Source organism: Ammospiza caudacuta, chromosome 8, assembly GCF_027887145.1.
Source record: "Ammospiza caudacuta isolate bAmmCau1 chromosome 8, bAmmCau1.pri, whole genome shotgun sequence".
Taxonomy (NCBI): domain Eukaryota; kingdom Metazoa; phylum Chordata; class Aves; order Passeriformes; family Passerellidae; genus Ammospiza; species Ammospiza caudacuta.
Window position 1 is genome coordinate 27,464,381 of NC_080600.1, and position 72,089 is coordinate 27,536,469.

The 72,089-nt window shown below is 38.5% G+C and overlaps 2 protein-coding genes across 3 annotated transcripts; both read right to left on the bottom strand.

Annotated features, from left to right (window-relative positions):
- Nucleotides 1-348: 348 nt before the first annotated feature.
- TBR1 (T-box brain transcription factor 1) lies at nucleotides 349-7,967 on the bottom strand. The gene is made up of 6 exons (XM_058809755.1): nucleotides 7,229-7,967; nucleotides 6,612-6,766; nucleotides 6,162-6,283; nucleotides 5,653-5,811; nucleotides 4,737-4,798; nucleotides 349-2,687 (listed from the first exon to the last, which is right to left on the bottom strand). The coding sequence occupies exons 1-6, from the start codon at nucleotides 7,918-7,920 to the stop codon at nucleotides 1,844-1,846; spliced, it is 2,034 nt and encodes a 677-aa protein (XP_058665738.1). The 5' UTR covers nucleotides 7,921-7,967; the 3' UTR covers nucleotides 349-1,843.
- Nucleotides 7,968-12,028: 4,061 nt separating this feature from the next.
- PSMD14 (proteasome 26S subunit, non-ATPase 14) lies at nucleotides 12,029-58,471 on the bottom strand. 2 transcript variants are annotated; one of them, XM_058809434.1, is made up of 13 exons: nucleotides 56,082-56,134; nucleotides 55,090-55,139; nucleotides 53,406-53,493; nucleotides 50,496-50,547; nucleotides 36,113-36,184; nucleotides 35,669-35,788; nucleotides 34,499-34,569; nucleotides 33,377-33,527; nucleotides 21,426-21,533; nucleotides 18,279-18,353; nucleotides 15,818-15,943; nucleotides 14,620-14,682; nucleotides 12,029-12,454 (listed from the first exon to the last, which is right to left on the bottom strand). In XM_058809434.1, the coding sequence occupies exons 1-13, from the start codon at nucleotides 56,117-56,119 to the stop codon at nucleotides 12,356-12,358; spliced, it is 1,113 nt and encodes a 370-aa protein (XP_058665417.1). In that variant the 5' UTR covers nucleotides 56,120-56,134; the 3' UTR covers nucleotides 12,029-12,355. The 2 variants fall into 2 exon arrangements, with proteins under 2 accessions (XP_058665417.1, XP_058665418.1); XM_058809435.1 differs by lacking the exon at nucleotides 56,082-56,134 and adding an exon at nucleotides 58,381-58,471 and having other exon boundaries at nucleotides 12,030-12,454.
- Nucleotides 58,472-72,089: the final 13,618 nt, after the last annotated feature.

The window sequence follows — 72,089 nt, forward strand, 5'->3', positions numbered from 1 at the left end:
AGGGATAATTATAAACCTCTGAAAACCGACGGGGTTTCATCTCCCTCTTTCACCCACTGCAAACCTCCACGCTTGGCCACGCGGTATAAGCGCTGTCCCCTACGCTCTTCCACCCCCCCGAAAAAAGGACAAACGCGGGGCGAGCGGAGCGGCTCCGTCAGGGAGAGCAGGGCGGGACTCCCGCCCCAGAGCCCCGCGGCGGGCCCAGAGCGAGAGAGCCCCCCGGCCTCTTCCCCCTGCTCCCACCCGAGCCCTTCCTTGCAAATCGGCGAAGCGCTTTTTCCAACACGACGTTAACGTTTTGCCAGGTTTATTTTACTTGTTATACACAGACGATACAAACGGGCAAAAACCGAAACATTTCTCAATGGAGCATGTACTGGTATAAATTATTCAGTTCCACAGACGTAACAGAACAAATATAAAAATCACAACATTCGATTTACAGAAGAGTCAAAAATATACACACGTTTATGACCCTGAATTTCTATTAGGAAATTTCCCCGTCGAGTGTAATCTAGACTGAATATTTAGCCCGATGCATATTTCAGTTCGTAATTGGTTTTTTTTTCCTTTCATATAAAAATGCGTTAATTGTATAGATTTGCTACTCAAAATTCGAAGACTTATTATTCTGCTTCGCCGGGGAGGGAGTCCTGGAGGGATATTACTTCTCCTTCAATAGTATAATAAGAGATTTACAAGAATGATCACTCTTTCGATGTGCATTTGATTCCCCAGGAAGTCAGATCTCGATTAGCTACTTTATGAAAAAGTCAATTCCAAAACTAAATGCAGTAAAATATACAACTCACAACTCATCTTCACTGGACTACACTATGGTTACCAACAATTCAGTCGTCTATATCGTTTTTTCTTTTTTTTTTCTTTTTTTTTTTCTTTTTTTTAGATTATTCATTACAAAGATTTACAGCAATATAAAGAAAGACGGGGGAACTGCAAAGAAATTTGAAAATAGTTTGTTAGCATATTTGGCACCTGCAGGGACCAGTAATGGATTTGGCACTTGGGGGCAGGGGAAAGGGGATTCCACAAAAATAATAATATTGCTGATCTCGAGCTATTCCTTTCAAAGAAAAAATAAGAGGCAGTTAATTTTGGTTCCGGAAGGCGTTATGCCCCTTTAATCGACTTTCCTATGAGACGTATTTCTGTTCTTTTGAAGGGAAAGCTGAGCTATTCCTTAGCTGTGTTAGCCCAGGGCACCACGTAATTATTTCATGCGAGGAATTGGAGACAAAGTGAGAAACCCATTACCCGCTGCTACAGCTATGGACCACTGACATTTCCAGAGGCATTTAGGAAGAGTGTTTACCTGGGGAGGGGCACGAGGAAGAGGGAGCAAAGAGCGGGGAAAGGGGTAAAGAAATTTAAACAGGATCTAAGTTCTGTGACTGAACAATGAAAACAAAACAAAAAAAAATCCAAACAAATAAATAAACCGAACCAAAGGAAAGTAATCTGTTACAATAAAATAAATACTATGTACAGGCATTTCACAGGCTGTTTTCCCCACTATTACTGTTTCCCCTAGAATCCATCCGTGGTAAAAGGAAGGAAGCGCTGTACGGTTTGAGAGTCTAAGCATCCTACTGATCAGTGGGTTTCGGTGCGGCAGTGCCCCCCGCGCCCCCGGGGCGCCGCCGGACCGGACGGGGCCGGGCGGGGAGCGGGGCGGGGAGGCGGCGGCGGCGGCCGCGGCTCAGCCCGCCTGCCTGCCTCCCTGCCGGGCCGGGGCACGGATGGGGCAGCTAGGGGCGGGGGTCAGTGCGCTAACGCGGAGGAGTTATTGTGCAAAAGGACGGCGGGCCGGCGGCCGCGCCTAGCTGTGCGAGTAGAAGCCGTAATAGCCGATGTCCTTGGCGCAGGTCTTTTCGCAGTCCCGCTGAGTAAGCACCTCGCTCTTGAGGGGCGAGGAGCTCTCGGACACCGGGGTGTCCGAGGGGGAGATCCGCCTCCTTTTGGCCTGCTCGTAAATCCCAGAATCGGAGGAGTCGATGGACTTAATGGACGACGGCGTCTCGATCCAGCTGGAGTCGGACAAATCTTTGGGCTTGGAGTCCTCAGCGCCCGGCAAGGGGGACCGCTCGGGGGCCAGGCTCTCCGCCTCCTCCCCCAGGTAGGGGTTGCCGGCGGCCATGCGCGCCGCCGCCGCGCTGTTGGGCCAGCAGGAGAGCACCGAGCCCGACTTGCTGCAGTACTGCGGGGGACTGCGGGCCCCCCAGCCCGACGGGTCGGCGTAGTAGCCCAGCGGCCGCCCCGCGCAGCCGGCCGCCTGCAGCGGCAGCGCCTTGACGCCCGCGGCCGCGTAGGACAGCAGCGTGGCCGCGTTGCCGGCGAAGTCGGTGGCCGTGTCGTAGGCGGAGGCGGCGAAGTCGAGGCGGTTGTTGGCGGGGGCGACGAACCAGCGCTGCGGCGAGGGGGCCCCCGGGTCCTCGGCTTGCTGTGGGGAGAGCAGCCCGTTGGTGTGGGGCACGCTGCGGTCGGCGCCGGGCCCCGGGCCGGCTCCTGCCCCGGGATGGAAGCGGGACTTGGCGTAGTTACTCACGAACTGGTCCTGGAGGAAGGAGCCGGCCATGGCATAGCGGGCCCCGGGCACGATCTGCGAGCGGGGCGAGTCGTTGGGGGAAGGCGTCAGCCGGTCCATGTCGCAGCCCGTGTAGATCCTGCCCAAGAGAAGGGGAGAGAGCTGGGTGTCCGCCGCAGCCCGGCGCCCTCCTCGGCGCGGCGCCCGGCCGAACGCGGCCCTCGGGGGACGAACGGGACGGCGCCGTCCCAGCGCGCTCCGGCCCTGCCCGGGAGCCTGAGCTCCTCTCCGGGCTTGGCCTCTGGCATCAGCAGCGCCGAGGGCCTTTAACGGGGAAGAGGAAAGACAGGGGCAAGCATGGAGAGCAAATCTTTCGGAACCGGTTGGCCACTCCTTGACGGGGCTGAGATCCCTCTCTCCGGTCCGAACCCACAGCCCAAAAGCGTGGGATCCCGCGCTGTGACACGCTGACCGGACCCACCACACCACGCATGCAACAGGCAGCTAGCCCGGTCATTTGCCGCGAGCAGCATGAGTGGCAGACTACGGAATTCTGTCGGCTGTTTAACACTTATTATTGGGAGTCACAGACGAACCATCAACATTTTACTGAGTTTAAATTAAGCTAATCTTTAAACACCTACTGTAGGAAATGTAAAGCCAGACACTTCCAGTGTTCCCTGCTTGGCCTATATATAATTCTCCCATGCTGGGCTGCAATTTGCGATTATAAAAACTTTAATGGATGAATAACTACTATCTGTATTTAATTCAGGCTAAAACTGTGCTTTAATTAACCCTCCACGCCTCCTGGAATTTCTTATCCAAAATAAACTTGGCCCTTAAACAAATCCAACGTGCTAGACAACATTGAAGCTTCCCCCTCCCCCCCGTCTCCTTTCAAGTGACGCCCTATAAAGTTTTTTCCTATCAAAAAGGGAAAAGCACTTTTGGCTGGGGCCGAAGGCCTTTCCCAAGGCCGCACATACTCTCGCAGAGCTCCCGGAGAGCAGCCAGGCTCGGCTGCCGCCCTCTGCGGCAGCGGGGACCGCCGCTGCCCTCCCGGTGGCGGACCTGCTCTCCGCCACAGCCTCGGCGACCCCTGCCCCCTGGGGAAAGCGGCCGCACCACAAGCGGCTCCCTGGGGAGCGCTGGAGCTCGGCCCCGGGCCCCTCTCCCCCTAGTTCGGCTCTGGGCGCCGTTTGCACCCTCGCCCAGCAAAACTGCTGCTGGCGGCGGCCGGACCGCGGTCCGAGCAGAGGCTCAAGCGGGCGCTCAAGATACGGACGGGGTGAGGCGCTCGAGGCCAAGCGAGGCCGCTCCCCGCCACAGTTTAGAGAGGAAAAGGTTTTCCTCCTCAAAGCCGGGGGCCTGTCCCACAGACCAGAGCTTGCAGTACAGGTGAATTCCTGCCGTCTGCTCCTGCCGGTGCACGGGCAGTGCCCCAGGCTGAGCAGGGGGATGCCGGGCGGGTCGCACCCCGGGCCAAGGGAAGGCTGCCTGCAGGGCCTGCAGGCCGGGATTGCCCCATTTTTGTCCCGAGGGCCGCGAAAGGCGGCGGCGGGGCCGAGCGTTGATGCCGCCCCGCAGCCGCAGCCGGAGGGACACCGGGCGTCAGGGCCGGGGTCAGACCGCCTCGGAGCCCGACGGGCAGAGGCAGAACAGGGACACAGCGCGATTAAAACTTCCGAGGCTTTAGCTCCACCCAGAAGGGAGAAGGAGAAAAAAATTTCAACCCCGGTGAAGAATAAAACGAGACGAAGACATTTCCTTCCGGACCCCGGCTCTGCGGACCTCAGAATGATGCAGACCCGGCGGGTTGCCGGGGACCGAGCCCCTGCTGCTCCGGTGCTTCTTTCGGAGCCCTTACGCACAAGTGAAACGGAAGCTTGGAAAGAGGCGCCAAGATACGTGCCAGGAAAAACCAACAACAGAACCGCCGCAAGTGCCAAAGCGAGATGCGGACTCGGGCGCGGGCAGCGCGGCCCCGGCCTCAGGGCTGCGCAGGGCCTCGCCGCAGGGACAGCCCCCGCGCGGCAGCGGGCGTGTGCTTCCCTCCCGGAGGGCTCTAGGAAAGCCTGACATTACACATCTCGGTGTGAAATGAGCCAGCCCTCATCCTAAATCTCCCCCCCTTTGACATGTGTGTGCAGCCGGCAGAAGGGTAGTAAAAATCCGGTTTACTTACGTGTCATAATTATCTCGGAATCCTTTTGCGAAAGGGTTGTGATCTATTTTCAGCTGTGTGATCTAGGGAAAGAGAGAAGCAGAGCACACGTTGTGAAAGCCTGAAAAATATACCCCAGTGCAGCCAACATGTTTTTAAAGGACCAAGCTTTACTCTAGTCAATCATACTGCCTTTAAACCGTGAAAAATCAGCTCTGGCATGCTTATAGACAGCACAGTCTAATTTTAAGATTTACGTTGTTGGAAAAAGTACGGAAAAATCAATATTTAACCCCATATTTTGAGACGTGTTCAGCATTCCTAGTGCATGGGTATGAATATGCTGAAATCCAGAAATTAGGCAAAACGTACCGCAGAACGGTAACTAGGAGTTTGCATTTGCATAGAGCAAAATAATTAAAGCGAGAATGTGGACTGAACATATGTCATTTGAAAAGGGGGCACCAGTCTGTAGCAAAGCCAGACCACTCCGAAACGCATCCAGGCATTAACGAGCTTTTAATTTGAGGAAGTTGCTCCGTCACCCCCGGCGCAATCAATGAGGATGTTAATTGATCTTTGCAGACTTAAAGCTTAAGCTAACAGCTTAACAGCTAACTAAGCTGTTTCCGACTGGGAGATAAACGCTGCGGGCCAGCGCCCAGCCCCGGGCGGAGGGGCAGGATCGCGCCCATCCTGGCGGTAGGGCGATGCCGCTGCGGACACCCGGAGGGGACTCCTGGGCCGAAGGCGGCCCGAGCGGCTGCGGCCGCCCTGGGGATGGCCCGGGAGGGCTGGCACAAAGTGGGGAACCGGGAGCCCCATCTCCCGGCGCCGGAGACCCGGGGTAGGGTGGGCAGCAGCCGGGCCATCCCCGGTGGGCTGCCTCGCGGGGAGCGGGAGGACCGCGAGGGGAATAAACCAGGGAGCTCTTTACATCGGTGTTTTGGTAGGCGGTGACGGCAATGAACTGCGTCTCGGGGAACGTGAATGTCTGCACTCTGCCCGGCTGGTTGGTATCCTCCGTCCCGTCTTCGTTCACCTCCACCACATGCAAGCGAGGTTGGTACTTGTGAAGGGACTGCAAAACCACCATCTGTCAGGCATGGCAAAAGGAGGGAGGGGGACGCGGAGAGAAAGAAGAAATTAGAGCGAGAAGGACGAGGAGAACGATGCCCGCTGGCCGCCGCCTCCCCGGGACGCTTGCGGACTTCCCCGGCCGCACCGGACAGCGCTGTCAGCTTGGGCAACGCGCTCAGGGCCGGCGAGGCCCGTGGCAAAATGAAATGGCAGGGCTTAGGGCTTTCTCACCACCACCCCCCTTTTATTTTCACCTAACGACACGATCTAAAAAAAAAAAAAAAAATACAGGTCCTTTCGGAAACGGTAGGATTTTAACTGAAGAAATACAAATAATTCTGGCAGCGTCTGCGTTTCCCCACTGACCTGCCCGTTGTTGTTTGATGCTCCTTTATTGTTTGTAAGTTTTAGTTTCCCAAAGGAGATTTCCTGACGCATCCAGTGGGCTCCCGTGTTGGGGGAGTCGGGATGCATATACACCCGGTTTCCTAAGCAAAACAACAAAAAACACAACCACATCACAGTTCTAGCCTGTACCCCCGTTCTGCTGCTGCATCCGCACACGAGGGTGAAGAACCCCGTTAAGTGTACAATATTTTACTGCCAAAACTCCCTTAATTTTAAACTAAAAGGATTAAAACAGCTTTTTACGAACACCTTTTACTTTCTCCTCCACCCTCCTTTTATTCAATTTTTTTTTAAAAACATCGTTGGCCCATTTGCGTTTAGAAGTCGCCAGAGCCAGTCGGCAAAGGCATTAATTAATCATTCTCACCTACATATGTGTCAGGAAAAGTGTTAATTGGAGGAACTTGCCTTGTACATTGGTGTCCGCCTTGCCGCAAGGAACCCATTTGCCTCCCTGAAATCTCCAGTGATTGGGGTCCGCCAAAATTACATCCACAAAAATATTGTAGTGAGCCGTAGGGTCGAGACCAGAAATATTAAAGCTTAGGAAAGGGAACATGCGCCTATATAAAAAAAAAAAAAAAAAAAAAAAAAAAAAAAAAAAAAGGAAAAAAAGAAAAGGGAAAAAAAAAAAGAAAAATAAAGGGAAGAAGGAAAGCAAGCCATCGGCAGCGACAGGCACACGCGGAGCACCCAGCCGTTGTGCTTTATCCTCACGGCTCCCGATAGCGACTGGGAAATAAAAATCCAAAGCAGCCCCCTCCCGGAGTGCCGAGCTTTCCGCGGGGAAGGGCTGAGCGCAGCGGGCGCGGGAACTCGCGGGGAGGCAGAGAGGGCTGCCCGGGCAGGGACCGGCTGCGGCGGGAACGGCTCCGGCGGGGACCCGCACCGGAGCTCCCGGCGGCCAGGGCAGCGGCCCCGGTGGCGGGGGACGGCTCCGCCGGGGCGCGGAGGCTCCGGGCGGCTCCCCCGGCGATGTCCGCGGCTCAGCCCCGACACCCAGAAAGGTCCGCGCGGAGGCTTACCTTCCCTGCTTGGTGATGATCATCTCCGTCTGGTGCCGGTGAAATTTCAGCCAGAGTGGCCTGTTGCACAGGTAGACCTGAGCCTTGCCGGGAACCAGCCCCGGCTGGGTGGAGGAGAACTGGTAGAAAGGTGCCCCTTGGTAGGAATGGCCATACTGCTGGGGGTACGGGTAGCCCGCCGTGGGGTAGCCTTGCGGAGAAGAGTTGGACAGGAGGCTGTTATAAGCTCCGTTGGTGATCACAGGATGATGAGCCATGTAGCGGCTGGGGCTGGCGATGGAGAAGGCTGGGTGAGCAGGTCCATGCTGGCTGGGATAAGGGAACATGGTACTAGGAGCAGAGGCAGCAGACTGGGGCTGGCTGGACTGAGAGAGCAGATAGCGATCTGCAGCAGATCCATCGAAACTGTGACGAAGCTCAGAGACCCCGTCCAAGACGGGAGAGAGTTTATTTCTCTGGACGTCCCCTGGTGTGTCCTTGGAGTCAGGAAAATTGTCTGTATCTGACTGATTCGTCATCCCCCTGGTAATTTTTTTCAAAGGTGAACTTCTCTCCAGGTTGTCAGTGGTCGAGATAATGGGATGATCATGCAAGGCAAGCTCAGATCCGCCTGCATGTGGGTAACTGCTGCTCACATTGAGAAATTTCTTGGAGAGCATGATAGAGGGAGAAAGACAATGCTCCAGCTGCATAGCTCTAGCACCACAGTAATAACCCTTCAGTCCCTGGATCTGAAAGGGCTTCCTAGTATCAGAAGCTAGACATCCTGGGACCCACACTAGGCAGAAAGCACTTCATCTACCAAATGCTTCCCAAACGTTTGATTTACTTTTTTTTTTTTTTTTTTTTTTTTTTTTTTTTTTTTTTTTTTTTTTTTCCTCCCTTCCCAGGGAGAAGAGATTGGCCAATTGACACTATGCAGCAATCAGGAAAGACTCACTTTTGATCTTGCTGCTTGTGGAGAGGATGAAACGGCTTCTGCCATTGGTTAACCGCTGACAGTAATTTAATTAGATAGACATTAATTAGGATAATCACCTGGCTCCTGGTCGCGACGATCATGGCAAATTGAAGGAGATGATTTTATTGTGAGATAGAAGGAAGGGAAAGGGGGAAGGGAATAGTGTGTTTGCTGTGAGAGCTCATTATTATGTGACCTTTCTAGCTTTTTTTTTTTTGTTTTTTTTTTTTTTGACTACGGCTGGAAAATAAATCCGAACCCTGCGATTCCCCAAATATTGCGCGCGTGTACCCCCCCTTTGTGCGTCAGGGAGAGGAGCGGGTCCTGGGCGCTTTGGGGAGCGATGGCGAGGGGAGCGCGGGGCTCGGCGGCCGCTGCCCTCAGCTCACCCCCGCGGTTTGTCCCCAGCGGGGCGCAGTCCCTCTCCCCCGGCTCTTCTGAGCGATCCCCGGCGCATCGCCCCCACCCTTCCCACCCGTGCCTGTTTCGCGGGGGAAAATACACCCTCCGTCCCCGCTGACAGCGGCCGCGTATCATCTCTTTTAACTTCTGAAATAATCATAAGCCCCGCAGCCGAAGTGCCCTAATGTATTTGCCGCGATGTTTACGGGTTCTTTAGTAAATAAATATTTTATCTGGGAGCCGTAGTGCCTGAGATTATCAGCAAAACAGCGCGGGAAGCGTCCACCTCCCCATCCGTGTCCGGATTTCTTTCCTCTCGGCGCCTGCTTTCCCTCAGTGACTCAGTCCCGCGGGCAGCTCTCGGGAGGGGCACATTTCTGGCAGCGCCCTTGCCAGGGGCCGCGGCCCGCCCCGGCCTCGGGGTCGATCGGAGCTGAGAAACCCAAACCTCGGTGGTGCTGCGGCAGGAGCCGCCGGCACCCTCTGCCCAGGGGTGTCCGCGGCCCGGGCTGCGCTCCCAGGCGGGCGGGGGCTCCCGGTGACCGCAGGGACCGGCCCGGGTCCCGCGGGGTGCGCGGCCGAGCACCCCGCTATTGAGAGCGGGACCCTCCAAGGCGCAAAGATGCGTCCGAAGAGTTCAGGGGGCCCGCTCGCCACCCCGCCTTGGCCAAGCACCAGTACCAGTTTCTCTTCCTAGGAAAGCCTGCCCGAGAGTTTAAAAGCATGGGGTTTGTTTTTGGGGTTTTTTTGTGCATTTGGGGTTTTGGTTTTTTGGACCGGGCAGGAGCTCTCCTGTTCCATTTTTCTTAGTGTTGTCCCCTTAGTGGTTTGGACTTCAGGTATTTTACAGACCACGTCTCTTCCCAGGTGACATCAGCAGCCAGCTTCAAATTTCACTGACAGATAATGCAGCCTGAACCACCACATAATAAACCGAACCACGGCATAACTGCCTGAAGCCAGACTGAAACTTTGCAAACTCAAATCCAGAGAAGACCAGAACCAGGATGACTTGACAGAATGTGTATTTCAATGCTTTTAAATCCCGTGGCCATTTATTTTTCTGTTTCTTAACTGTGAGCTACTTTGGTTATTTGGTGTTTCATAGATGCCGACATACACGCACTCTCTCCAAGGAAATTATTCTAATAAGACAATTTATGAAGCAAAAAGCAAGCAGTTCACTGTTCTACTCGAGTGGTTCAGCGCATGCAACTTTCCACACACACCTTCTTTCAGTGTTAAGAAAACGGTTTCATTATTATCAGTTCTAACTAATGTTTCCAACACTTGCTTCACCAGTGCTCACCCTTCCCTTTCCCTGTTTGCAACAACAGAACATTAATGGACTTATACAGGCAGGAGATGGACCGAAATGCAGATAAACCCTCGGAAACGCTGCCCTGAATTGCAGAGCTACAGCCATATAGATGCAGAGCTGCAATGAATTCAGTGGTATACTGCCAATCACATGGAAGTGCTAATATATGCCAAAAATCTTCAGCGCACAACTCCTAAACTGGTATAATAGGGGGGATATGCAATGGCAGGTGGCGTTACAGAATCGTCATAGAATGGAGTGAGGTTTGCTAATACAATATGCCCGTCCTTCACGCTGACAGGTGACAAGGGGTCATGCTGCTAATGAAGGTCTGCTCCATTGCGGCTGGAGGCTCAGAAGGTGCCTGCTTGAAAATCTCTTTCTTCCTCCAAAATCATATATGGGCTGCTGCTTTTCAGGTTACGGCATACACACACAATTCTACCAAATCCGCTGTGTAGCTCCTGAAGCACTGGACAAAAATAAGGAAGGATGCCCCAAAAACCTGCCTTTTTATTATTCATGTAACATCTTGGTAAATGGAAAATTGTGTCTCCAAGTTAAACTGAGGAGTGAAAAGAAAGCAGGGTACCACAGCACAAGCTTATACTACGGGAGATCTGCGTCTCCAACAGACTCTCTTTAGCTACCCTCTGCAAGATGTACATTTGTCAAAATTAATTTAGAATATGTAAGACTCACTGGTTTGTCTCCCTGCTTACACCAGCCTCTCATGCATGTATACACTGCAGCACTGCGCTAGCTCCTCTCCTGTTCTGCAGTGCCATGTTACCCACGACCTGCCAAACTCTGTCTCCCTCGTGGTGTTACACGTGTGTGTGGGAGTAGAGAGCGGCAGGGATGCAGAGCCCCCCGGCAGACGAGCCCCGGGGCAGGCTCCTCGATCAGCTCCTGCCCCGTCTCACCCCGGGCGCGCAGCCGGCAACGCGAGGCCTGACTGCAGCCCTCCCCAACCACCCGCGGGTTTGCAGTGGCAATCTCCAGAAAGAACTTCCCTTTAACTACACGCAGGCAAATGTGGTTTGGTATGTCTCCATTTTCCCAGTCTGATATTCCACTGCCTACTGTGGGGGCAGAGGGAAGGCCATAAGGAGGGCAGCTGCAAAAATCTGCATGTTTCCCTCTGAAGTAAGTGCACGCTAAATATACTTTGAGAGAGAGTTAGTCTAAAATAGTAAATTAAAAGGCCTCAATAAGAAATTTCAAACAAAAGAAAAATCTTTGAATGGTAAAGTGTAAGAAAATATGGGCATAAGCCAGAAAATAAGACAATTTAAGTGTTATTGCTTAGTATGCAAATAAGAAGTCAATTTTTAAAAAATTATCTTCCACCTGAGATAGTTTTGCAGATAGCCTGCCACTACTGTTGCTCTTTATTAAAAAAAGCCCCAAAGCAACAGTAAAGAGAAAAAGAAAACTTCTGCCCAGACAAAAGAACCAAATCAACCTAAACAACATCCAACACTTGAAAAAAGAACCCTAATGAAAAATTCCAATCAGTCCTTGCCCAAAACCCAGAGTCACTCCCCAAACCCAGATATTTGGCTTTGCCTGCTTCAAACCAAGCAACCCACCTGCCTTCCTGCAAGTGGTTCCCTCTCCAGCCAGTAGAAATGGTTTAAAATGTCATATTCTAGTTGGGACTCTTTCCACATATTTATATATATGGACGTCTCATGCATGTTCTCTCACAGGAGGGTGGGTTCATGTAACCTAGAACAGCCTCTGTCACTTTAATGTTTATTCTCAGAATACTGCTATTTATGACACCGCTTGTGAGAGTTCTGTGATTCAGTTATCAGCAACTGAATTAATTTCCTTAAGGTCAGTTGTCTTGTGTAGATATTAGGGTTTGAATAATATTCAAAGGGAACTGACAGGGGAATTTTCAGCATTTTTGGTTTTGTACATCCTCAGAATCCAGCACTATGATTTTTTTGTTTTAATGTTCATGAGAGAATTTTTGCTTTCCTAGCAATTAGTATCTCAGTAGTTTTACAGTGAAGGGAAACAAATGTTTACTAACACTTTTTCTAGTTTGTTAATTCCCGCTGTCCTTTCTCAAAAAACATTGTCGAGAACTTAAGACAGATTTGTAAATGTATTTTTATTATGTTGCAACAATCAAAATATATATGTTTTACTGATTTCCTCCCCCTCCCCCCAAATATTAAATGAAAAGGTACTCAATTTTTTCCCCACATCGTGTTCTTGAATGCCTTGGAATCTGTGAGGACCTTGACATAAAGAAACTGAAGCAAATGCACAATTAGAGGCTGAGAGGTGTTATAGTGCTGCACTTACATTGCAAATGAAGTCACATGTCTCTCTCCATTTAATCAAATAGAGCCTCACCAGTCTCTGTTTTGTATTAGAAACAATAAACAAATATACACAGAAAGTATCACCAACGGTAAATCAGTTATTTAAATACAACTGTATCCAACATAGCAGCTAAACACTGGACAATGTTTGAGGTCATCAGCACATCCACATGCTCTTCTAAATGACGTTTAGGGTCCTGAAATACAAAGGATGCCATGAGAGGGATGACTGAAACATGTCTCTGAAAGATTTCATTTACTTCAAGTCTATTTAAGATGTCTGTGAGTTAATGAACACAGGCCAGTAATGCTTGTAAATTTTCCATTCTAGGAAGACCTAGCAAATGACTGTACTAACAATTAAGTTGAGGATAGGCTTAGGAAGTAAATTTCTATCCAGCATATCAAGAGTAACCATGGGCAGCTGTGACATGGTTTAAGGACAACACACAACGTGTAAATTTTACTATACATCTCACTAAGGCCAATGTTTTAATCTTAGTTCTGGTATGTTGCAATTTGTTTTCAGATCTTTGCAAATGTGTGTTCTAATCCTGTGAAGATTCAGGCATCATTTAACACAGTCTTTGAATAGTTGCATTGACTGCAAGAAAATGAGTGTATCTATACCCACAGAAACATGAAACATGAACAATGCCCTGTCAAATGCTCTTAGGAATTGAATGTTAAGCCTGAGCAGTTTTCTGAAAATACATATTTTTACACACTATTACTCAACTGATGTAGGCATTTGTGGGCATCTGCATGCAACAATAAGATTATTTCTGGTTGAAAATCATACACATGCACTTCTTCAGTTTCACCACTGATATGAAATAATTAACCTCCAAATACTGCAAAAATATCAGTCATGCCTCAAAAAGATGTCTAAATTTTATTATAGTATTATTGTAGTAATTCTTGTGTGTAAAGAAATTAAAATATGGAAGACAATAATGCATGGGAATTGTAACTTCTTTAAAGATGGAATTATGTCAAAATGTAATGAACCCATCTAAATTTATATAGAAGAGTGCTACTGAATCTGTGTATGCTGCCCTCCTTAAATAACTCCTTTTCAAAGATCAGACAGTTGTCCAACATTCTTTTGGTTCCTAACAAATTATACACCTAGTAACATAATATCCCTATAGTGTGAGTGGCTGCTTGTTTACAAAGCTTTTAATCTAAGTTGCATAAAAAATTCCATTTGACAATTACTTCACAGAACCATTTTTTAATTTAAAGGAAACTTAAACATTTTATCAGGAAAAAAATTCTTTTCTTTTTGAAGAACTGCTCCAAAATAGAGTTTTTTTCACGTATGCGTAACAACTAGTGAAGCTCAAGTTCTGTTTGAGATGACATCATAACCCTTAAAATACAACCCTTCTTACATATTTTATGTGTGTATATTTATGTATGTGTAGGTGTGCATAAACTCCATTGTTCTGAATGCTACAGAAATACATGAGTGACTGAACAATAGTGCAGATGTGTTATGACATTGCTGCTAGAAGCTGACACATAAGAGCAATCCAGAATCTTTTAAATTCTTCTACTGCTACTAGCAATACAGTAAGTACTGGTTCTTTAAGGACACACTAGGTATTTTAAAAGCTATTTCTTGCTTTCATTGCCCTTCTTGAACACAAGCTCTTACAAATTTCCTTTGCTCTCCCCTTGCTCAGAAGGGCACATTTCCTCAACCTTTATGTTGAAATCAAATGTAGAAATAGTTTTTTGTTGAGTCTTCAAAAAGACATTACATCCTAACATTGCAAAGGGATGGAATGAATTGAGTGGGTGTTTTCAGTTTCAGCTGTGGTCCTAAACAGTTTTCCTCAAACACCAATACAAAGGAACTCAGCCTACCTGCCAAGTGTGTCTGAGAGCTAAGCACTGACAGTGTGTTCATGAACTGAAGACAGGGGTCAGCTGGCTCTTTACATGGCAATGTAGATGATAATGTACAAACACACCACCCTCACCTCTGTTTCCATGATCACCATTTTTAAGTGTCTCCACAGTTTGGGTCTCTCTGACACAGACTTGGATATCTTTATGTCTCTTAGTAGAAGTTAAAACAAATGAAGATGGAAAAGGGAAAACTACTAAATTTCAACACTGTTCCTCAGCTTGTAATAAAAACACATATAGAATACGGCTGCAGATATTCTGCCAATTACCTACAGTCAAAGACCTGTTCATTGTATGACCTCCAAGAAAAATAAATTTATTATTTGAAGCACTGAGAATATCATGCATGTAGAACTAAAATCACCTCCACACATGTAAAGAATTAGTATTTAGAATGAACGAGGCATATCATTCCACCTCACTCTAATTCATCACACCTCACCTGCTTGCCAACATTTTTTATTGCCAGCTGTTCAGGTGTCATCTTATCTTCTTCTTCAACAGCCTGTGAAAGAAACACAGAAAAGGTCAGTGTTTCAGATTTCATTTACTTTTCCCCCAAGCCACAGATTCTCAAAATACAATTCTGTTCCTTAAAAAAAAAAAAAAGAAAAAGAAAAAAAAAATCAAACAGCAACACATTTCAGAAAGTCAAAAGGAAAGGTACTTCAGGTTTTCAGCAGACGTGGTTTTAATTACTGAGTGTTAGTGCAAAAGATCAAGGCAAATACTTATGAATGGTTTTATTGTCACACATTTACCAAAAGGTTAGTAAGCAAAATTCTTAAATGAGCAGTATCAATAGTTAAAGATAGTTGAAAGCAGTTAAAATAATAAAACAGAACTGAACCCAGCATTTCTATATGGTTTCAACTACTGGAGATTTGATCTCAATTTTTGTACTGTTTAAAGTAATTTATTTTAATATATTTTGATACTGTTATGTTGCCTTCAAATACAGTGTCTTCATAAAGTTCATCCACTAACTTAACTAGTGAATGTGATACTGAATTTTGGTTGTAAGGACTTCTGAGGAGTTAAAAAAATAACACTTGTTAACAAATACTGACATGATTACTACTCACAGAATGCTTGTGGATATCTAGTATTTGTAAGAAATATTTCTAAGTGTGTCAGTATTAAAACAGTACAAGCAACTGTGATTCCTCTTACAACACCAATAACAAAATTCTTATCTAAACAGAACATTGAATTGGGCTCTGGGATGCATTCTAAATACTTATAGCCTATCTACTAGACTGACACAGATAAATAACCTTTGCCACAGTGATCAAACTATCCTTGACTGAAGGATTGAAAAAATTGACTGCTCATTTTGATCTACAGAAATCTTATATTCTTGTCACTAAGTAAAAACAGAAAATCAATATGATTACTCACATTTCAAAGCAAAGCATGTAACTAAACACTTTGACAAAAGTTTAGGGCAAAAGTCTGGTGGCAGTGCCCAAGGAGCTAATCTGGCAACTTCCCACAGAAACCATACCTAGCTGATTAGTACAAACTACAGTCATTCTGAACAAAGCTTGTGATAACCAATTTGTTCTGAAATTAGGTAACTAATTTCTTCACTTCATAAACACAGCTACACTTATACTATCATTATGGGATATGAATACCTTGTTATAATTCTTAGCTAATTCTAACATCTCCTTCACTACTGTTTCATTGAGTTTGCAATGTTCACTGTAGTCCTGAAGTGTCAAACCTTCCATCCAACTCTTCTTATGCAAATTTAGCAGCATCTGCAAAACAAAACCTCTTTAGAGCATTCACCACAAAAGACTTTCAGAATACTATGAAGATCTCTTTGACAGCCAACTGATTTATAGTAAGAAGAATATTAAAAAAAATCGATCTTAAAATATCAGTGTTTAAATAAAGGAAATACAATGATAAACTACTAGAGTGCTCTACCAAATTAGAAGATAGATTTGCATACTTTTAAAATATCGAACTTCTTGAATCCTAAATATGAAAATGAGACATGAAAACATGGGTCACATTTACTTTGACAGGAATACATAGATTTGTTTTCTGTGATTTGTTACTTTTGCTGCAGGTTAAGAGTGCACAATTGCCTTGTAGCAGAGCTAAGATAAAAGTGAATACTTTAGCCGCCATATAGTTGAATAGCTGAAGCTTTTGGCCTCTGACGAAGTTGAAAAATATTTTAATGCTTGGATTAAATTCATAAAGTAGTTACACAGGCTTCACTGATTATCTGATCTGTACGCAAGCAACTGACAGTAAAACAGACTTTGAAAGTGACCAAAGCATGACTTGTATGTCTTTGCCTCATAAAGAATAAGCAAGCATAAAAACCATAGGATAAAATGTGCAGAGATTAGATGGTGATAAAGGCAGGCACTAATACATATATTTGAAAGGTTTTACTTGACACTTTCATGTCATCTTGAAAGAGCACAGGAACAGCTACAATAGCAATTTCTTTATTTTCATGAATAAAGGAAGTGTATTTTGTGGATCTCCTGCACACTTGATGACTATAGGGAGGACCCCTTCAGCAAACAGTTTCAGCTTGTCTTCAATTTGTGAACATTTACTAGACATTTCTGAGAAGTGGTAATCCCTGTAATTGCTATCACCTGAATAAAAGTACCTGTTTCATCCTCTGTAGAGCTTCCAAAGCAACCTGGCTTTGGAACATGTGAACTGAGAAGAAAGTTTGTGTCATAATTTGTGTTAGCAAGATCTTAGCTGCTGACAGAAGGAGTCGTAGGCAAACTGCATATGGACAGTTTAGCTAGGCTATCTTGATTTTAAAATTAAGGTTTGGTGTGATGAGCTCCTAATCTAATACATGAAGCATGTACTTTTGTTACTACAGATGGAGATAACAGATCACCACCATCATGAGGGGGGTTTGAGATATGTATGAAGCTGCCTCATGAAAGATGTGAGAGAGAGTTGTTACCTCACAGATTAAAGTCTTTCTAACTTGCTCAAGATTATTCTCCTACTTGCAAAGGTAATATAACTCACTTTTATGAAGCCATTGATGAAAATACACACTTGGAACTTCAGACAAGACTGGATTTGGCCAACTGTTGCATTTGACTGGAAACAATAACCCTCTGGAAGCCTCATGGACATTTCCTGAGAGAGCTGGTTATGTTCAATCAGTTACTCATTTCAGTAACAGTGAGGTCTTGGAAGTCTGATACTGCACTAAAAATGGTTGTGCATTTCACACATTCTTTCCAACTCCTTAATTTGCACACTTATTCCTCCACTATTTGAAACTGGTTTTTTTTCTTATTACTTGTAACTCAGAAAGTCTGAATTCTGTAAAAAACTATTCTGATCATTTCATCATAAGCTTTGAGATCAATTTATAACCCTAACAAGGCCATGAAAATGCACAGACATATCAGAGAACATATGCAGAGGATAGAATCTGGCTTTTCAAGAATTAACTTCTGTAGATGATACATAAGCTTTTTTTCTTCCTTTTTGTTTTCCTGGTTGAGACTCTCAAGCTAGATTTTGTATGTAACCTGAAGACATTTGACGCAAAAGTAGCAAAAAATGATTGTTGTCAGTAACTCCAAAATATTTCTTCTTGTAAATGCAGGACATCACTACTTCCTGATATTCAGTGACGTCTTGGGGAGTTGCAATCATACCAACTGGAAGTACCTTCTGTCAAAGTGATCACAGCAAGGAAAACCCCAACATCCCTTGGTTATGCATTCCATTTTGGAAAACACAGTTAAAAATTCTCCTAGCTTCAGGAATTCCAGCCTGTGAAAACTGAAGGCAGCTAGTATGCTTTTCAGCTTCATCACTGAAAACTTGAAACTTTGTACAAACTTAGGTACAGAGAACAGAATGACAGCTTTCAATGAGGTGGACAAAAATGTTGTCAAACTACAGAATGTGGTTTTGGAAAGTTTTATCTCAATGACTGTTCATTCAAGTGCTTTCTGGAAGAGAAGCCACCTATTCCTGGAGAGTTTAAACAATTACTGAAAGTAACAGCCATTGAAATCAGAATACTGCCACAACATTTTGTATAATGCTTGTGGTACTCTGAATTAAAGCTGAAACAATTACCTTCTGTTCTAGTTCATTCTTCCTGTAGTTGATGGTGATGGAATAGTAATGTCTGTTTAGTCCATGGATTAGTGCCTGCAAAATTTAGGGGAGAAACTGGATTAAAATCACCCACTGCTGAAATGAAGAAATATCAGAAGGAGAAAGCTCATTTCAATATAAACACCCTTAAAGATTACTCAAATAAAGGGAAAAACACCAAGAAAAAAAATGCAGAAATTACAAGGAGATATGAAGTAAATATACCTGGTTCTATTTCTCTTTTTGTGTTCATTAACTGACAGTTATGTTTTCTATTTCTAAACCACAGATTTTTTTTTTCACACAGTAGCAACTATAATAAGAAAAAATGGTAACTGCCTTCAAACATTTGACCGATACATATGCACAAACATATTTCTCTCAAATCCTTCCTCTCTCAATAAATTTGGTTATCACTCCTATTAAAATATTCTGTTACAAACAAAAGACTATAACCACTGTCAACATCCCCAAGTTCATTCTCCAGGGTGAATGAAGAGGGATTAACTGAAGCAAGCAAAAACCTCAGTTAGACAATGTGTATCAAATTAACCTTGGATATTGACACTAATTTTATTTTTTAACTGTAAATGAAGGAAAAAACTCCCACCTTTTTCATTACAAGTATGCCCTCTGCAAATACAATCGGATCAACTGAGATTAGTTTTAATGGTAGCTGTATGCACGTATTTTCTGTTTTGCTCACTTGCATTAGATATTTCCTTTTACATTTATGACTTAAGGGTGAATTGTATTAATATTTGGGGAGGTAAAATTCTATGATCAATCTTCATCACAACTAATAGAGTCTACTTTCAAATAGAATTTCACATATGAAGTTTACATTTATGAACAAGATAGAATAAATCATACATAAATATGCTGAATTAGTGATAAATTTTCTGTTTCAAGCATTCCATCTATTTAAATTTAATATCTATTTACAGCTACACAAAATGAATGTGTATTTGCATCCTGTGCAACTTAATATTTTAGCATTACAAAATTATCTCTATGAAAGCTGAAAATGTTTTCATACATACATTTTAAATAGATTTCTATTGCAAACACATATACAAGGATAAAAAACTACTTGAAAAGTTACGAGAATTAGCACTTACATAAAACCATTACTTGTGCAACTTATTTTAATTAAGCTTGTAAAATACAGATTTTATTATCAATAACAGAATTTATAGTTTTAACTATTAACTGTAAGTAATTTCCACTGCCATTTTCTTATCCCACTCAAAACGACTGCATATGAGGTTTTGGTGTTTGTGCATAAACTCATGTGTTGATATTTAGGAAGTTTCCTCAAGTTCTTAAAGTTTGACAAACAGGTTTGCCTTCTCCCACTATCCTCTCCCTTTCCTCCCCCCTTCCAGAAACTACCCTTTAAAAGAGTGGGCAAATGTAAAAGGTAAACAACTGTAAAAAAGGATGTTGATAAGGGAACTCAAGAAAAAAACACAGAAAAAGGGAGTGAAGCCAAGGCATGTACTACTCTATTATTCTTCTTCCTGAGATTTTAAGTAAGGTCTTCTAAGTAATTCTTGCTTCTAGCCCAGCTGAAATCAGTAGTTAGTTTGCTTCTGTCCTCAACTGAGTCAGAATTTTATTCAAGGCTTCAAATAAAAGTAAAACAACACTGCAAGAGCTCCTGCAGCTTTAGGAACAGAGTACCATTTAAAATTATGATTTTTATCATAACAGTGACATTTGCAACAGCTCATTGCCAGCTTGCAAAAAATCAACACAAACAAAAACTATCCATTTTAATAACAGAAACCCAAAATCCCACGGCCAAAATATGCCATGCTGTAGTGACAGTGATCTTAAAATAATGAAGCTGAACAATACTGCAGGGGTTTCCAAGGGAAAGCATTACACAGGGTCTAGAAAAGCCCAGTTAGAAAAGCCCTGAAACATGCAAGCATGGGCTTGCCTACATCCAATCAAGAGTATTAGCTGCTTATTTCATACTCATTATTGTCTGCAGTTTTGACCAATTTTTAATTTTAAGATGCCTTTTTGCCAGCATTTTTATTAACAGCAAAGAGTTCCAATGTAGTAGTAAAAAAAAAAAAAAAAAAACCAAACAATTTATCTTTCACCAGATAAGCGTATGGTGGTCTAGGACCTCTCAAAGAATGGCTCTCTCAGAGCACAAATTCAGCCATTATTTCAGTTCTGCTCTGACTAGTGGATGGTCTTTTTCTTGGATGTTTACCTAGCAAGATATTACTTTTATTGTTCAAGTAATGGAAACAAAAGCAGGAACTGGGCTTCATGGTTTCGAGGACACATGCCTTCAGAATCCATAGTAAGGGGGAAGAGTTTTTAAAGGAAAAAACAGTGAGGCAGAAGAAGGACAGAGATAAAAGCATTAATCACTCCAGAGGATACTTATTTCAGGATAGAAGGTATTTCTCAAAATAAAGGCTTACTTCAGTGATAACCAAAACTTTTGTCTTTTTAGTGAAAGTCAACTTCAGAAATCAAACTTTGAATATTTAGGTTTCACAAATGAGTATTCAAAAGAAACATTACAGCAGAAGCCAATCAAGCATCCATTTTATCCATTGAATATCCTCCTCCACCATTTTTTCAGCAAATTACTGCATTACATAAAAATCAGGGATTAATTATTTAAGACACAAGGTTTAATCTAGATTACATAATAAGTAATAACCTCTAGAAACTTACAGTAAAAAGAAAAGAGAGAACTTTTTCCATAATTTATTTGTGAGTAACTTAACTTGAAGAAAGATGAGATGTTGATAAGCAGCAGTTTTTCAGCAGGACTGAAAACAGCACTTGTCTTGCATCACATGTTATGTCATCTATTGTCACTTTAAAAAGTTTGCATTTCCATAAATTTATACTTCAATCTTTGCTGTACACATTAAATACCTGCATTCACACTTGGGTAGGTAATTTAGGGCTCAATTTTAAACCCCTCACATACACATGTCCATTGATGAATCACATCCATTATAAATGCATGTGGAAAAATGCAACAGAGTGAACAATAAATAATTTGTAACCTACTGTTTTAAGTACCTTTCCCAAAAATTGATAAATAAATCTTGCAATTTACAGGACTAGCAGCACTAGGTTTACCTGGATAGATGGCTTGTTTAGGTGACCCAGATTTGAAGTTGTTTGTCGTGGTTCATGTCCTAAGACCATCATATTAGCATTGATCAATCTGAAGGCATCAATAACAACCTGTAAAAACAAGATGTCAAGTCAATTCTTTTTAGAAAATGCAACTAATAGAGCCAAGCAACAGTGGACAAGGCACAATCAACTCTCATCTGTTTTTGGCCTTTATCCAGAAAATCATTTAATTATAATATTAATAAAAAAGAACCTCCTGCTGGCTATGTGATCAGCACACTACACTGCCTTGTATTGTAAGGTGACACCAATTATTACCTTTTCCATGGAACTGTAAGTTTTATATACATTATATCACCATATAATATTGAATTTTATGTGCACTTACTCTAAGCCTCAAAACTATGCATATGTTTGTCACCTAAATCTTATCCAATCAAAATGAATGACAGAGAGAGACTAAAACTGAAAGTGAGCACAAGCTAAGGGACCAAGTCTAAAGCCCAGTCCTGTCACATCAATTATACTACCACAATACTTGAAATGACAACAAAATTATAGCCAGCAAGGAACTTGCCCCATGTATTCCCTTCTAGTCAGATGCTTTTTGCTTCTTGTGACTACGAAAGGGTCTATAAACTGTCTGATGGATTAAAAAGTCCTTGTCAGTGTCATGCTCAGGAGTAAAAAATAGAGTAAAAGAAAACCAAGGTCATTTATGATTTAAAGGTACACGGTAGGCAGTATTCAGTGCTATTTGATTGCAAATAATGTAAACCCATCACTGATTCTTACTCTGCCCTGTGCTAAATTTGTCTATAAAAATTTTTGCAAAGAGAAATTCATGGTCCCATGCAATAAAACCCCCACTCCTGTCCAAAACCTATAGGAGCTGAGACAGACCTAAGAATCTACCAACAATACACTCACACCCACTCTTACTGTGTGCTGACCAGCACAGGTTTGTAACTGCAAGAATAATTCTTGTTTAGGTTCCAGTCTTTTAACTGGACCAGTGCAGGTACAGCCTTGCACATCCACTAAAACAGTGCCAGGCAGACTTTGCAGGCATCTTGTCTGCATATCTTTAGAGAGTTATTAACTTAAATCTCCTTTTAACAGCTTTTCTATAATAATTTTTATTCTTTTCCTCTCTGTACCATGAGTTGGACAACAGAAGCATTTACATGGCTGGTTTGATATTTTGAGGAATTAGACTTGGACCTTGTTTATGCTGAACAAACAAGAAATCAACCACTGTCACAGAAATCTGCAGAGAAAGTGACACAGTCTCCCACCTTGTTCCAGCATTTTCCTCTCCATTTACACAAATATTAATAACTAAATATTGTGTAGTTTTTAGGACTAGAAGAAAAAACATTGAGGTCCTTCATGTGGAAATGAAATTAATTGGCAAATATTTATAACAAAAAAAAAAAATCAGGTGTAAACAGAAAAAAACCACAAACTTATCACCAGTTGTGATTTACTTTTGAGACCCAAGTGAGACAGTGGTGTTGACTGAGTGCCACTAAGGGCTATTGCTTGGTCTCTCAGCTGCTGGCCAGATCCACCTGCATATGCCATGTTTTCAAACTGATTGCAGAAATCCTTCCAAAAAGATCTTCTTTATTAACAATGTTCAGTTGTGACCCAATTAAAGTGAGTTACCAGTGATTTTTTTTCTTGACAACAAAAAAAACACAATTCAGATTTAGAATGCAGCAGAAGTATGCTATCTGATGCCAATGCTACAGAAAAAGGAATTACATTTAGAATAATTCTCAAAAATATTTAAAAGTCATTATATATCTATACATTACTTCTCATAACATAAGAAGTAATTGGTTTTTTTTCATTTTTTACAATTTTTCTCTATCTTAGAACACTTGTGACAAGCTTTTGTATGTATCTTCGTATTCCATTTTAACCAGATGCTCTAATATATCAACATCTGGAAATGCCCAACCATAACAAACAGTATAAATTAAAAGTCAAGCAAAGCAAGGTAAAAAAACCCCAAAAAAGCACACCAGCAGTTCTCCAGAGACTAGCTAGATAATGGAAAAAAACCTAAGCAAGCAAAAATTTACCCTGAGGAGCAAGAAACATGAACTAGGAAGTATACCAGAATGACAAGGAGTTGCTTTGTAGCTTACTAACAGCCCCGCTTCTTAGACCTGAATTTAACTGAGAACTTTACTAGACAATGTTGAGCTTATCCAGAAAGAATGGCATTGTCCAGCATAGATTTGTTTTGCCACTTGAGCCATGTAAAATAAAAATATTATTGAACTTTTTTTACAAGAAAATTCAAGATTTTGGTTAGAGTTCTCAGATTAGTTAAATTTCACATTAAAATATACGTACAAGTTCCTGAATTAGTTATGAGTGATACTGAATATTGCTCAAACATCTTGATTTTGACTAATTCTGAACTAACGCTCATTATGTTTTGGGTACAAGCAGCATGGGAATACACTGCACTCTTTATTTCTCTTCCTGAAGGAATGACATGCAAGTATTTCCTAAGTAGAACAAATATAAATCTAACAGAAAGCAGTATGAAAATCTGAAATCACAAATACCAAATATTATGCTTTTAAAAGGGACAAAATTACAATTCCTACAATCTCAGAGGGGTACAAAAAGTAGATGTGCAAATGCTATTTTTCATCTTAGTGGCACTCTGATGACCAATAATAACTAAATACTTTAACTACACTAAGATTAAAGGAATTTGCTGCTATCACTATAGCAACCATCTTAAAGAAACTAACATGCTCAGCAACCTGGAGGCTAAATTTAGACCTAATACACAATAAAAACATAAATACCACAATAAATTCTACATATTCATTTCTATGAAATGTAGTTGCTTTTTTCATAGTGAGCATAAAGCAGTCCTGCCTTTAGAGGATTACATAAAAATAAATAGACTCATTAATGTCCAGTGTACTAATGAGCAATGGGTGAAGTAGGTGTTAATTATGCCACAGTAAGATCCAAGAAAAAAGCCCCAGTGAGCACTTGGAGGTGTGTACAAGTTGAAGTCTCCCCTCTAGGTTTGTGTATTTCGAAGTACAGAATGATGCAGACTGATGACAGAAACATGGTCACCCCCTATTCTATGATGGAAACTTTAGACACAGTATTTTGAACAAAGAACTTCTAAGGATTAATTAAACCCAGCACAAACCACTACTCCGTTGCTTACATTTTTGTTGCAAAATGTCAGTATTTCCCAACCAAAAAATTTAAGCTTTCATTGTACTTAAATTACCTATATAATATAATACAGCATGTATTCTTATAGTAAAAATTTGTTTCCAAGCTTCATGATAAATTCCTTTCCTAAAAAGACATTAAAAAGTTAACCAGAAGTCTATGTTAGTGGGATGCTTTCCAGAAATTTGAAGGTAATTTTTTTTTTAAATGCACTTCCGTAGTGCAACTCTTTCACCACTCTGACCATTTAATTTTTCCTTGTGTAAGTGTCTCCAGACTTTTCAGAGGTCATTTCAACAGCAGACAGCTTATAACAAAACCATTAGCAGTTTGGCTAGCTTAAGGAAACCTCTTACTTTCCTTTTTTGTTTATTATCACTGCATGAATCTGCAGCATATGAGAGTTTATAATTTCTCAGGCTTGTTAAATTCATGTTAAAGGTCTGTTTTCTTGTTGAATAAATTTTGTTCATATAATGCTGCCTATTTCATATACTGAGTCTTTAATAGCACCTTTGGTCTATGCGCAACTCACAGATCAAAACAGAGGACTAAAATAGGGGTTGATGATGCTATTTACATGTGTGATTCCTGCTGTCTTCTTGTTAGTAGCTTTAATATAATAGAAGACCTTGTCTGTTTTGTAATTAACACATCTTTACTGGAGAGATATTTGGAAGTGATTGCTGTGAATATACTGGTTAGTAAAATAAACACAATCACACACCACTTTCTGTTATCAGACAAATTTGTGAATTGTACACATTATACTCCAGATCAACAAACTGTGATATAACAGCCAAGTAGAAGACACATTTATATAACCCTTTATTTTTCTGAAAATATGTATTCAATCTGACCTTGCAAATATAATTAGCTTGTGGGATGTGTGGATTTCAGTACCATGGATGCTTTACTAATTGCAGTTCTTGGAAATAGATACTAAATATTTGGAAGCTGCCAATACAAAATAAAAACTGCATCTTTTTGTACATCTGTCTTAGTTTCAAAATGCATAATAATCTAAAAAACAATAACTATACAGCATTTTTTTTTAGCATTTGCCTGGGGTCAACAGCCCACACTAGAGTCCATAGAATCTATTTTTAGGAAGAAAATATACAGTTATGTCCTGTGTAAATTTCAGGACAGCTATAATTAATATGATTAAAATTTACTCACAACATAAGATGAGCACTGGACACCTCAATTGATAGCTAGACAAAAATCTGGCCTCTTATAGTTTCCACAGTTATTAAAAATAATGGCTTGATGAAAATTTAGAGTATTTAGTAGCCAGATTTTTTTTAGCTTCTCCTGAAAGTGTGAATGCTGTCACTCTTTAGTTTCTTACTATCAGATACTGATAATACTTGAATATTATCAGTTACTCTAAAACAGTTGTCATAACTTTGTGGGGCATTTAAAAAAAAAGATTAATTGAGGAGTACTTTACACACTTTATTCTTAAATCCCTCCAATATTAAATATCCAAACAATACTGAACGAAATAGCTTTGTTTTTCAAGTCCCACTATATTTTAGTGGTAAACTTCAGTTAGGCATAAGTCAGCCTTTATTGTTTAAATTAAAAAAAAAAATCTAACATCAATATTTTTCCAGTGAAGAATCTATGGCATATGGTGACTATCTTTAAAAATGCATTGTATCCTTGGAATTCAAATAGTGATGTATTGTTTATGCCATATGTTTATGAACAAACACACCAGTGCTTAAAGACAACTGCAAAGGATATAGTGTGGTTCTGCCAGGTGTGGAAAAAGAAGTAATGTCCCATCTAAAATCTCTTTTATCACCTGCAACTGACCTGTTATCAACTGCTTAGTTTGTTTCTAGATTCTTTAAAAATGAAATGGAACACGTGACCAGAGAAGTGCAGCTCAGGTTTATGACCATTTCGTTATTTATGCTGCCATGCACTGTTAGACAACTACAAGTGAAGAACATCTTCTGTCCCCTGCAAGCCCACAACATAAAAAATTCAAAGAAATCGTACTTTTTATGCCATTTCCAATGAAAAGCACTAAGAACTGAAACTGACTCATGCCAAATGCATATCACTGAATTGCTGTGATTGTGAGTTTGAAGTTTGCAACATGGAAATTATTTATAAAATGTCAATTTTAGCTCTGGAAAACATATTCCTAGGAGTATGTGCATTTTCCTTCTCTATCCTTGGAGAATTATTTACTTGTGGTCAAATCTGCAGTACAACTTCAATATCCATACTGGAAGGGGAAGAGAACTACAGCATAATACATTTATCTTGACAAGTGAGGGCACGCATCCATAACTCCCATGTAGCTGAGAAACAAGTTTTAAAGCTATATGCTTTAATGAAGATAAATGGACAATTCTACATCCACCACAGCAAAAGGAAATTAAACATTTAATACTTTTCAATTAAGTCTTAGAACTTTCTGTTTTAGGGAAGGGCATGAACTCAAGTAACCTATGTAAATGGTTTAACAGGTAAACATACACGACTTAATTAAATCAGAAGTCCAAAGGACATTACAGAACAAATTTTGGAACACTAGGATTGATACTAACAATCTCAGCACTCCATTAGAAAAACAGGAGATAAAATATGCAAAATATGTGAATCTGGATATGCATCACTACTCTAGAAAATGTAAGAAAACAGTGGTGCACTGGCAGTAATAACACTATGTAGTTTATGCCTAGGTTTACACAGCCTGAACTGAAAACGCCAAGTGGCCCACACTGTGATGCAGACACAATTCATCTCCCACAAATATGATTCTCCAAGCAAAGGAACAACAATCTTTACTGAATCAACAGTGATCAAACCCAGCACAAACATACAACCTCCTTACTCTCCAAACCAGGCTCCTATGGAAACTCAGCTCTTGGCTAGAGCAAACCACAATGTTTCTGTCCAGTCAATGGGAAGAAATAGCACATTACTGTGAGAGGGCCTAAATATACTACACACTGTGCATAATGTCCAGAAAGGTACTCTTGATACATCAATCAAAGTTACATACTGCAAAGTTAGGTTATCCATTTTAGAATTCTTCCATTTACAATAGGAAAGTATTAGCAAATCCAGTTCCAACAATGGAAGTTGTTCCAGGTATAAAAGATTCTGACAAAATTGTAGGTATCATGTTTTAAAACACATTTTCCTCTACATGCTATCTGCATAATGGTTCACAATTAATAGACATGTCCCCAAAGTAGTGACAATACAGTCAATTCACTGTTTTGTTTAGTTGCTTTTAATTACTAATTCAACTGTGTTACTTATTTTTAACTATATCCTGAAGACTGTTGAATTCATTTGTGTCTAGGGAAGACTAAGTCAAACTAAAGATCAAGACAAGTGCATGAAGTGGGGAGGAGGAGTTAGGTATATTAAAATAAAGTCTTGTTAGGTGGCTCCAATATGCTTACACTTCTCACAAACTTTATTCTTAATGAGATATTTTAAATTTCAGGCATTACACTAGTGTCTCCACACATCTTGTTTCAAGGATTGCTCTTTTTCTGCCTTCTTAAAAAACAAAGCCTCTTTAAATCCTGTGGTTAATTCAAACAAAGAAAGGAAAAAGACAAGTTCAAAGGAAAAAGAACAGCACTTTGATAAAAAAGTGGAGTTTTAAAGCCATGCAATGTTTCAAAAAACTGGTGTAAAACATGTTCAGCTGAAGAAAATCTTGTAGCTAGATGGTAATTGCAATATTCAGGAAATTAATTGTTAAATTGCTGTCTGCTACTGGTTTCAGTATTTTAGACTAACAAGTAATTACCAAATTATGAAACCATTCACACACACATTTGTCTTGATAAACTGGGAAGATTTGCAGCACAAAAACAGAAGTCACCAATCTGAAACAGTGAATACACAGGCAATTTAATCTCAACTGGAACATAAAAGTAGCAAGAGATCAAAACTACTTGGAAATCACCATTTTTATGGTCAGCATGCAGCAGAATGACCATCTATTACTCCGAAGAGAAATAAACCTGAAACCAGGTATTAACAGACCTGTAATGCTCATACACATCACTAATTATGCACAGGTTGCCACTTAGATTTACAAGTACCAATGGACAAAAAAGGGGAGAGATTGCTGAAATAAGTCCTCCAGCTCTCCTCAGGGTTTTCATTTGTAAAGGAGGATAAAACAAGCATGTATCTTTCTCTCCCTCCAGCACGGTAAGAGTAACTTTTTTCATACTTCAAAAATTAGTAAAATAACAAATTATAAAGTTCAGCACATTTTTTACTCCTTTTTGAATAAAATTCTAAAGATCTCATAAGCTGAACAAAAGAAAGCAATTTTCAACTACCAATAAAAAGAAACTGCCTGCACAAAATGGTTTCAGAGTACAGCCCACATTCTGTCTCTTTGAAGTAAAAAATCTTCCACTGCCTGAAGGGGTTGCTTGGACCACAGGACAAGGTTCTTCAATGATGAATGTGGCAGGAGACAGTAGTAATAAACTGAAAAGAGCAGCTGCGGACCATATGCATACAAAGGGAAAAAACCAACTGCAAGAAAAATAAAATATTGGAACAGGAATTGGCATGAGGCTGTTGAATCTCAAGACCCAAGTGGACAAAACACTAAGAGAGCTGATCTGAACTCAACGTTGAAACTGTGCTCACCACAAATTTGGGCTAGATGATCTATAGAGATCAACTAGAATTACTTTGATTTACCAGGCTACCCATATGTACATATTTATTTTCTTTTACCATCTGAATGAATTTAAGATAAGGATAAAGTACCACAGCAAAATCCTCTTATGAATGTGGCAGGATCTGGTTTTAAGCACAAGATTAAGATGCATAGCATTTTTGTTTCTATCTGTCTGAGGTGACCGAAACAGAATTTATAAAAAAGTTATTGGAAAGACAACTATTTTCCTCAGCAAACAATTAAAAAAATAATTTTGCCATAAAACAACAGATCTTCCTACAAATATTACATATAGTGCCTTGCTGGAAAAAAAATATGGTTTAACAGAAATGAAAGTTTGCTGTATGAGTAGGAGATTTTGCTACCAACCCTGCTAAACACCACAAGTGCCAACAAGTTTCTCAGATGTACAAAATGGACTTCTGACAATTTTGGATATTTTATCGATCCTTATGAAGCAATTATTAATCAAGGGAAAATGGTTAACTCTCTCAGAAGAACAACACATTTTAAATGGTGGCTTTGTTATAATAAAGATCCCAACTTTTAAACAGGTCAAAAAAGAAAACACCACCCTTTTTTTTTTTTAATATTAATTTAACAATACAGTGAGTGCAATGCAGTAAGTTAATGCTTTTGGAGTTAAAGCTACTATGTTACACTGGGTTTAGTATAGTTATATTTTCCTTAAGAGGTGATGAACAGCTGCTAAGTTAAGGTCTAAAAAATCACATTTATTTTTAACATTTGGCAAAGGTTTATGGTTCTCTGTACAGACATTTCAAAGTGTATGTTGGAAATAAATATGAAATGTCAATATTTAGCTTTATTCCAGATCTTTAATGAAATTACTGCTTCTGTGAAATATGTATTACTTCTAAATATATATTACAGCTTCCATTGCACAGATTGGAAAACTGTAGGGGATAAAAGAAAAGTTTATTAATAAGTATAAAATGAAACAACAGATAGCCAGGTTGCCCCACTGGCCATATTTCAGCATGCTTACTGTGACTTCATTCAAAGAAATCAAGCTAAAATAAAAGTCAAAACAATGCTTTTCCTTTCTGGGTTCTGAGACCACTGACCTTCAGTTAAAACTCACTGCACCGTTGCGAGTTTATTTTACAGACAACTAGAGCACTATTAGCCTAAATATCGCAAAATAGGGTGCACAGACATGAAAAAAACCTAATTTGTATGCTAGAATATGTATGTAAGCAATTTGGAATTACTTGTCCTTCATGTGTCCTACTACATTTATGCAAAAATATCCCAGACCTAAAATGGTCATTAAAGCAGTTGGCATTTAATCCACAGATCTATATGAGGGGGTTTATTTTTATATAAGGATTTTATATGACTTTTTATTTTTGCTCATTGGCTTTAAGACATAAAATGACTGGTTTGTTTTTTTAACTGATGAGAATTACAGGTATATTTATTTTTAAACTGCAATCATACATCCCTGTGCTACGTAGAAAATGTGTATGGAGACAAGGCAGTTAACAAAGAAGTTAACAAGTTTTCATTTTCTACAGTAACAGGGCAAAGTGCTTTTTAATGTTTTAGCTAGTCAGGGTGAACCTGAGATTCCTCATCAGAATTCACTGCAACTTCCTGACACATGAAAATAACCTCTGCCCCAGTTATTCTTCACTAGCACAGCCATGACTGCTTCACTGACCATAAACTATGGCAATTTATATGGGCATGGACCTGCCCTGAGGCAGCTTTAAAATTAGCTAATGTGCTATTTTGGGCTTTGCTTTTAAATACATCTAATCTCAGACAAAACATGCCATATTAAAATCTTCTATGCCACATGTTCACTATATTTTTTTGCCAGACAGTGCTGCTAGTACAAGGTATAATGAGTAATGATCTCAGACTCACGTAGCTAAAGCTCACCAGTATAATGGTTACTACACCAGCAAAATTACCTCTGCAAGTGGCTCTTCATGCTGGCAAATGCAGATACTTTCCTGAAATAGGCTGAGCTCGGGCTCTGTAGCACACAAAGAGGCTCTGGGTGCCATGATAAGTTACCCAGGCACATGAAGCACTGGAACCTCACCTGAGAAACCCCCCTTGAACCATAACATATCTGCTCTTCTCTCAGTTCATTGACAATCCAAACACTTTTCAGTGTAAGTCATCTTGCCAACCAGGATCATAAAACTCGAACACATTCCACATCTTCCAAATCAGGAAGTTAATTACAAGTGGTATTCATAATTTAGGAGATTCTTTTTATTTCTAAGCTTTAAAGGATGCACTTGCCAGAAACATGACAGATGTAAATTTTTTTTAACATGAAACCTGAGAACGTAATTTAATCTGACTGTAGCAGCTAAAAATGTGTATGAAAAACAAACATTACAAGACTTCCAGTAATCTCAAGTCCTGGCAGCAATGCCATAAGAGCAGCTGTAACTGAGAAATGCTTAGATGGACAAAAATTTATTCACATTCAAAATAAATATGCCAAAGATTACTTTATTGAAGATCTCAAAGATCTCAAATCTAGACAACTATGTCAAACAACAGTGGCAGTAAAATTATTATAAATAGAAGCACTTAGTGAGCAAGCATGCAGTGTGACTTATTAGGAGGCTTTTCTTCTCAATGGATTTAATAGCTAGTGAGGTCTAAATTAATTACTAGTAATACTCTTGACATTATTTTTTGACAAAACAAAAAGAATCCTATTTCAACATTCTATTGCAGTGGGAAAATAAAAGTTCTAGGAAAAATAAGTTAGGAATAATTAAGTGTTCTACTGCATCTTACCCCCCCGCCCCCCAGACTACCTGTATTTTCTTCTACTCTTCAAGCAATTTAAAAAGGAACAAAATTTCTACACATGTCTAATATCTTCCAAACAACCAGAAGTTAACAATTTTTCAATTGCCTGTTACATAAACGTATTTGCTATAAAATTCAGAATTAAAAAAAAAATAAACAAAACAACCAAAACAGCAACTGTAGCTTCAGAACATTCTGCTATGAAATTAAGTGAACTCACAGTGTTTGGTATCTTTAATAAGATCTGCCTCACAGGAAATATGATAGTACAGTTTTATAGAAGATGAACAGTTTTGAAATATTTATAAATTTACATGAGTATCATTCATATATACCATGACGCATTTCAATAATTATTCTACAGTACAATGGGAGTGCATGCTCAAACAAAACACCTCAGCAGTATTTTAAAGCAGTAAACCACCTAGCCAATTTCTGTACATTCTGTAGTTTTTCTAATCCACTCTCCCTGTGGTTGAGCAAAATCGAATTGCCTCTCACATTTGCAGACAGCTCTGTGAAGGTGATAATAGAGCTGCTCCCTGCTGTCATGAGGCAGGAAATAGGAAAATGGCATATGGGGCTAGAAAGAAATAAAAAGAGAACTAAACAAGAACAAAAGAGATTTCAACAAAGGACAACTATAACCCAATATGCTTTGCAAGTTAAAATCTCTTTTCATAATAATTTAACGTACTTAATCATTCATCTGCACGCTTCTCAAAAATTCAAATGCTTGATATCAACTTCTCTATAAAGTTTTATTGCCCAAAGCATTTGGAATAGAAGTTTTAATAAAAATCATCATATGCAATGCCTGCAAATCAATGCATTCTTAGTACTCGTGTTAAGGGGCTGAACCTATTCCAATCTGTTAGTAATTGATCTCAGAATTTGTAGCTAAAATTTAATATATAAAACAATGTATATTTGGATTATTAGTTGTAAACCTGTTGAGTGATACCTGAATAGCAAAATATTATGAGAGGATTATGATTGTTTATGTGTACTGACAATATCAAAGACTTCCAGCCTGTTTAAGGACTACTTATCTAAGCTGCAGAACAAACTGGAAGTGATCTTTTTATTTACAATGAAATTTTTGTTTTAATTTTTTTTTTTGCTATGGGCCTCCAAAAATCAAGTACTTACATATATTTACAGTGCTTCTGTATTAAATCTTACTGAAGTACCTTAAAAATAAAAAGCAAGCCTACTATACCTTTCCTTTTACACTCTGAATGGGATCCACCACCACAGCAACAGCTCTTTCTGATAAGGCTTCAAAGCTCTGCTGAGTATTGATATCTACACCAGACAACCAACAGCCAAAGCCAGGATGACTATGATACCAACCAACTACCATCTCAGGTCTGAAACAAAGAGGACATTGAGATTTTTAAAAACATAAACACTTATCACAAGAAGAAACAGGAACATATCAGGGCATAAATTATGATGAGCTGTGAAAAAAACACCATTAGTAATATTTAAATTACTCACCATAGTATGGTGAAAACATGGACATGAATAAATGAGACAAAAGAGGGCTATCATTAATGATACACATTAGCAGTGGTAGATCATGCTTTCAGTTTTTCACCCTGTTACCACACCTTCCCTGAACCAGTTTTTACCCTTTCAGCACTTGAGTAAATATCTACTCTTTAACTCCTTGGCATCGAAGGTTGAATTTTCACGGCAGAAAGTCCATTTCAGACATGGACAACGGGAACCAACGGTGGGAAAGGATTAAATATCAATTAAACCAGCAGTAGAACTAGGAACTCAGTCAAAAAGCAATTTGCACTGTTCTGTTCAGCTGCTGAGCCTTTTGCTAACATTAATTTTGAAGTTTTTCCCACAGTAAAAGAATTTGAGCAAGCAGACGACAACTGTTGAGAGGTAGGAGTGAAATAAAAATTTGCTTAAATACTAGGATCTTTTGCAAAATTATTTTCCATTTCTTTTAATTAAAATTGTTCATGAGTAAGCTATAACTTCAAAAATTTAAAAAATTTTATTTCAAGGGTTACATCAAAAAATCAATCTTTTAAGCAGGTGTTGTGTAGTAATCGCCAATGCTAAACTGAGCAGCATTCTAATCTTTCTGGGTGATAATCAAAGCTGTAGATTTAACAGGAGTGACAATCTCCTGACAATTGAAATGCATGAGGGGGACTGTATTACATGCTATGCTACTCACCTAATTTTTGGGGCAATTACTTATTTTTAAACATTATTAATAGCTCTCAGATCACAAGTTTTGCAGAAAGCCAGCCGTTTCTTCTAAAAACCGTGCAGAGAGTACTTGTGGCTGTCAGCCCTCTTTACAGTGCCTTACCTTCCCGTCTGTTTCAGCATATCCAACATTTTTGCTTGAAATACAGGATCAACTGCCTCCACACTGACACCCTGATTTAAAAAACAGAAAAACCATAGTAGCTGTACGTGAAGCATTATTATTAAAAGACAGACAAAAATCATAGTAGCTGTACATGAAGCAGTATTATCTTTTAACTTGTAACTTCACACAAACAAAAATATTCATAAGCATCTGTTTAAAAAGACAACCTGAATACTTTAGTACTACATGACAGAACACCCTTAAACGCAAAATATAATTTTTAGAAATGTATTTCAATGTGATTTTTTAAATGCTGAAGGAATATTGTGAATTGCTATTTAAGTAATCTTCACTATAAGTAAACATGATTAAATAGGTGTAGGAAATCACTTTTCTCTCCTCTGTTTAGTCTGCAAACGGTGGCCTGTTGTTTGTCCCAAGTTCAGCTCTACACGTTTTATTCAAGATAAATATCACATATTGACTTTTTGTAGATTTTTATATTATGCACATGAGTAAACTCAGGACAAAAGAATTTAAAAATTTCATGGAGTGCAGCTCTGAGTAACAAAGGAATTATCCCATGCCTGTTTCAAGCACATTTCATTCCAGTTACACGAAATAAAGCACCATAAATTCCAATTATGCCCCTTGATTCTTCACCTCTTTAATCTGTTCATAAAATGGATATTCTTACTCAAAATTTAAACACTTTTTTTTTCATATCACAGAACTATCATTTAAGAGACACGCAACTAAGATCTGTCAAAGAGAGCAAGTTTGAAGTATATAGAACCATCACAATGTAACCTCTTACATTTTGAATATTTCTGCTGGCTCATACTACATGAGTTTTGAAAGTTATCAATTTATAAGTCTTATAAGTCATGTAATACACTATATTTATACATAAAAAAGGACACAATATCTGCATATATTGCTATACACATTTAAGTACTAGCCTTTGCTCAAAAAGAAGTTTTGACTACATTTCTTTTTACTGAAATCCTTTAACCATTGGACTTGTTTGTATTATAACTCACAGCCTACACCTTCAGATTGCTTCAACGAGGCAAAGCACAAAAACCTTTTAAAATATATATTTACCTTAAGGAAAAAAACAAACAAGCAAATAAAATTATCAAGGTCTAGATGCGAAAAACTCACCGTTCCAGACTGTGGCATTGCAAAAACATCAATCACTCTCACAGTATAATCATCAACAAATTCCCCAAGCATCAGACCCATAACTTCCATAGGGACACCAGCACGACCATGCTTCAACATCTGGAATTAAGACCAAATGACACCATATGTTTAAACGAAGGTTCAAGTCTGATTTGAGGTAGTTTTTTCAGCCTTTGTTGATCTCTAGCTAATTTGCAACTTGTAGCACTTTTGGAAACTGTAACAAACTGTAAAATAGTAAAAACAAACCCAACAAAAGAGAACTAATTAAAGTAAGTTTCTGAGGGTTCCAATCAGTATTAATTTATTTTTAAAATAAGTCTGGCCAGCACTTAGGCATCACAAGTCCATTAACTCTGGACTGCTGCCAGGTGCTCAAACTCCAGCATTATATCCAGACATGTATGTACACAGAACACTTACTTTCAGCAGTGCAAGGGAAGAGATATAAACCTGTTCCGCTGTATCGACCGCAGGAGCATCTGTTGGTGGCCCCTATAAAAAGAACAAACAATTATTGTTATCATCATTGTTATTCTGCAGTTTCTAAATATTTCCTTTTGTTTTGCATATTGCAAAACTTGTAGAAAAATGCATATGCAATTGACTTATTGAGTTAGATGTAGTTGCTACAAACAAAACAAAAAATTGCACACCCAATCTCCAAACCCTTGTTTACAGCACTTTCTGTCACTAACATTATTTTGTAATAGGTCACCCAGCCATCATCCTGTCATCCCCACCCAAACAACACAGTCTAAAGAGCACTCTTACCAGAGCCAGTCAAATATAAAGCAGGCAAGTGTTACACTGGATACAAACCTGTTACAAGGCATTCAGACTAAGTCTCAGATAAGTTTCCATTAGTCAGCCTTGCTGCAATGCTAACCTTCGTCAGCTGTAAAATATGGCCAGTTCTCCAATTAACTATGTGTTTCTTACAGTGGTGTGAATGTAAATGCTGCTGGGCTAGCATGATTAACTGGCACCAACACAAACAGCAATTTCCCTTTGCTTCATCAGCTTTCAGCTAAAGAGGACTTGCAGTTAAAGGCTATGGGAGTACTTTGCAGATACACTGGTACAGTGAGAGAAAAAACGGACCTCTGATCCCTAGGTGGAAAAGCTGTGAACAAAATACTTTGCTCTTTGCCTTATGAGTAGTTATTCAAAAATTAGCACAACTGTCCCAGGTGTGAATGATTGGTTGAAACAGGTTCTGTGTACTGTTGAAATTGAAAAACACAAGAGGCAGCAGTTTAAATGTCCTTTTCTTGAGGAACAAGAGAAATATTGCTGTTATATACAGAATTCCACATGAGCGTCCCTCATTACATCCAATTAACAGCACATTCATTACTTTATTACCAAATTTCCACTGAAAAGACATAGCTTACTTCTGCATGAGGTGATGCAAACTTAGAGGGGCAACAAAGCAACTATGGGAAAAAAAAAAGATACTCCATTATCAAGTTATAAGAGGAAAAATGGTGCCTTTACTGAACCCTTTAAAGATTTAGAAATTTGAGTCCACAGTTATAAGAAAAACTGGGGGAAAAAATCTTTTGAATAAATTCTTAATTTTTCACTTCAAGTGAAAAAATTCAACACAACATGCATCCTCATGACATCAAACAAGACACTGCGATCAACACAATCCATTACTTCCTGAAGATAAAACTGGATACTTAAGTAATCAACACATTACATTTGTACAGGAATTATCCTTTCTGCATACTCTGATTTTCACACACACAGAAAAACATCAGTCTTCAGAATAAAGCCTTAAAGACAGTAAGAAAATTCAGTTGTGGGGGTTTTCCCCCTTAAAGTCAATTAATCTATGAGTTCTATATCCACTCTTTGTATTGTAAATCCAATCTTTGTATTTTGAAACTCACATATATGCATGGATCTGTCAACCATACCCACTTCCTAAAAGCTTCAAACCTCTATTTCCAACTTTGATACTGCTGATCATCATCTCTCTGTATTTGCCTTTCCTCACTTCTTACTACTCACTCCTACTTCTTCTGTCACTCTAGTCTTTTCATCAGCAAGCTTCCAGCAGGTTTCCCTGCTTTTCATCTTCCATAGTATTCTCACCAAAGGTCCATTTTTCATCAAGCTCACCCCTTTATCAAGTATTTCCCTGGCCTAGCCCCAGCCCAAAAGTAAGATGCTCCAGTTGAGATGTGCTCCTCTAGCATCCACACTGAAACACACTGAAAGCAGCTCTTTAGAACATTGCCCAGAACCAGATGGACAGAGCACCTGCATCACTTATCCCGAATTTTCTGCAATTAAATTGACTGGCAAAGCTTCAAATGCCCAAACATTTTGCAATGCTGTTCCCATGTTTTTTTCTCCATAAACATGTCAGTTTACTTTCTAAACTCTATCTCTTCTACTTTAAGTCTATTCACTTAGAAGTGTTCGCTTAGAATTTGGAAAGCACAAAGACTCATGTTTCCACTTACTCAATGCAAAGAAAAAAGCCTAGGTAACCTGAGTTTTAATTTTAAAAGTAACTTACTAGCTTGTTAACCAAACCCTTTTTTCATACATAATGCTCTCCCAATTTTCCACCAGTTGTAGACCAGAGGTCTGAAGGGAAGATAAAAATAACTAGTAAGCTTGCTCTTTAGAAGAGCCCTAATATCCATGGTGTGTAGAAATGCATTCTACATTTGTTCCAGATTTTGTTTAACATTTCACTGTAAGCAACCATCCCATTACACCATTCAGTAATTTTTAAAATAAAGAATAGAGTAATAAAAATCTCCCCCAGATTAGCACAAACAGTTCCATGATTTCTGGAAGGCTAATCTTGTTCTTTGACTGAGACTAGCTTCTCAAAAATCAGGAGGCTTGAACTGAAGCTTATTCCACAGACTGTGGCTCTCAGATGAGCCCTCCTCTATGAAATTTCCAGTGTTTGTTAAAATCACACTGACACCTGTCCTGCAGCTGAGGCATTAATCAAAGCTCTGTCCTCTATATAGCTGCCCGTGTCCTCAACTTATAAGAACTTATTATTCAAAATTTTTCTCATTTTAGAGATCAGTCAGTAGATTCATCACTTACAGGGAGGAAACAAATATTAATACATTTTGTTTCTGTAACAAGGCAGATTAATCACCTTTAGTTTAAGTGAAGGTAGGAACTAAAGCAGGGCGTTCCTTATATTTCCTTATGATTTCTATATTCCTTGGAGCATCCAAATGCTCTTTTACTGTGATGATGGTGCAGAAGAGTGCATATCTAATATGATACTTTATCAAATCTTTAGGCATTCTATGAGATAAAATAGGGGTTTTTTTCAAAACTTACATTGAATTCCCATTGCCAGCACCCACAGTCAACAATTTATTTTCAGCATAGGAAACTCTGCTAATTCATAAAGGAATTCTTCATTGGTGCAAGCCAACGTGCTTAACTTTTGCTGTTTTTTCAAAAGCCATAGTATTCACTGTGAAAGATTTTACATGCTAAATGTGTTTAAATAGATACAGAAGTTACTACATTAAGGATTAGGAGGATCCTAACAGCATACTTTGCTGCTTCATATTAAGCACATGCAAGACATAGTAAAAATATCAAACACGAGTTTCCACTCTTACTGTGCAGTTCAACCAATTTACCTGAACTTGTAAAAATTAGCTAATGGTAGTACACAAGGCAGGTTTGTTAACTCTCAGTCATCTTATAAATACACAGCACATACCAAGTATTTCCTTGGTCATTGATGCTTCTTTGTGTGACCTCACTATCTCCTTTCCATCTGCTCTGTTCCTCTTATAGATTTTAATTACCAGCTAGATTATGGGAAAACTTAAGTCCTCATTGGACCATACCAATTATGTGTATTCATTTTCATGTTAATGTTCCTTCTTTTGTTTTTAATATCAATTACAATGAACTACTCAAAAGAGTACTGAAATTCAGGAATTCTGAGGAGGACATGATCCATAGGTCAAGTCTCACATTATTTTTCTATCAAAGATAGAATGCATTAGTACATTAGTATTTCTACAGAAATGGAACCAAAGTTCATCAAATTCTTATCATAAAACCTTCAAAGATTTAACAGATAAAGCCAAATGGAACTTGAGTCTTCCAAGTAGTTTACTTGACTTCAGATGATTTGAAAACAGAGACGTTTGGAAACTGGAACCAATTTGTTCCATCTCTGATCACCTCCATTTCCACAAATGGCTGATAATGTAACACAGCCCTGGAGTGCCAGCCCCAGCTTCTGCATGTTAGATACACAGTATGTGGGAGCCACCTATGAGTTATGTGTTTTGAGATCTCTTTGGCCTGTTTCTGGTAGTCTTTCACAAAAGTTTACGCATTTCTTTCATCAAGCAAAGAAGAAGAAAGATTTTATTAGCTAATCTCTACATGGAGGCAAATATTTTACACTGACCCTCCACAGCATGTGCTATTACCACTGTTCATAAACTTCACTGCCTGCCAACTTTAACAAAGAAGCACCAGCCTTATGAAGCAGAGCACCAAATTAAATTAACTGGTATCAGGAACCCAGAAAAGAAAGCGTTTGTGTCTGCAATGCAAAAGAGCTACTGGTGTTTTTGGTTACATTATCATATTCAAAGGACAGCTATGTCATTACATAGTTTTAGAAGACTGTCCATCTCACTTCAAAGCAGCGAATATTGCATACCTACAGCTTTATTGGATTCTTTCTTGGAGAACTAGAGAAAAATTAGATTTGGAAACTGCAAGGAATACTGAACATTCTTTTTCCCAACCATGCATGTATAAGCTGGATACAGTAATTATTAAAATTAAATAACTGCTGTAAAAAATACTGTTATGTGTTACTGAAAAATTGATGCTTCTGAAATGAGCTGCCTGATGGCCACCTCATAAAACCCAACCAAGCTTTAGGATTGTTTTTGTTTAGAATGGCAGAATTCCAAGGTCAATAATACTTGATAAAATTAGGTTATCACTATTCAAATATTTTTTTTTTTAGTAAGATTAGTAAGGGAAAAAGAATTGCATGCAAGTTATGGACAGAAAATTACATTGTAATATTAAATTATGCATGTTACTATTTTTGTTTCAAATAGTTAAAGAGATGATCCAATATAAAAAGCAGACCTTTACTTGGGTAACCCTTGTTGACGAAGTGTTAAAGGCATTTGCCATTCTTACAGGATAAAAACTAACACCTTGAAGTGTTACCTACTCAGGCCTTTTAGCAAATTTTTTAACACTTTTAGGTATATTACTTCACCTTTCTCTTAGTGTGAACAGATAGAAATTATTTAGCCAATTTTATTATTAAATGTGAACTAAAGTGTCATTTTAGAGCACTGCTCTTTATTTGTACTATTTTAGAATTATTCAAATAGTTAAGAGGAAGCAGACTTGATTAATTACACAAGGAACTGAGAAATATTCCACAAATGGATACACTTTCCATTGTTTAAATGGATCTCAAACACTGCTCTGGTTTCATGCTAATAGCACAAAAGATGATTTTGAAATACATCATATCTGTTTCAAAGAAAACCCAGTTTTGCAGTAATAAAAATCCAAAAGCAGTGAACTTAAGTGCTGTAAAGCACATCTCAGCTTTAATGCACCAAACGACATATTACAGTGTAAAATAAAAGAATCATTACTATTTCTATTTATTTTTGAAACTGGAACAATTTAAGCACAAACATAGGACACACAAGCAAACAATGATTGCTATCATGTTTTATTTCTTTCCCAGTAAGCTAAGAAAGAACCTTTTAATAGTTTAATTTTGTGAGTATTAAACAACTAGTGTGAAAAACAAGCTGCATGTAAACTATTTCTACTGCCTCTGCTTCAATGACTAGCTGAGGCAACCTGTTATAGGAGGTGTTAATTGGCAATAGGAGTACAAGTCAGAAGCATGTTCCCCATCGTCCTAACCCAGCAAGGCTAGGTCATTAAAGTGGAAATGAATTCTTTCATGCCGACTTAACCCTTTCACTACATATTTTCAGCTGTTATATCCAAAGACAATTGAGAAAGATTAGCTAAAAAAAAAAAAAAATACAAGACCCCCCTTGGATTACTTTTGAATTTATTAATCCCACCATTTTTCTTCATTACCCTTCTCTACCTCCTCCAGAACAAGTGTTCCAGGTAAAGATGACATTTTATTATAAAGGTAAGGGGGAGAAAGGCAACTGAGGTATAAATGCAATGACAATCATTATAAAATAATAATTTATCATATTAAAAGATGCATGGAAGGATGAGGCACCTAAAGTGAGCTTAAATGTTCTATTTTGTGGAGGTAAATGCAATTTTGTGTGTATAACTTGGTACAAGGGAAATAAACCTACAAAATACTAGCTGCAGAGAGGACAAACATGAGCAAGTGTGCAAAGGAGTTGCAGGTGTTAATGATAGCAAGGCCTTAAAAGTTCAGAGTACCACTGCTCTTCTCTACTTTTTGCCAGTAAGTGGTACAACCTGCTGATATATGGATATAAAGAATAAGAAATTTCTTAGATCAGCACAGTGTTTTTTACACATTGCTAAACCTAAAAATCTAAGCAGAGTTGGGATTGTGGAATCATTTTCTTCCTGTACTGAGACAATACACTTCTGGAAATTACCAACTCATGTTCCATCAGTGGAAGTACAAAGAGAGTGAGGCATATTCTGGGATCTCACTGGTTCCAACAACTTTGTCCTGACAAGCACTAGGAAACATGTATTGCATTTTCTGCAGTACAGGAAGTTAACATGATCAGTCATGACAAAGAAAATTATTGCAATCATACAAAAATATTAAAAAATCAGTGAGCTCAATAAAAAAGGGAAAAATATATTACTTACATTGTGAACCACACACTAAAATTAGTAGCAATTTGAAATTTTATTGCTATTTTCAAGCTATTACACACAATTTTGTGGTTAGTTCCACATCAACAGGATTAGATTTTGAAGCCACCATTATGTCTAAACAGTTTGTGTGTTTAGGTCCATTTTTATACCAATTATAAACAAGCAAGCATAACAGACCACAAAATACCGTAAGCCTCAACAAACAGCCTAGATTTCTCGAAGGATCATATTGTCTTGTTACACCATATGTCAGATGAAATAAAAATTGCAGTAATATGTTTAGTCTCAGAGATTCCAAAATGGAGTAGGGATACTAAGGAAGTATTGTGGCATCAACTGCTACCTTAAATTGAAAAATCTCTGAGAAAAACCTCACCTTAACAGGCTAGATAAAAACTCTCTCAGTATGTTTTACAAAATTCTGTCTCCTAAAAAAAGCTTACCCAGGTTCACATTTACAACAGAACTCCATGAACAGCAATATAGATGGACTTGAAATATATAACATTTCCCATCTCCCTTCCTCTTCAAAACCAAAATTACAAAACACAGAACTTTGTATAGCTTTGAGCAGTTGGTTAAACGGGTTGGGATCATAAATTTGCCAACACCTCTTTGGTGCAGAGCCAGAATTTCACTGCTTAGCTTTCTGCTTATTTAGGATTTTAGTTTCTGTGGGGTGGTGTTCTGTGGTTTTCTTTTTTAGGGTGTGTGAGGTGCGGTTTGGTTTGGTTTTTTGCTATGGTTTTGGCGGGGGGGGGGGGTGTTTCTGGCTTTTTTGGTTGATTGGTTATCTTTTTGCTTTTTTTGGGGTTTTTTTGTTGGTTTGTTGCAGTTTGTTATTTGATTGTTTTTAACTAAGAAGAACTTCAAACAAAAATAGTCTCTAGTTTAATGAGACACTTACAGAACATTATTATTAGAAATAAACATTTACTACTCAATAATAACATGTATTCATGATGTAAAATTACTTACATATATATATAACCTTGATGCAATTTGCAATACTCAGACTTCCCACAATGTTCCCAACACAACTGTTACATGAAATGGCTGCTTAAGTGTAATCTTCCCTGGGTCAGTGTTTCATTTATCTTTACCCCATTTAATCTGCACATTCATTGAGACACAAAACTCAAAGGGGTAGGTGTGCTTTATTACTGCACATTAATTCAAGTTAAAATTCCTTATCATGCATGAGGACAATTTGGACTAAATGTTCTTTACACAAACCATTCTATGATTCTATGACAATGTCATAGAAGAAAGCCGTAAGATTAGGGACATAAAACAAGTTCTCACTAACACTGTATATCTTTTTGAAAAGAGCTATTGTTTTTCACAGCCTCAATCTACTGGAAATAAAAAGAAAATACAGAGGTAAATTTCATTCCAGAAAAAAGCCAGGATTAACCTGTTATCTACTCCCATCAGCATTACAGAAAGTATTGGGATTTAGAACTGAGAGCCTCAAGGCAGATGACGAGTCAGCATCTCTAATTTTGTCTGACTCTTGTAGTCTTGCTTCAATGTAGATTTTTAATTACCTTATTCTAAAGACAGTTCTGCCAAGAAGGCAGGATAGCCCTCAGTAGGTTCTGCCTAAGCTCACCCTAAAGTACACTTTGTAGACAAAGCAGTTGAAGATATCTCCTCAGTATAAGGAAGAATGCACTGGGTTCTAGATCTCTGTAGGTTGAGTGTTGAGAAGAGCTGGTCCTCTGGATACAAGCAGGTGAACTGGGAGACTCAATGGTAAGATGCAGCAAGGTCAATTGTTTGCAACACTTGAAAAAACAACCAATCAGCCAACAGCCACCAGCCCCCCAAACCACACCTATAACACAAAAACACTTCCAGCTTCATAGGAAAACAGAGGACTCTTCTACACAGCAGGAAGAAAAGAGAAACCCTCACTCAAAGGTGCTGCATAGTAGCATTGCAACTTAATATTCAATTGCATGGGATTTCAGAAAGAAGATACAATTTCCAAGAGAAATAAATAAAATTGATTGCTATAGGGTGGCTGTTTCCTGCTTGCAGAAAGGAACATTACAAGTGAATAGGTGAAATGACAAATGCACAAATATATTTCTTTTTCTTTACCCTTTCTTCCCTATGTTCTTTCTCATTATGGTTACACTCATTTCCTTGTCCAAGCTCCTTTGTCTCTTTTGGAGAAAGTCAAAAGTCAGCTGGACTACACTGGCAATTAAATTGAGGAGAGAGAATCTAATTGCCTAATTATTAGAAATATGGAAGTTTAAGATCTGAGGCCAAGAAGAGGCAGCTAAAAATGTTCTCCAGAGGAAAACAGCAGATCAGAGGAAACTGTAATGCTCAGACACAACCCACTGGCTTTTTTAGTTTTAGTTTTATATTTGTTTGTGATTAATATGTAAGACATGTCTGTAGTGCAGCCATCCTACTTCAAAACAGCCTTTATAACACAAATTACACAGAGGGTTTAAGGGTTTAAAATTATGGCTTCTCCTAAACCAATTCTAGCAGATTTCTCTTCTCCTCTTCCAATTAGCTCCTTAGGAGACAAATCACATTACAATGACTCAAATGTACTTCAAATGTATGAGAATTATACTCTGCTTTGCCATCCCCAGTAACTTTCAAACAAGCCTAACATGACCCATGGAGTTGCCATCTCCAGCAAAACCAGACCCTGGCCTGTGACCCTGGCCACACCTGGATCCTAAATTTGATATGAAGCTTTCACTGAACAGCCCTGTAGTAAAACACTAATCAATGCAGTAAAACATTCATCCCAGACAGTGAAAGTAAGTGAAACAGCACAGTTTATTATCTCTAAGGTGGTTTTCTTCTCCTGAAAACAAAATCATATATTTTGTATAGAAAAACTGATGCTGAGACTTTCTATGGAAGATAATGCGGGCAATTAAGTCTTCTGAACTTCCTATGGGATTTCATGTTGGATATTTTTAATGGATGAAATGAAAAATGTTTGTCATTGAGAATTTTTTCTTATTCCTTAAATGGGTTGACAGCTTCCAGGGAAAAAAAGTAGAACTGGAATAACCCATCCAAATTGTACACCACCTCATCTACTGGGAATTACATTTGAGTTCTAGAAATAGTAACACTCTTCGTACTTGAGAACTTTGCCGGGAAACGTCTCAGAAGCAATGGCACAGAAACGATGCACAGTTTTATGAGCTATAATTCAGACTTATTCCCCTGGCAAAATATTCTCCAAAGGTGTATCTGAAGCTTCAAATACTTATGAGAAGCAGACAACAGTGTACCACCACAATTCAAACCACATAAAGCATACATACCCAGGAGACACAGAAAGGAGAAAGTCATAAGCTAAACAGATACTGAGATACCCAAACACTCTACAGCTTTACAATGAAAAAGGTACTTAAAGACAACACATTTACACCCTTCAAATTAAAACACAAGCTGTTTCAAGAATCAACGAACCAAAATAATTTTCAGAAAGATGGTAAGGTGCTGCAGTTTTTCCTGTTTGGGTTGTTGGCATGGTTTTGGGTTTTTTGGAGAGGAGGGATGGGGGTGTCTGGGTTTGTTTTGGGTTTGAGGATTTTATTGTTGGTGGATGTTTTTGTTTACATATGGAAGATGCAAGATGCAAGAAAAAGTCATGTACTCAAATGACACACCAGCTTAATGAAGTAACTCCAGGAAATTTGCATCTAATTGTTAATTGGGGATGATCTACACAGAGCTTGACCCTCCTCTGTCTGCCAGACCATCAACTCCTCTTTGGAAGCCCCACAAAAGAATGCACTGTGCTCTCCTCCAACAAGCACCCTGACTAGATGAGCACACAAAGCAGAACTTTAGATCAGCAGCAGGTCTCCCAAGTTCCAATGGTGCCACAGATTTACTAAACAGGAAAAGCATGTTCTAAAAAACCCAAGATCCTATGAGGGGAAAAAGGTTCCACAGCACCAAGCAGTGCAGTATTTGAAACCTCCTAATCAAAGTGACAGTTTTCAAGTGCCATTTACAATGCCCTAATCTGGAAACATCCCAGCTAACCCATCTGATCAACTATTTCACAGATGGAAGCACTTGATGGCTAATTGGCAAGTCCATGATTCAAATAAAATAGCTATCTGCACTTCTTTTTCTATATTCCAAGTCAAGGTGTAAACACTCCTTACAAGACACAGGTCAATTCTCTGTCTCCCCCTCCCTTCCCATTGGAATTTTTCCTCTTCCCCTCTGTCATCATATATGTTTATTCAAAATTACAGAATCAGTTTTATTTTTCATTTATTGTACTAGAACAGTTGTCTCCACTAACAGAGCAGTGTAAATGAATATTTTCAAAAATCTAACAAGCGATGAAAAATTACTTTTAAAGCCTCTTTTAAAAAGTGTCATTATTTCACTGCTTTCTATCACATCTGGATTCAGAAAAACAGACAGCATGTGCTAGTGTGGACAAGAACTTGCTCAACTTGAATTACTAGTCTGTAAGTGATGGAGAGAAAAGCTTGGCTACAAATGCACCTAATTTGCTCACACCCTTTGCAGTGGGATTGCCTAATAGAGGCATATGTGGAATTGATTCCACCAGCAAACAATAGTTCAGCATACAAAATGAAGGAGTGTTGCTCCAAATTCCTGCCTGCTACATAAGCAGAATGCTTTTACGTACCCCACAAACCTGTTCATTTGTCTGCAGCAAATGTACAATGCAAATCAAAGTACTAAACCACCAGTGAAATTCTGTGGTAGGCAGTATTCCAGAGGGACAAACTGAAAAGAATGATTCAGGAAAAAGAAGATAAGTAGAAAAACCCAACACGACAAGGGGCAGAAGGAGAGAGAAAGGAGACTATGTAAGTGAAGAAGAACAAGGGTATTGCCAAAATCTTAATTCCCATGAACTACAGGAGCAACACTGAAGTCATAAGTTTTTCTTTGAGACATCCCTTTCAATTTTTTACATCTTTTCTAAAAGGCCTCATTCATTCATTTATTCCCTCATCTTATGCATTTATCACGAGAACCTAAACTCAAGACAAAACAAACTTATGGACCAGGTACAACACCAGTCATGTAAGACACAATTTCTGCATGAAGCAGTTTCCAAAGGACATCATACTTCTGGCATCAAGTTCAAAACTAAACACAGGTACCTTGCCATAAAAAGAACACACAGTTAATGACCAAGCATTCTGACAGAAAAAAATGGCTTATGTGATGCCAAAAGTTCTAAGAGCCTCTTCCCTTCTTGTCTCTTGTCCATCTCCTGTTCTACTAAGACAGTCCATTGTCCACCTATGGTTAAAAGAGAAGAAATGCCTCAAGATTTCTAAGCCACATGTCACTGGAAGGAAAGTTTATTGTTGAAGTATCAGTTTAAGATTACTTCCTTAAAGATTTGTTTATTAGCCATTTGAAGACAGGCTTAAGGTAGATGGATTCAGTGCTGACCACCTCTGGACACCTGAAGGCCAATCAACCCCTCAATAGCATCCTGAAGGAGCAAGAAGTAAGGAAAGAGAACTGCAAACTCAGTGACAGCAGTTCTCAAGTGTAATACACTACACCAAAAGACTTGAAAAACATATTGCAAATACGTGAATTTAAAATGCATTTGGGACAACATATCTGAGTTTGGAAATTAAGAAGACCAAGAAAACCTAAATGAGACAATAACCAGAAGAGGTAATTTTGCTAAGGGGAAAGAGCCAAGTAACTGCTGCTGAAGAAGCTCAAGCAGGTCACTGAGAAAGAATGCCTTGGCAGAGATCAAACAGAAACTGTGCTCACCAAGCATCTGCCAGTACTTTAACATCAGTTACCAAGCAAATCAAACAGACCCTTAGCAGACTTTATGTGATGCATTCCTCTTGCTAAGCAGACCCCAAGCTACAAGAAAAAGCAATCTCCAAACTATGTGATAAAATTACTTTGAAAATGCCTCTTTTTCTACCAGACTATATATACAGATGATACTTAGGCTGGCAAGATTGGCTCAGTCAGATGTTTTTACTATGTTCAACCTTTACAACAACTGTGACACAGCAATAAGAACAGAAAGTTCTGTTGCTTAAAACACTCTAGTGCAAGCAAATGGTAATAATTTTGCTTTCTAGCATTACAAAATATATCCAAGAAATACCTTCTTCCTCTCTTCTATCTCAAAGACATCTGATTCACTCTGGATTGTCTCTCAATCTCAATTATCATCAATAGATACTCAGAATATAAAGTGACTTTTCAAGGTCCTTTGAAACACATTATTTTAAGGACATAAAAATAGTCTATTTGAAAAGCCTTCCTGATGATTCAATAAACCAAATGACTACAAATGTAGTCAAGACATCCAGTGCAAGCAGCAACTTGAGTAAAGAGCAATTCAGTTTTATGCTTTTTTTTCAAACTAACATATACTCATCAACTAATTTAAGAGACAATTCCATATTTAAACAAACACAGAGCAGCTTTGCAGGCCAAAGCTACCAGAGGAGTTCAGCAAGCTTCCTCTGAATGTTATGTTCTATTGTCTGCCACAATTTTCTAGCAAGCTTCAAGCTAAAGACGAAAAATTCAGAAAACAGCAGAGAGTTAACAGTAAATTTGAAAAACAGCTTTGATAAGCGTCAAGTTCAGAGAGGACTAAGAAGTGAAAGCTTGAGAGATTAGACTGCACAGATGTTAAAAAAATGAAGAGTCATGAAGCAGGCTGGCAGCTCAGAGGAACAAGAGAAATAACTGTTTAAGAAAGTGAAACTAAAAATAACTGAGGGCGGCTTGAAGATTCACTAAGAGAACGTGAATAGAATTTTAGCTATAAAAAGGGGGAAAAAAATTATGCACCAAAAGTTACAGCTTATTTGGCAAAACATTTAGAGTCTGTAGATCAGCCTACAATATTTCACCAAATGCTTCAGTATTAAACTCCTCCTGTAGTTATACTGGACACAAACACACTATACACAACCAAAAGAAGCTTTGGGTTTAGCAATTTCAACTATCCCACAAGAAACCCTGGACACACATCCTGAAGCCCAAGACATACAGAATTGATTCCTCCAGTACAAGAGTCTGGATTCTCGACTTAGAAAGAGACCAGGAAGCTACTGCAGCCAACCACAGGAAAGGACCACAAAGGAATTTACACTGGAGCCCATTCCTTAAGGATATAATTCTTCTTACAGACCTCAAACAAAGATTCCTAATTATTTTTTCCCCTGTATCCACAGCGATCAGCACAATGTAACAAGATCAACTTGATTTTATTTTTGAAGACTGCTGGCCATGTCAGTTGATCAAGGAAAAAAGAACTAGGACTTGCTGTAGAGGTAGGAGAAGCCATACAATGTGAATAGTTGTCTCACTGGAACAGGACAGCTGCCAGGGAGGCCTTCTTGCTGTGAGTGGTAACAGAAGTGAGAACAATCGACAAGAGGAGACACAATAAAACACACATACAGGAAGCTACAACCCACAAGTGATAAACTCAATTCAAATTACCTCTTGAAATTTACATATACTTCAGTATCTTATAATGCCCCATTCCCAATGTGATCCAAGAACTGAAATATGTAATTTATGAAAGAGCGGTGGATGTGCTTGGCCATTTACAATAAATACCCTTCATGTACTGAAAATTCATATTATTGGAAACTGGTTTTTAAAAAATGTATTATGTGTTTCCAATGCTTTCCAATATAAATTTTTAAATGCTCAGACAAAAAAAGAAAGGTTTATAAACATTCTGTAAACTTACACACATAGTCATTCACAAAAAAAAGGCCAGGTTGTAACAAAGATACACATATAAAATCTCTTGAGTCAAGGATTATTACCATGAACAATGTTTTTTTGATGCTGCTTTAAAATATGATAGCATAATAGAAGAAATACTCCAGAAATTATTAATTTTAAAGAAAAGATTGACAAGCTATATACTAACCTGTCCCAGCCCAGGCATACCTCCTCCCAGTCGCAGAAGTCTATCCATATTTCTAGAAAAACAGAAACAAAGGAAAAATGTTCCCAAGCTCGAAATGTTTACTAAATTGTTATCTATATAATTCACCTTCAGTCACTCAGTATGTCAAAAATATTGGTGGTAATTACAACACAACATCAGACTTCCTGTTAATTAACACCACATATTAATTCAAGAAGCTGTCTTCCATGCTAATTAACAGACTTTGCTTTATTGCTTTGGTTTTGGGTTATCCCCATTTCTGAAGATGAACACTTGTCAAACTTCTCAAAACTTTCCCATCAGTCAATTAATTGGGGGATTTTTCTTACTTATGATCAGTACCTACAGCCAGAAAGTTCCTAAAACTTATTAGATATACAATTGAATTTACTTTTGTTTGCTCAGAAATCATCAATAAAAATCTTAAAGTAAGGATTTTAGCATCCTCATTAGTAAGTTCCGCGCTAATTAACTTACAGCTTGTCAGTTATCATCAAAACTACATGTGAAAGACACTAAGCAGATTATGGATCTCTGAATTAGCATCAAAAGCTTTTTTTTAATGAACTCATTATACTAAAAGAAATACTGTAAAGTAAACATTTAATGTGTATATAGTTAGAAGAGTAGTGACAGTACAGTCATTTCATACATTCCCAGTCTTGCATGTGCCAGTGCTTTAGTGCAAGATTATTCCAATCAATGAAACAGCTTCCTTAAAAAAAAATTAAAAGCATCAGTTTTTGTGTCTTGTAACTTTCAAGGGGGTGGTCCCCAGGAATAAAGGCTGCTAAGATGCCCAACCAAAAAAATTACACTGCTGTTTCTTTGTCTACAGTTTCTTCACTTTCTGTTGTTGAAAAGACATCTATAATTTTATGGTGGATACTTAGGTACAGGTTCTGCCCCAGCTTTAACAGAACTTTACCACTTGGCTTCCTCAACTTCTTAGCTCTGTACAACAAAACTTATGCATAAAATTTAAAAAAGGCGTGCTGAATATTAATTTTTAAACAGCTGTTTTCATCAAATCAAGCAATTTCCAAGGTGCATTTGTAGCCAAAATCAGAAAATTTTACTGGCTTATTTTATTTATGAAATAGAAGATACAAAGCACAGCATCAAAAATTTTGGTCTTAACTGGACAAGTTTTAATACAACACAACAAAGTTTGTTTAGGCTTTGAAAGCAATTGAGAACACCAAATATGATTTCCAAAATACATACATCCTCCAAGCAGATGTCACATTACACATAATTACATACATGATTTCAGATTACATTAACAATACTTATTTAATAGCCTTCTTTTGCAATAATTATGCAAAAGAACTTGAAAAATATATTTGCTTTGTACATGAAAAAATCTTCATGCTGAAGGTGAATGTCATCATCATTCTCATAATTTCTTCTGAAATTTGCTAGAATTCTTACTGGCTAAAGACTAACAAGTTTTATTTCAGTATAAGGTTAAAAAATAGTTTAAGCTTCTAAACACATAAAGAAGCAGCATTTTACTTCCTACTTCAATACTTAACAATAGCCAAGATACATTGACCAGAAATACCTGCCCGACTTGTTAAATTCACTTTCCCAGTTCAGTGAACTATCAGGCTATTCATTTAATATGATTCACTCTCTTGATTTTGTAGAACCTGCAAATCCAACAAGTGCAGCCTCAGCTAGCAGTAAGCACTTTCTTAAAGCTCCACTGGCACCATATAAATGAAAAAGGAGCTTATTAAAGGGTCAGTGGTTATGCTTAACTTCTTCAGTAAGTCATTGACACCAAGCTTCTTTTTTAGAGGCAAAAGCTGCACACAGTGTATATGCTCTTCTATCCTGAACTACAATAAATTCCAAATCAAGTTGGAGGATTTCCTTGGAAAGGTTAAGTTGCCGTTTAAAGATATTATGTAAGCATATGTTAAATGGCTTCAATAAAACAGTCACAATGTTACCACAAATTAACGCCAACTACAGTTCATGTTACCCCTCTGTGGTAGATACTCCTCCATTGAAACCCACAATGATTCATCGTCTGTGTCACTAAAGAGGGCTGAAGAGTAACTGAGAAGTATATTTAAGCTCCTAAAACTTTTATTTTAATCCATCATGGCTGTTCATTTATTTTAAGAAACTTCTGGTCTCTACACTGGTAACCCTAAAACTGATAGTTCTGACAACTACAGCAACTTCCATCAACTGATGAGGTACATTACCTTTGTACATTTAAGAAATAATAAACAAATAAATCCTATAAAAGAAGGGAAAAGCAATAGCTCATACTAATTAATATTTCATTTACAGTTTATTCCAGTTTCTAACCCAACAGTATAGTACATCATTTATAAAAGCCATATATTTTGCCATATCAGAGCTGGATTAGATTAAAGCGTTAAACAAACTGACTACTTATCAGCATAACTTTACAACAAAATCTCACTGTATTACAGACACCTAACATTTCCCACAGAACCGTCATTGAACTGAGATATTCAGATTTTCAAGACAGCAGCACAGACATAAAATCTCCAAAACACAGTTCTAGATGCACTCAAATTATTTCACTAGCTCCATGACATGATTCTGGTTACAGTTTTGGCAGCTAATGCTTTACTTGCCTATTTGTAACTGAATATGCTTTAGTAGCCTATAGTCTATATGGATCTAAACATGTTTACTGAGATGTATAAACATCTGAAAAATGTAAGTTAATGGAATACATTCACCAAAACAGATTTTAATTTTTATTAAACCATCTAAATATTATTTCAGCCATTTCTCCAACAATGCTTTTGTAAGTTTTACAACAGCTTAAGGGAAATTTCTAGATAGTAATGAAGCTAACTTAAGCCTTTACAAATAAAACAACTATACATTTCTAACCTGGTGCTCAGCAAGAGGTGCTCACAGAACAAACTTGGCTGCAGCTCCCACTTTTTGACTGTAAAGATGACACCAGTAGGTCTCTTTGCTGCAGAAGGAAATAGAAAGGAGAAAGGCAGAAACCTTTTAAAATTTAGAAATCATGGCACATGTAAAAAAGAAATGTTACATTGATAAGCTGAAAAAGGACAAGGCACCATTGAAGAATAACCCAAAGAATGTTTACTGGGCTTTTTTTTTCCCTTTACCATACAATTCCTACAAGTGGTACATGCCATGTCTCACTCAAGTAACCATAATGCTGCAAGAAGCTTCCAATTTTCTCAACATTTTTGATATTAAATTCTCAAAATATTTTAATAATTCATTTAAGCAATTTAAAGTTAATTGATCATTTTAAATGCTGTTAGAAACTGAAACCATGGTGGTTTTTTACTATTTTAGAAGCTCTTGCTGTAGCTAAGATGCCCTAAGCACCAAGGGTAAGAGCAGTCTGTGGGTACAGAAAACTTTCCTGTTTATTTCTGCAAAAGTGGTTGGCGTGACTGGAAAAGTGACAAAGATCTTTAGGTTTGCCTGAATTCCGGTAGAGAAAGGCTGCTTCACATTCAATTTAGGAGTTAAATTCATTTTATCCTCCTCACTGAGAACGCTGCCCATTAATTGCCTCCACTCAATCATTCATAGAGCAGTGTTTTGAAACAGATCTGTGAAATGATCTGTGGCTGTGATTTGATAAGACTTTTTTTCAATGTCAGTGTTAACATAAGGAGCAATGAGGAAGCTGCTGCTGCTCACCAACTTGATGCTGCTTTCTCAGTACTGCCAGGACAGCCATTTGTGCAGCCCTGCAGCAAACTGAGAGGCTATCAAAAACGCTGGGTTTAACCCTGCTCACTTCTCTGAGAGGCTTCACGCTGCATCCCAGAAATAGTTGTCTTGGCATAGCAGAAAAAGAGGTCTTGGAAAAGCTGATTGCTTTTAACACTAATACAGGCTCCAGAAGACATTTCTGTCAAATCATTCTTTAAGCTAAAGCTGCTCAAAGAATATCTCTGGGTTTTGGGGGTTTGTTTCAGGTTTTTGTTTGGGTGGGGGGTTTTTGTTTTGTTTTTTAGTAACTGAGGCAATTTAACAGAGATCCTTTTGAAGCTTATCTCAAAGTAGCACAAGAGCAAAGGAGCATGTATTCACCTTCCCATAAAGTTGGAAGAGAAATAGCAAGTCAGAGTTTCTCAGTGCTGACAGGCTGGGGTGGAAATCACTGACAAGTTGAATGGAAAGTTACTAATCCTCCTGCCAGCTTTGCAGAAGGAAATGATCCAGGAGAGACCACAAGAGCCAGCAGCACAGGCTACAACAGAACTGCAGCTTCTTCTTCAACTGGGCCTGAGTTATTCACCTTTAGCCACCTGACCACCCAGTGGCCTTGCATTCCCTTCCCCACTTACTACAAAGAAATGAAAGAAACAAATCTCTGTGAGCTTGGTTTGCTCCCCAGTGAGGCACAAAAGGTAACCTACAGCTGAGAATCTTACCTGTGCTACAAAGTGCAAAAAGCTGGGCTGATTAGCAACTTCTCTGTTGTTTTTACCCTATATTCGCGCACACACACACACTTACATTATATATACATATAAATAAAAGCCAGAAAAGTAAACAAACAGTTCACAGTAAATCTCACCTATTTTCCTTCCAAAGTTGGCAAAAGGTATTTTGATTGTTTCTTTCTGTCTGCAAGGAAGAGTTAACAGTCTCTGTTATAAAGTGTAACTTTATGGAAGTAACTGTATCAAATAGTTCTGTATCAGAAAAAATACAGAAGGACAATTATCATAATAAACTTGCATTTTGGTGCATTGTGGAATTTGGATGACATGCACTCATCACTGAAATTAATACAGTAGCTAATGGTTAAAAAAAAGAATTAAATAGCTTCTCTGTGTATGTGTGTCCATGATTTGAAACACCATAACTAAAATAAGCTTGGTCATCAAATGTTTTTTAAAAATCTGAACTTCCATTACAGCAATTTTTATTTAATTGCCCTTACCTCAAAAGGGAAAAATAGTTAATATTAATAATGCAGTGAGAGTATACACAAAGCATCTCAAAACTGTTCTGAAAACAGAAATTTTAAAACCCACATCTAACATTTGCTCCTAGTACAACTGTTAGGTAACTGTAATAATTGGAAAGAGTTGCCCATTTGGAGAGCTCTGGTTCACTACTCAGCTGTTCATTGGTATTTTCTAGTCACTTAAATTCTGGCTTTAAATAATGAAAACATTTTTTCTTAGGTAGCATAGGGATGAAGTTATATAAAAGGATCATGCACAAATGTGGATGCACATACAGGTATAAACCAACAGCCACTGTGTTTATACTTGGCATGTTGCAGCATGTATTTTGAAATCAACTTGAAACAGTCTTAAATTACTCTATCTCCTTGCATGCGACACATGAGTTTCACACTACAGTGCACTATTTTTATCTAGCATTAACACTCCACAATGTGATCCCTCAATGAAAGAGGGTTCTCCTGGTTTGGCAACTTTTGAGTTAGTAGAGAAATAAATATCAAAATCAGCTTTGACATACATAGAAAACAATGGCTACTAAACTGCCCTATTAGTGGAGGGAGTATCAGGCTACACACAGGTGACAGCAATTTACTTTGCAATTTGTACACTGAGAGACTTGATGCAAATCATTTCATCTTCGGTAACTCAGTTTCTCCACCTGAGACTACATAACAAGCTTTGTACAAGCACTTCCACATCTCCTGTTGAGGAGTTACACACAGCAGATGATCAACAATTTTATTAACAGTGCTCAGAAGTGGCTCAAGGTTTTTGGTGCAACTGCAACCATTTCAGCTTCACTTGGGACGATAAACAGCTGGAGAGGTAAATCAGCTGAGAAAGTGCACAGTGCAGAAAAACATTATTTCACCAAGAAAAGAAACTCATTGCAGTTAAAGTCATCAAACCTGAACAGAGACTTCACATGTGAAAAGGTGGGAGAGGGGGTAGACTAGTCTATCTTCCTATATATTTTGTATGAAAAGAAGAAAAAAATATACAATTCTAAGTAATCTGTTCATTAAAGCTTGAGTTTAATCATGTCATGCATGAATGCAGTCTCAGTAGTGCAAGTCCAGAGTTACATGACTCTTGCTTTGCTTCCACAACGTGCTCAGTTCTGTAAACCCAGGCCTTGTTTCACACAGACCTGAATCTCAATAGACCCGAGCTGGACTAGGTAGTTGGCAGGTCAGCTTCCCAGGCTCTGCTTTCTGACTTCCAGAAGTACAGCAAACCTAACTCTACTCCATTCATTGCTGAGCTGGAGTTACTTCAGTAACACAGATTCAAACAGACTGCTTTAAAGCTACTGAAGTACATTCACATAAAACTTACAGATAAGCAAAGATTCATTAACAAGCTGCACCACCACAGAAACCAACAGAATTCATTTTCATTTTATGTAGTACATGAAGTAATGGCCTTCTCTGAATTTCTGCAGAAAGCCAAGAAGACACACAACTATTGTGGAACTATGCAGCAGTCCAGCAAGCACTCATCATACCAGCTCTCTATTATTCAGTGTCCTTAACACCCGCCCTTTCCCATCATCCTAAATGTTACAAGGTACTTACAGGTACCATTAGTTTATACGCCATAATTTTTGTCAGGAGTGAATCGCTTCCAAGAAAGTTGACAAACTAATTTATATCTTGGTATCATGTACAAACTAATTTATATACTGGTATTATTTAATACTAGTTTTAAAGTATTCTCTAACTTAAAATGTTCTAAATCATAGTTTTCAAATGAGTATCACTGAAATGGCGTGTTACAACAGATCATGGAACTCAAAATTTCCCACTAAGCTACAGGTTAAACCCTGCCATTGAAAGTCACACTTAGTGATTCAGAAGCAATTTATATGCTAGCCAATTTCTGAATTTCTTCACAAACAGATATTTTTCATTGTCTCAATATGGTCACAGTGAATGCTCTGTTTCACAGAATCTTCTTCCCAGTTTAGTCCCCACCTGAGGCATACAGGACATCTTGGACTCCCAGGGCTGACAGCTTTTAGATGAACACAAATCAGATTTCCAGCTTGCCTAGTACCATTTCAGTTCTATATAACTTTGAGATATATTTACAAAAAAGTTCTTTTTAAAAAGTAAATCTCAATCCCTGTTGGCTTTCTGTTTTTCCACGGCATACCGAAAACAACTGCAACTTTAAGGCATGACGCCACCACCGTGTTTACAAGTATCCAACTACATGACACAAATTTGTTACAGAAACATTACTTAAGTCAGCTGCATACTAGAAATAGCGCCGTTAATTTCTGATTATTGCTTCTTCTCTACTTAATTCTGCTTCTTCCCCCTTCAGGTATCCCAGCCAGTGCTTTGCCTCCACTTTCCCCTGTGCCCCTCTAACTTCAGCTGCACTGCCGGGGACCGGGGCAGCGCTGCACCCCGGGAGCAGCAGCGCTGCCGGCCGTGAGGTGCCTCTGACAGGGCACAGGGCACAGAGCCCCGCTCTGCCCGCAGCTCGAACCCGCGCCGGGCGCTGCCGAACAAGGGCGGCCGCAGCGGGCCGGGCGGAGGCGGCCGGGCCCTGGGGCCCGTGCGGCGCCGAGGCCCGTCCGGCTCCAGCGGCTGGGCCCCCGCCCTGCGCCGCTCCCCGGCCCCTCTCGCCGCCTCACCCCAGCCCGTTCGCAGCTGTCCCCGCTGCCCGAAGCGCTCGGACTTCCCAGCGGAAAGGCCAGGGCCCAGCGCGATCCCGGCTCGCCAGACCCGCCCCGTCCCGTCCCGTCCCGCTCCCGTCCGCACCCCCCGCGGCCCTGCCCGACGCTCGGGCCGACTGCCAGGCCGCGCTCCCGCCGCCGCCGCGCAGAGGCCGCCGCGGGGCCCCTCAGCGCCCTGGCGCGGAGGCGGCCGGGCCCTCACCTGGGCCGGAGCCGCCCGGGCCGCGGTGAATCAGCCGGATCTCATTCAAACCGAGCCCTTCCCGGTTCACAGGGCACCCGGCAGCGGCTTCCGGCCCCGCGGCCGGCAGGGAGGAGCTTCTGAGCGTGGAGAGCGGCGAGGGGCGCGGCCTCCGGGTAGAACGGGCCGAAGTGGAAGGCTGTGAAGTGCTCTGCTGTAAAGTGCTGTGGGTTAGCTGCGTCCCCTTGCAGCCCAGTGTCACCAGTGCTGGAACAACGACGCCATGGGATGGCAGAACCAACAACTGAGTCATCAAATCAAGAAAACAATGATTACTGTTATAGGAACAGTATCACATGCAGTCCTCTCAAAAACAGTGTTAGAGAATATACGAGGATTTAGAGAAGAGAAATATGAGTGACCATATGTGTAAAATCAGCACAAGCAGAAGTGGAGAAGCATGGGAATTGTGGCCAAACAATAGGCACGTAATCACATTAAAGCATGCATGCTGATGAATGGTGCAAACGTTTCTGGTGCAAACAGAGAAGTAAATCGGAATTTCTATTACCCTTATGTTAACCCTGGAGCAAAAACTCTGTTGTAAATTACAAGAGGAAAACACAAAGCCAAAGGAGTACGTTACCTGACAGCACGTGAACAAGTCAGAGATCTCAGTATCCCTTGTGAACTTATTATGCCTAACAAAATAAAAATTCTTAGAAGTTGATTAATACGTAGTTACTGAAATACTGCAAGTATTTTAGGAAGTATTGGGACAGCTTAAGAACCTACACAAGCAATTTGTTAGGACTCTATACAGAGTTTCTGCCATGAATGACCAAGAAGAGCATCATGGTTTATTTGAAAGCTCCTTTAAAGACCAAGAATGTAATATTAGAAGATGATCAGCATTTTCTGCTCATAGACCCACTACAAGAAGCAGGTAAAAAGGTACTAAGTTGTAAATTATATGGGAATAACCTCAGCTATTGTCACCACTTCCACAGCACGGCAGCAGACACAGAAATCTTAATTTTTTTACACTATGAAGTATAAAATTAATCCAAGAAAGAGAAAGGGAATTAACATTATATGGTATTCTGCTGTGTAAGAGGGGCAATGTTTTTGAAAAGCAAAATAATTTTCTCTTCCATTTTGTTTTTGGGCTAAGATGAGGGAATCTCAAGAGACAAAATTTCCAAAAGATTCTTTAAAAGCGAAAAATTTAAAACGTGGTTTAAATTGTGGGTCAGTAATTGCTTTCTCGTGTTACTAAAACCTATTAGTGTAATTTATTGGTGCACTCACAGCCAAATTACTCAGAAACAAAGAGTAAAACCTATGTGTGTCTGTCTGTGTATATGTTTATCTGGGCATGCTTGTCTGCTTGTCTCAAACAGAAGAAATCTTGCACCCTGCTTCAAACAGGCTGTTACAGTTCTTCCTCTTTTACCCTGGCAAAACTTAGCTCCTATAGTCTTAAGACTGTATTTTGAGACTTGTGCATGTCTTAATGTTCTCAGAAGTCATTATAATAATTGTATGGTCAAAGATTTTTCTTTTGGATTAAATTAATGAGACGAAGTATTAATTCAGTGGATTGAAATGCATTATGTGTTTTGCTGGTTTTTGCCATGATTTTGAGAGCAATCCATTTATTCCTCCATATTCACTAGAATTCTGACACCTTAAGGAGCGATACCCGTTATATTTGGGTTCTCATTCTGCAGTCATGTGTGTTTAAAGTACCCTGCATTTCTGAAAAAAGAAAGAAGCACAAATATTTATTTGTGAAAAGTGAGTATTTCTCTGGGTTGATGTGTATAATAAAGAAAACCAACATAGTTAAATCTTTATATTACGCCTATACCCACTGACTTAAATGAGCAATGGCATTTCAAACCATTTGAAGATTTGGCCCTTCTTTGAAATACAAAGTGAAACAGACTTTCATTGTTATTCCTAATTACATTTCAAGTCATAGTATTGACTTTTTAAATATATACATTTATTGAAATTTTATAAATAAATATAGTTAGAGAAAAAGAAAAATGAGAAAATAGGAGAAATATTTACACTAGAAAGTATAGTGAATTAATTGGATATATAGAGGCAGTATCATGGTTGGAACTTATGACAGATGGTATTTTATATTTTTATATAAAAATGATATATTCTTAATCGTATATGTCAAAGAAAAGAGACCATATGTTGTTAAACACTTCCAAATTGTCATTTAATCTGAAGGGCACTCTCTTGCATGCTACCGAATCCCTCATTGTTTTGGTCTAACCCGTGCTAATCTATAGAAGATTTTATTTATTGATTTGCAGTAATGCAGTGCAAGAAAATGTTCAAGGTTTGTTCCCTTTTTTATTACTTGGATGGCTCTTATAAGTGGTAAAAACTAGCTTTGATTGGACCCTTACATTTTTCCTGGTTTCCACATGCTAACCTGTCCTTGTTTGTAGTGAAGTGATCAACAGAGATCAGACTTGCTAAGAGATCACGTCATTTTTTTCCTATCTCCTGGTATATAATTTTCCCTTCAAATCTGTTTTTGATTGGATTAATGCAGCAATATTTCTGAGGCTCTGTAATTAAATAATGCAATTTCACATGGCTAAGTGGCAAAATTTAAGAATGGTGTGTAGAACATGAAGAATGCACTGAGAGATTGGACACAATTTTCTGGCACATCATTTATGTAGAGAGTGCTGTTTGTGCTAGGACAGGAGGAATTCTCCAGGACTTAGTTATAATATTAAAAAAACCAAAATCATCAACACCAAAAATCCCAAACAAACTCAACAGAAGATACAGTTTCAGAAAGCCTGGTGTTAGAATACCTGATGCACTGTGGGTTGAACAAAACGTTGGACTTGTGGATATTTTTGTTTTCTGTGTTTAAACATGAAGAACAGAACATGGGAAATGACTATACTTCAAGGAGTAGAAGAGCTGAGATCATGTTTGTGAGAGGGTAGTAGAGCCAGAAGCACACTATTTTATTGATTGATTTAGAATTATGTTTGGTAGTTATACACTGCAAATGTAATGAAGGAATAATAGTGTTTTAAACTGCAGCCTTTCACCCTGGGAATGGACTGGAACTCTGTCTTGGCAAACCTGTAAATGGGGAAATGGTTTCTTCTGTTATCCTTGGCAAGCACTCACTCGGTTAGAAGTGCTGATGGTGACCTCTGTGACATCCCCAACAGCTTGTACAATGCTTGATCAACTCCTTGCTGCATGCAGAGTAATAGCAAGTCTTGTCACAAACAATGAATAAAATTTTACAGGATTAGTTAAAGATAGTATATGAGTGAGATTACTTTTTTTAGACTTCTCAACAATTCTACAATCAGCTGCAGAAGGCTGTTAGAGGCTCAAAAGAGGCTTCATTAATCATGAAACATATGATTATTGAAAACCTGCAAACAAAACTATTTGCATCTCTTTCAGAGCACAGACCTGCCCATTAAAGTATGACAAGTATAAAGTCAGTTTGAGTGAGAAGAATGGTAGCAATGTATTTGGATATAATCCATCCCAGTTAAGAAGGGAGAGGATATTAAGAAAGCAAACATTCCTTACAGTGAGCCATACACAGGCCCAGCCCCCCTCCAGTTGGTGCCAAAAGATCTTGTTTATATTGGAAATTTCACCAGCCACAAGTTGCACATGCAGTCCTAAAGGAAACTGGACTTTTGTCTTTTTAAGTCTATTTAAAGTGATGGCTGAGTTGTGAGAACTATCTACAAACCATCTGGAGAAGACAAGGCCAAGAAAAAAATCAGTCTTGCTGGAAATGCTTGTGTTGGGGGTGTCTATGGAAAATTTTTATGAGGAAACAGAGAAGTGGGTTTGTGTCCCTGGCAATTGCAAAGGTGCTACTCTGTGAGAGACAGTTTATTTAAATAACTGTGTAGAAGACTGTAAATTGAAAACTGTAAATTAAGAGAAAGGTGGTATGTAAAGTGGACATACTGTGGGTTTTTTCTGGATTCCTGTGGGATGGAACAATACTACACCTTTTTTTTTCCCCTCCCCTTTATTCAGTGGGTGATCTCCCCCTTATTTGTGACACAATAAAAATTAATTTTGTTCTTCCTTTATTACTTAAGATATTTCTGATTGGGCTGAAACATTACTTTTATAGAAGTGCTGTGTAATTGGTATAATGCTTTTCACCAATTTCAGGCAGTGAGAGTAAACCAACAAAGACAATTTCAATTATTTCTGTGGTTATGTCTGTGTTAGGGATTAGTACAGACTAGGAGTAAATGTGTGGGGCTAAATTGACATGATACATTTCTGTTAGCATTTTCTACTTTGGATAGCTCTACTTGTGTCCCAAGGATGAATGCCCATTTACAACCAAATTGTATGAAGCACGTTTCTGCTCTGCCATTTTTCAATGAGAGAATCTACTTCCAGCACTCCCAAACTTTAGTTTCCTTCTTGGAAGGTTTTGCTTTAAAGGCACACTCTTGATGCAAACCTAAACAATCGTGTAGATGCATGATACATATAAATTTTTTTACAAGAATTAACCAACAATGTGTAAAGATAACATGGCAGAAAGCTGGAGAAGAGTGAAATAAAATTGAAGAAGGTGAAGTCCTCCACATTGCTACACATGGCATGCCCAAAGCTCTGGGTATATACAATATGTTCTATGGAGAGCCTGAGGGACCTGTAAACTGCTAGATAAAAACCCATTCAGTGAATATTTTGATCCTCACAAGAATGTCACTTGGGAAAGGCACATTTTTTACAAGAAACCAGCTGCCAGATGAGACCATTGACCATTGTTAAGATCTTTAAAATAAAGCCAAGTAATGTGAATTGGAGCAGTTAACAGATGGATGAATTACTTGTGATATAAGTGATAACCAAGTCAAAGCAAGGTGAGAAAAGGACTTGACATTGCAAAGAACAGCGGATATTTGCAGGGCTAGTAAAGACTGCTTCCCAAATAAAAGTGTTAGCTAGTGGTGAAAGAACTGGAGTGTATCTAATTAAAAATGCATACCAAAGCATAAAGAGAGAATACAAGGGTAAACAAATGGCAGAGACCAGACTTGTTTTCAATAGATGTAAAATCAATCACAACATGGTGAAAAGGTCCTACACAAGAGGTTCGGTGTCCTGTATACAATGAAAGCAGCCATTTTGCCAAAATTAAATTGCTTTCAACTCAACTTATAAAGATCTGCCTAAGCAAAGCTATCTGTGGCTGCGCTTGCTGGAGGACACAACGGGTGACAACGGTGATTACAATGGCTGATTTAAAGGATGGTGGGCATGATGCTGTTCTATAAGATCAGATTTTCTGCTAAGCAGAACATTTCCCTTTGAAATTACCTCAAAAACAGGATTGCATTTTGCAGATTTTGAAAATTCTCTGATGATACAAAAGTAATGAAGAATTCCTTAATAGCTTCATTCTACAGAATTCTACATAAATCAAATCAATCTAAGATTTAGAGATTACATTACTCTACTAATCACAGAGATATAGCAGAGAATAAAGTATTTGCAGTCTTGGTGCCTCTACAAAATAAGGTGTGTTCATCATTTGTAATTTACCCTGTTACTTGGGATGTGAGAAACCTGTACTCTACTTAAACAGAAACTGGAGGTAAATACAAAATAATGTATTTAACTTAGATATTAAATTTGTGACTTCTATATAGTCTTCATAATTATGAAAGTTATCAATCAGATATATTGACTCTTCTCTTTAGGATGGTTTCAGTTCTTGCAGCCCCTCAAAATACACACAGTGGCATTTTTTCCTCTTCATTATCCTGGCTCTTTTTTCTGTCATCCTTTATAGAATTCTCTACTGTCCTTATAAACATTAAGTCATTATGGAGCACAGTTATATTTGGAATTTTTCTGTGATAATACAAATTATTAATAGCTAGCTAAGATAAATTATATATTTCTCCTCCTTGATTGGTTTAGAAAAACAGCTATTTTATTGATTAAACATATATGTTATACTTCATCCAGTTCAGCTTTCTGGAACACAAGGCATTGGTAGAAGGAAAAGCAAAATAAAATATAACATAATTGTTTTTTGACTGTGCACAGTCTGTGGAGTTGTGATTGTGCCTTTTTCTCTGTGTTGTTCACAGAAAAAAATACTAGGAGTAGATAGAAAAGGTTACTTTCATTCTTGTAGTACCCAAATTATCAGAAATGTAGTTCTTCCTGACTTTATTACACTGGATAGACAAGCTTCTTACAAACACTGAGAGAAATGTAATTTGGATAGGCACAGTACCTGCAATTAGCAATAAACTATTCAGGTAAGGCTACATCCTTATTTTAGTTATATTGGCTATGTGCCATAAATAAATACAGTAGTGATTTCTCATCTCACTAGCTTATTTGATTATGTTGATTAAAGGCTATAAACTGACTTTAATTATATGCTGTAACAGTTGGTATTTGGAGACCTAAATATTTGGGTCCATGTGGTGGCAGTTTTAGTCTCCATTGTAGAAAGGATGTGGAGAAGCTTTTAGTACTGCCCAGATTTCTAATTTCAACTTTTTTTTTTTTTTTAATTAATATGCCTCCAGGGTTTTTTATTCATTTAGGAGGTCATAGTTCTTTTAGTTTGACTACTAAATACTTTTTTTCCTGTCTTATTCCAGGTCCAGAGATCATTTCAAGCACCAGTTGAACCTAAGCCTTTTCTCTGCAAAGGTAGGATGTGAAAAATGCTATGCATTCCAGAATTTTTTTGCTAACATGATGAAAGAGTGAGACACTTTATCCATGCAGAAAAGGTGGATGCAAATATTACACTTGCACATGCTTTTGTTTTATAAAATGATTTGCAAATTTTTTTCTAATTCCTGAGAACTGATGAGGCAGCTGTCAGTATCAGGTGCTTAAGGCATCATTGATTTGTTCTCTGAATACTTTATTAAATTGAATTTAATTAATTTTTTAAAATTAAATTTCAACTTTATCTTATTTTTTATTTAATATTTAGTTACTCTGTTAAAAAGAGTAAGTGCATTTTCCTTGTTTATGCTTACTGTTTAACTATTAATCTGCACAGCACTGTCTAAGTTATTGTACTTTATTTCATGGATAAAAATGAGTCTAAATTCAAGTAAGAACAATATTCAAGGCAAAAGTAAATACAAAAGCTTGTTGTAATTAAATAAAAATATTGAAACCAGATAATGAAAAAGGAGTATTCATTAGGCCTTTTTAACTATTGTATTACTGGTATTTAGGTTGCTGGGTTGTTAAAATGTAATACAATACACATTCTTTCATTTTGAATAAAGTGGATTTGAATTATTATAGTAGAGAAATATCTTAAATTGTCTTGAGACTACTGACTTTTCTACCCACCTGATTAAGTCAATGTAACTGGTTTAATACCCAGATAACTTAATCCAATAACATGAATGGCCAATTACTGAAATCCAAGAAACTACTTCAGGATCTGCTACCTAGTTTTGGTCATATTCAAACTTGATACTAGCTCAAATCTTAAAGTTTGCTTTGGCTCTTGTTTTAGTTCCCACTATGTATGTCAGTACATGGCAGTAGTTTTCAATCTCTTTTGAGTTGGAAAGTCATAAAAAATTCAGTGGACAAGGAGTTGCATCAGAAACATAGTTTGAGGACAAAGAATACTCCACAGACACTTTTTTACTATAGTCCACAGGTCACAAAGTTAATGTCAGCCCTTTAAAAATCCTTTGGAGTATTTGACTAGTTTCCACATATGTTTAATATATCTGAAATATAATATGATTATCCATATGGCATATTTGCAGTAGGGAATTTGAGGTGGAATAAATGCAATGGTGATGAATGTGAGAATCGTTTTGTTACAGCAATTATACTCCCTAGTAACTACCTCTTGCCACAGAGCCTGATACTACTTTTGTGTATTTTTGGAGCTTGGAGTTTTTGAGTAGTGTTTGTATACTTAAAACTTACACTGTTGTCCTTTTGTGATACCCTTCTCAGCATTAGTCCAACAAGCCAATACAACTATCTGCTCCTTTCAGCTTAATTTTGCACTCATTGTTGAGAACCTTTCCTTTCTCTACAAAACTTGGATATAGAAATTAATTAAATTACACATTTCCAGTTTACCTGAAAAATATGTTTAAGCAAGAGCCATAATCTCCTCTAGCTAACAATTACATATATATTTATTATTTATATTTATAACAATTTTATATTCATCGTCCTTCACTTGTTATTTTCAGGCACTGTGGATAGCCTCTAAAAATCATCAATCCTTTGTTTCATATTTCTTTATGAGCACAGATGCTTACAACGTCTATCGAGTGACTGTAAATAACATCATTTTTAATTAGAAATGCGCTGGTTTAAAACTGCCTGCTCATCTTAGCTCCATCTTTCAGGTAACTGGAGCTGCTAATTACTTTCAAAAACCCAGGTCAAATGGTCAGTGTCTGAATTCATTAACCACTCAGCAAAATATCTCTCCCTCTAGAAAAGAGGAAAACTTTACAAATATTTTTAAAGGTCAAATGTTGTGCTCCACTTTACCCATTGACTTTGTTCTCGGTAATAGATCTGGGATTTTGTAGTAGCAGTAATATACAAATAGTTAATATTGTTTAAATAAGTGGTAGGTAAACCAGCTCTGTTCCTTTGTAATGGAAGACAGCAAAATAAACTGTTAATGGTGTACATAAGCAGTAACCTTTTAAGATCTTCATCCCACTGAAAAACATTCAAATCCAATTCATGCAAATTTTCTTCATGCAATCTTTTATGGTTTTATTTCTCAAGTAAGTAAGAGAAAAATAATTACCAGTAATGATTATCACATATAGACTATCAAATAATGCATTCATATAAGCATAAAAATTGAGTCTAAAGCCCAGGTGTTTTAAATAATTTCTTCTGAACACCTGCGTGGGACACAAGTTTTAAGGGAACATTTTCTACTTCTAATTTTTGAGAAAACAGCTTCCATAACTTTTATTTTGCTGACAATATGGAAATTGTCCAGTCTAGATCTCTACTTATATGACTGATATTGTTATGCACACAAATATTTAAGGAACAATTTTAAAAATGCAAGCCATTCTAACTGTCTTGAAACATAAGAATAGGGTCTCTCACTGTGTAAAAAGTAATTGTGGTTTGAATTTCTTGAAAATACTTTTGATATTGCAGTTAGTTTTCAAACAACCATTATACTTAAAGCTGGTGAGCTATTTACATTATTAATGTGGTGTAGGCCTTCTAATTTTTTGGTGCTTCTTTCAGGTCTTAATTTCCTGAACATTTGTTAAAATTTCTTCACTGCTTACCAGTGGAGTTCTACCTAGTTCAGATACTTCTCTTGTAATGGAAACTTGGTTTTAGATATACTGGGCTGATGTGGATTATATTTGTGTCATCAATACAATGGTGTAAGGGTTTTTTTAACTCGTGTGTTGTTATAATTATGTGCTGTTATGGTGTGGTTAAGTTTTGTTTTTCATTGCTTGTAGCATTTTTACTACACAAATAGAGAAAAATCTTAATATCAAGTTTTTCTTGTGACAGAAGAAGGAGCTATCGCTAATATTTTGAATGAAGTGGTATTTTTATGGAGGAAGAATGCACTCTACCTAAATTTGGACATTCAGTTATTTTGCCTTTTGAAGTCTTTTTCATCTTAGTGTAGTTGATGAAAGACGGTGCTTTTTTTCTCCAGAAGCTAAGAGTGCTAAATATACTCTTTCCTGGAGCTTACTGAAGAACAATAGTTTTGGGGGTTTTTTTTGCATTGCCAGTAGGAGGGGAAGGCATGTATTATTACACAGTATTGCACACAAATTTGTTTCATGTTTTCATGAATTATATATTTACATTTCTTTAGAAAAAATTGTTCAGGTACATTCTTCAAACACAAGGAAACACTGTGAGTAATGAGTGCTTTCTTTTCCCTCTGAGTTACAAGCATGTTCTATGTGACTGAAGCCATCCTTGCACAAATCATTCTACAATGCCCAAGGAACAAGAATCGCAGAATCATTTAGGTTGGAGAAGGCCCCTAATATTGAGCCCAACAGCTAACCTAACACCTTCAACCCTAAACCATGTCCTCAAGTGCTACATCAACATGATTTTCATCAGTGATTCCACCAATGCCCTGGGCATCCTCTTTCAGTGCTTGGCCATGCTTTCAGTGATGACCTGTCTAAACCTTCCTTGGCATAACATGAGACTATATTTGGTCACTATTGGTATTTAAAACTTAGGTCTTCCAGAGTGGCATGATCATGTCAGCTGGCAGTCCTCTTATTTCAGACCAGAAGTGCCACTGCCTTTCAGAAGAGCACACAGTAAAGTCTTGATTTCAAATGGTCATCAGAATTTTATGGCATTTGGTGTAGTAGCTGGACACAAAATTCTGCTTTAGTTAATTCTTCATCTTTAGTTAATTCTTCATCATTCTTCATATCAAGAAATTACTCATTTCAACTAACAGCAAGAACTTTTTGGATACATTTTCCTTTTTATTCATTAATCTATTGCAGATAATGGCTGTTGGGCAGGTGTGCATCTATATAGACGAAACCATCCATCTATAGAGCAGCACATAAAAAACCCCAAAGGGATGGACTTTATCTTCAATTTGGATTAAAAAAAAAAGAGATTGCAAATTGACTAGTATTTATTACCATTTACATTAAATATCTATGCTAGCTGCATGCATTTGTTCTGCAAATGTTGGTGGAAAATAAGGCCATGCATATTCCTACAACAAAGCTGTTCATTGTATAATTTAGTTTTTAGCTGACTCTGAACTTACTGCAGGTGAAAATAAGATGATCCAGATCTGTCAGCACTGATATACATGTAGGTGGTTCCATTATTATAATTTGTGAAAAGCTCACAAGCTGTCTTTGTGAGGGTGCTTATATAGAGTAATGTATTAAAAAGAGGCAAGATGTTCTACCTTATGATGGCATTGCAGTTGTGCAGTTTGTGTAAAGTAATCAAGTCTTTCTAAAACACACATGAAAAGTATTTGAAGAGGAAAATTGATTAATATTTTTATATGGTTTTGTGTGTAATTTAATACTTCAATACTTTAAGAAAGATTTTCCTGCTTTTTATGGGACAGATATGTTCCAATCAAATGAACTGATAAGTATTTATAAACTGGATGCTCTTTTCATGAGTTGTGAGTACTACAAGAATAACACCACTATTCTTATAGAGAACACAGATGTTAGAACTGCCCCTCTCTTGAATGAAGAGTTGTTGCATTAGTACTGGTGAAATTTCTGGACTTCTACCACTGTTTTTAGAAGACCACCCTGCTTTTTTCTATCTTTTCTTAAATTTTGCTTTCAGTTTTTGTTTGAATTTCCAGTGATGAGCTTATATAGCATGTGTAATAGGTATTATAACCAGTCTTCAACTGATGAAAATAATTTATTGTGGGGGAAAATTACTTCAAACATCTACTTCTGATAAGCTTATTAAAACATTTTTAATGTATAAAAATAACAAATATAATGTAGCTGGATATAATCCAGTGCTTTGTAAGATGAATTTCAGTTCTCCCTCCTTCCTCGCCTCCATGTTCAGAACAGTAGCAAAATGATATTATGAGGTTTTATTGAGACTGGCTGATATACTTAGAAAGAAATAGAGGAGCTTTTGGACTCATGGTGATTTCATAAAGTAATTCTGCTTCACTTAATTTCAGTGAAGCAAAAAGTAAGAAAAATTCTGAAATTACACCAATTTAAGCTTGTGCTCTTGTAACTCAATAGGTATGTAATTTTGGGGCTCTCTGTGGGATTCACGTGTGAATCCATGTTTGAGCTTAAATAATAGAAAATTACTAGCTCTCTGATGCAACATTTTTTTTTTTTTTTGTGAAAAGAATGAGCTCACCTAAAGTGTGCTAATCCTGTGAATCCTTGACCATATTGTCTACTTCAGCCACATGATTACAGACAGCTTCAGAAGAATAGAGCATTCCTAATCTGAAGAAATCACTTGATGGGCACTTGAACAAGCAAGGTATTCCTTCTTATGTGAAGGACAAAACTGTATTTTTTCTATCCCTGAAAACAAAATTCCTGCCCTCGAGCATAGTCACCTATGTAAAAACCTAAGTACTGTGCAGCCCACTTTATCTATTGGAAATCTGAGCATTGGAACCATCAAATTTTTGTCTAAGTAGCAGCTCTGCTTTTCTCTTCTTAAGTTCTGGCCAGTGTGCCATTTTTGAAATATTCAAACAAAGAAACCACAAACCGCTAGTCACACCACAATACCAGCTTGTGTTTACATTTTCAGCTCTCCAGATCATGATCCTATTGAGTGCACATAGAGCGAGTGCGTGTACACGCGCCCATCCACCATCAGGAGAAACGAAACTGTAAACACAAGCTGGTATTTTGGTAGGGGCACACTAATATGGCGGTTGGTGGGGTCGGAAGGTGGAGGGTGAATTATGGATCCAGAATTTCCTTGTATTTTTAAGTCAGGCTGCTTCCAGTATCTGCTTTTCAAAGTGAAATGTTTGGTTGTTTTATAAGACTAAGGCCTAGTTTCATTAATTCCGAGCTACGCGTTCAGACTTGAAAGATGATGGATGGAAGCGCTAATGCATGACAGATTTAAACTGGACAGCGGCTTCCAAACTGCATTACAGGGAGTCCTGATTGCTTGAGTGGAGGGTGGGCAAGAGTGATCTCACAGTTATTACCATTTATGGAATTCTTTGCTGAGCTAACTAGTGAATCATCTTGCTTAATATTAAACTAAACACTAAAGACATTGTTAAAAATAATTTGGTGACTATCTTCACCAAAGTGACTATCTTTAAATTTGCAGAATCTAAGATACATATTTGAATATAAACTCTTACAATATAGAGCACTTGATGGGTAAACTGAGGAGATGAAACATATTCAATTAGATACTTCTCAAAACTTCTACATTTTATTTTTTGTTTAATTTAAATATGCCTGCAAGTCCCTAAACTTTTTTAAAAATCAATTAAATGGTATCATTTAGTTAATACTAGAGTGCCTGAACAAGACTTTTACCTGGAGAAAACTTAGTTTTGCTGCTTACAGATCAGCTGTTGCCATTAATTTTTATGGAATTCTCCTATTTGTGGCTATCTGAAGTTGACAGGTCTTCTTTTCTGGCCATTTGCAGCCACTTTCTCTTGTCTGCTCCTCCAAGAAGAGAATTGTTGAAAGAGTTAGATTGCTGTTTTGAGAAAACAGGATGCTGGAATGCATGATCTAGCCATGGCCTTAAGGAATAGAAGAGAAAGAAGAACAAAAGGGAGACTGTTGTCTTCATAAGGAAAATAATCTCCCTCTAAAATCTAAACAGTTCAATAGCTTCTCCCAGTGTGAAACAGCATGGCCTAATTTTCAGTCCTGCTCTTGTATTAGCACATTGTGTTAACAACAGACTTTCTGAGCTCACTCCTTTACGTGCTGTGTGTTGTTCTTTCCTCCATAGTAGACATTCTAAAGCACTACTAATTAAATCACAATCACAGACACTAAAATAGTTCCTATATAAACTAATAGAAAATTTGAACCTTAAAAATAATAAAATGCAGACGTAATATTTTTAGCTCAAAAGCAATAAATCTGTATTTTAGCTGCAAACTTGATTACTTAGTACACAATGCCCATATTTATCTGATCCTTTAAAAAAAAAGT

Excerpts from the sequence above, each read along its gene's own strand:
- TBR1 (XM_058809755.1), bottom strand. The coding sequence starts at position 7,920 with ATGCAGCTGGAGCATTGTCTTTCTCCCTCTATCATGCTCTCCAAGAAA. Across the intron at positions 6,284-6,611 it reads GGCGGACACCAATGTACAAG|GAAACCGGGTGTATATGCAT; the intron begins GCAAGTTCCTCC and ends TGTTTTGCTTAG. Across the intron at positions 5,812-6,161 it reads CATCAAACAACAACGGGCAG|ATGGTGGTTTTGCAGTCCCT; the intron begins GTCAGTGGGGAA and ends CATGCCTGACAG.
- PSMD14 (XM_058809434.1), bottom strand. The coding sequence starts at position 56,119 with ATGATTTGCATCAAGTCTCTCAGTGTACAAATTGCAAA. Across the intron at positions 36,185-50,495 it reads GTATGCCTGGGCTGGGACAG|GGGCCACCAACAGATGCTCC; the intron begins GTTAGTATATAG and ends TTCTTTTTATAG. Across the intron at positions 35,789-36,112 it reads CTTCCCTTGCACTGCTGAAA|ATGTTGAAGCATGGTCGTGC; the intron begins GTAAGTGTTCTG and ends TCTTAATTCCAG.